This window comes from Pecten maximus, chromosome 2, assembly GCF_902652985.1.
Source record: "Pecten maximus chromosome 2, xPecMax1.1, whole genome shotgun sequence".
In the NCBI taxonomy this organism is placed as follows: domain Eukaryota; kingdom Metazoa; phylum Mollusca; class Bivalvia; order Pectinida; family Pectinidae; genus Pecten; species Pecten maximus.
The window spans coordinates 53,446,175-53,518,263 of record NC_047016.1 but is presented as its reverse complement, the minus strand read 5'-3'; the positions used below and the strand labels follow the sequence as shown (position 1 = coordinate 53,518,263).

The window sequence follows — 72,089 nt, the reverse complement described above, 5'->3', positions numbered from 1 at the left end:
AAATGGAGGCTAAGAAGGTAGCCGTAAATGAGTGTTTACATCGACAAATAATCAATTACAGAAATATAATGTGTATATGACCAAGCTAGTTTAAAATCAAATTTTAATTAATTCTGTTTTCTCTCTTTACCATGTTCGGTTCTCGTGATGACCAAGAATGTACGGTATCCGTTGTTTCGAATACCAATATAGATACCAGACGGCAGCAATCAACAACCGACATTTCAGAAGCTTTTTCAGCAGCTACCTCCACAAAAGGACGGACGAATGGAGTCACACTTGAATCGAGTGAGTTCAATTTTTTTTGACATACCCTATTTTTTTTAACAGTCACGAAAAACAAAAACAAGAGGATGAATCTACTTTTAATACAGAAATGATAATGCAATGTGAAATATATTCATAGCAAATCATTAGTGCAGACAGAACAAAAAATATCGTTGTTGCTGACTTATTTTCGGAGAGCGCCTATCCCCTTCATTATGTCATTACTTGTTGACACAATGCCCTATGCTTTTGTTGTTACCTTTATATTACTATGTTCGTAGTTCATGTATGGCATAATCATCTCACAGGTATATCTATAGCATCATCAAAAAGACGGTCCATCTGTTGTGAATGATCTGTATTGATTGAGTCCAATCGGATTAATTGTGTTGAATTTTAAAATCAAGATAACACTCGCACAGCATTCTGAAGGCTGGACTATTATATTTCATTTTCTCTATTCTCATTACCTCATATGTCCTACGGTCGGACTTTTACTGTTGAAATAATTAGGATGTTGTAATAAATTGGTGTTTTATTTAGTTCTATTTCCCATGTCTATCCTGCTTCTTCACGGGGCACACTTTGGTAAAATACAGGTATAGATTCCGGTACATTACAGCAGAATAGGACAACATATTTTGCTTGTGACTTTCTTGATTCCTTTAATGTTCTGTGGAATGCCAGTAGGATCAATGTCTCTGTACATTCATCAATGGCAGTTAATACCGTTTAGCTACGTTACGAAGCGGATGTATCTTTGCATAATTAATTATCTTCTATATTATTCGCTTTGTTAATTTATGTGATTGGTCTAACAACTCGTATGTAATTGTTCCCTTATTTCTATTCAATTTCATCAACGTTAACTTCTTTATTCTGTTTTTCTTTGCCAACTGAACAAAACATATGTGGTCATCATGTTTTTGTGACTAAAGCGCTTTTCTCATTTTTTTCTGATTTTTTTTTTAGTATTTCTTTCCCATTCGTTCCCTATGTATAAATTCAGACACACATTACGACATGCTTATTACTATACGTAGTATTATTTTATTCGATAAAGAAGATTGTAGTAATAACAGTAACAAAATCAAACAACGATAAGTACTTGGTATATCCCTAATTGTTGCCATTTAGATGAATAATACTTTTCAATATTACTTGTAGCGGTGTCAGACGCATCAAGGCGGACGAAAAAAATGATAATCGAGTAACGCAATTGATTAAGCGGCAAGGGCTTTAGACTTTTATTTTGTCTATTACAACATTGATCATTTATCAACAGTTTTTTTGTATCTGTCTTTTTATTTCAGAATGTGTAATTGTCTATATAAGTATCACTGCCGCTAGAAGCCGTCTGGAACCATCTGCTGCGCATCTTGCAGAAAAGTTTAAGCATTATATATTGAATGGTGGAACAATACAATTATCGGACGATTCACGCACGGTGTTGGACATTGACACAAATAGTTTCATCATAACACCAAAACATACATCCCAAAATGGTATGTAAATATAGATATGGGATGAAATTGTAACTGTTATGTTAACTTACATGTTCACTGAATAATATAATGATTTTCCTTTATTTCATAGCGTTTTTTTCCCATTGAATCGGCTGTCACTATCCATTTTAAAAGCGTACTTCTTTACTTTTTTACCGTTTGTTCAAGAATTTGTAACAACATCAAACCAAATTATAGATTTTAAACTAATTTTACATGGCATTTCTGAATAAAACATCCTAAATATATTGGTTTTTCACCAGGTGTTCCATATGTGAGTATTAGTCACGGTGAGTTTACCGTTCCTGTCGGAGGAATAGCTATTATACAAACCTACGTCATCGCATCACCACCTGCTTCAGACATTCAGTGGTATAGAAAAGAACTCAATCAACTGACAGAAATAGAAATAAACAACAAAAGATATTTCGGAGGCTCAGATCTTTCACCTTCGTTAATTATCACCGAAGCAAATGCTGCTGATGAAGGGCTTTATTTATGTAAAGCTACAAATATATATGGAACTGGTTCGAGCAACATTACTTGTTTTTTAACACTACCTGGTAAGTAAAGGTCATCTACATTTTATAATCAAAGTAGTATAAAGGAGTTATTCTTTTGTCGTTATTACTACTTTGATAATATAATATATCAAAATATTTTTTGTTCGTCAAGGTTCTTTTGAATTCTGAAATGCAAATACAAACGGTAGGCTTTGTGATAAGGCGTGGGAACACTATTGGGAAAACTAAAATCTAAAATAATGACCAAACAACGATGGTTATTGCCTTAGGAACAGTCGTAGTAAACAACTACTGATCCTGCATATGTATCAAATACAGGTCAGCATCGCTGGCTTAGCTATTTCATTGGATATTTTCGTTTAATTTATCTGTCAAATAATTTTACAATTTTTGGAGTAGAATGTCAATGCCATGAAAGACAAAATACATTGTTGCGACTGCGATCTTTACCGTTTTCTGATTTGCCGCCAACAGAGAAAATATTAATCTGAATCTAGCGAATTTGAGCAGATAAAGATAACAATCACAAGTTGGCAACCTAGACCAAGAATATATAAAATGGGACTTCCAAGAGTCTTCAGTATTTTTGACCAGACATACAATAGTATAGTAGAGCTTTGGGCAAAGTGAGCACAATGGCAGACGGAAATAGAGTCGGGCCTCATAAGAAACGTTTTAGATGTACTTCGAATACCGATGAACTAAATGTTACAGCAAACAGAATGAAATACATTAAAAGCTGGAAACCTAGAAACATTGTTAAAAATATTTCAGAATGATTAAGGGTAAGATAACATGATGTTAGCTTTAAAAATCCAACTGGTTAAAACAGTAGTCAATTGAGTGAAGTGAAGGTAAGGAATGCGATAAACTGTTATGCCACTAGTGTACCATAACAGTAACGTACGTGACTTGTCCTTGAACACAGCTAGTACAACAATCAATATGAATGTTATTGTTATATAAAAAAAGCTACACGATACTTATTATTAGATACAACATACTTTCAATATTCCACAGGCAATTCCCTAAGGGATGATATCAGTTCAGTGAACGATTGTGTCAGAACAATGCACGATGAGGTCAGTACAGTAACCGCCGATGTCGTTAATGGTAAGCGCGATGATTGTTTTGAGAGAGACAATAACAGCACCAGAGAGGATGCCGTTCCTACAAAGGACGATGCTGACAGTGGGGATGGCAGCGATCGTCGGAAGGATGCTGATGCTACCCATAATGATAATGTCAATTCCAGGAGGACTGGTATCGCTGTTTTGGTAGAGACAGCATGTGCCATTAGTGGGAATGACACAACTGATGTCAATCTCGTGAGGGATGATATAAGGATATTGATCAATATTAAAGGTAAGTTAAGGAATTTGAAAATCATTCACACACTGACTTATAAGTGTGATCTATTAACTCTTTCAATTGCATTCAAGCAAACTTTTATCATAGTCCATTATCAAAGATAGAGTTGGTCTATAGGTCGAAGGTAAAGGTGAAATGTTGTAGCTTTTCACTGATACATATATTGCTATGACAACATAAAATAATATTGGTTGGATTTTAACTTCGATTTAACTGACCACAGGTCAAGGTCACTGGGTCAAAGATCTTGATGAAATTCGTACCTTTCCCACGATGAATATTTTGTTATGATGTCTTGAAGAAATGCTTTTAAGGATGAAAGAAGCAGTCAAGGGGGCAATTTTCAAAGTCAATTGTTTTATGAATATTTTGTCAAAGCATGATGAAGCAAAGATGTAAAGAATAAGACAAGTGCTCAACTGACAATTAAAATCACTTGGTCAATTGTCGTGGTCACTGGGCCAAAAGACAATTTCCCTTTTTGTAATTTTTCACCGATGAACATTTTGTTACGATACCTTGAAACAATGATGGTCAGGATTACACAAAGTGTCAGCTGACCAACATTGTTTCAAGGTCATTTAGGGAAAAGTCGTTAAGCAAGAAGTTAACTGACTTAAAATCTGGCGTAATAGTCATAACTTTGTGGCAAATGTTATAAAGGCTTCAAGATATGTACGAGAGAAAAATGATTTATTAGATGCAAACGATTAATCAAAGTTGTCTGAAATTTGCCTGTTTTACAGAGCGACAAAACCCTACATTTTGACTAGGATTCCTGTTTAGAACGTCCTCGAATAATCTCATGCTAAGTTTTTTTACTTCTTTATGTATATATATATAATTGTCAGGCAGTAATAACGACAGTACAGACAAGTAAATTTTCAAGGCAATCTGCCCCTTTATCAAGACACAGGTAAATTACAAACGATCACATATAGACATAGAACATGGAAGAGTTACACAAATTAATAGTGAGTATAAACAACAATAGATATCATTATGTTGTGAAGTACATGATAGCGTATAACAGAAGAACATAGAACATTATGTTAACAACTCGGGCCGCTATTTTTGCCATCAGAGTAAGACGATATAGTCGAGAAATGAGTATATATATAGGAGATACAGTGTACAATTTGTTCATTATCTTGTCGAGTTGTTATTTTATCTTTGAATCGACCTCTAGTGCTGTAATTCACACACAGTTACAACATCAATGTGTCTTCAAGTGCATTGACCTAGATGTTCAAATAACATTCACGAAATGGCTATGTGCCCAGTATTTGGCTATCAAAGCCCATCAGTTACCAATTTCTAGATATGCATGCCAAGCTTCTATTGTTTTTTTGGGGGTTTTTTGCATCAAGTTTTTTTTTATCTATTATAAATCTACATCAATTTCGTTGCTTGCCGCTTATATGGTATTTTTTTTCCTAAAACCACCCAGAAAATTCAAGATAGGTAAACAATAGATGAGCGACTGATACTCTATTGAAATACTTATTGTTTGCTTATAATAAGATATTTTAAAGGAGCAAAGATATGATATGAAAACGTGGTCATTAATTGTATATGTCATATCTTAATACTTCTTGACATGCGCTATATTCAGCATGTTCATTCTATATATTTATGCATCGAATTTAGGTACAACGCCTCTGATGAAAGCGGCATACGACAGGAAAACTGACCTGGTGAAAGAGATAGCTAAAACATATCCTGAACAGCTAGCAAAGAAAAACGATTATGGTTGGAACGCGTTAATGTTCTGTTGCGCAGGCGGATCTACAGAGATTTTTCAGTATCTAGTTCATGAAGGTTTGGACCCAGAAACAACATCTGATATCGGGGAAACTTGTCTGATGATTGCTGTGCATGAGGACAAACGAGACCTAGTGGAATATTTAGTACATTACTATCCAGAACAGTTGACATCGAAGGACATTGAAGGTTTTGGTGTTTTGTTAAGCTGTTGTGCTGGTGGGTCTGTTGATATGTTTCAATATCTAGTACAGAAGGGTATGGACACAGCAACGACATCAAATACAGGACAAACATGTTTGATGATTTCGGCATTCAAAAGCAATTTTACCCTCGTGAAACATTTAGTGGAAAACTACCAAGAACAGTTGCAATCGAAGGATACGGATGGAGCCAACGCTTTGCTATGGTGTTGTACGGGTGGATCGATTGAGATATTTGAATATCTAGTAGAGAAAGGAATGGACACAAGGACGACATCAAATATCGGGAAAACTTGCATGATGATTGCTGCAAATTTCAACAGATCGGACCTCGTGAAATATTTAATAGAAAACTATCAGGAACAATTGCCACTGAAGGCTAAGGATGGGCTCAACACTTTGTTATGTTGTTGTGCTGGTGGATCGATTAAGATATTTCAATATCTAGTACAGAAGGGAATGGACACAGCCACGACAACAAATATTGGGAAAACATGCATGATGATTGCTGCACATTGCAACAGAATCGACCTTGTGAAATGTTTAGGAGAAAACTATCCAGAACAATTGCATTTGAAAGATGCAAATGGATTTAACGCTTTACTATGCTGCTGTGCTGGCGGATCTGTTCATTTATTTCAGTATCTAGTACAGAAGGGTTTGGACACAGCCACGATATCAAATACAGGGAAAACGTGTTTGATGATTGCTGTCCTCAACAACAAAATCAACCTCGTGCAATATTTGGTAAAAACACATCCAGAACAGTTGCAATTGAAAGATGCAGATGGATTTAACGCTTTGTCATGGTGTTGTGCTGTTGGATCCGTTGAAATATTTCAGTATCTCGTACAGAAGGGTTTGGACACAGCCACGACATCAAATACCGGGAAAACGTGTTTGATGATTGCTGTCCTGAAAACAAAAACCAACCTCGTGAAATATTTAGTAGAAAACTATCCAGAACAGCTGCCAATGAGAAACAAGAACGGCGTCAATGCTTTGCTTTGCAGTTCTGCGGGTGGATCCGTCGAGATATTTCAATATCTAGTACAGAGAGGTATGGACACAGCAACGACAACAAAAAAAGGACAAAATTGTTTGATGATAGCTGCCATGAACAATCAAACCGAACATGTGAAATATTTAGTAGAGAACTATCCAAAACAGCTGCCATTGAAAGATGAAAATGGATACAATGCCTTATTATGGTGTTGTGCTGGTGGATCCGTTGAAATTTTTCAATATTTGATGAAGAAGGGTATGGAAACAAACACAACATCAGATGGCGGAAAAACTTGTTTAATGATTGCTGCCCTAAACAACAAAATCGACCTGGTGAAATATTTAGTAGAGAACTTTCAAGAACAAGTGTCGGTATGGGATAGAAATGGATGGAACGCTTTATTCCACAGTTGTGCTAGCGGATCTGTTGAGATATTTCAATATCTTGTGCAGATTGGTATGTACAAAACAACGACATCATATATCGGGAAATCTTGTTTGATGATCTGAATGCATGAGCAAAAAATCGACCTCGTAAAATATTTAGGAGAGAACTACCCAAACATGTTTTCAATGAAGGATAGATATGGATTAAATGCTTGTTATGTTGCTGCGCTGTCGGATCTATTGAGATATTCAAATATCTAGTACAGAAGAGAATGGACACAACAACGACATCAGATACACGACAAACATATTTGATGATCGCTGTGCTCAACAAAACTGACCTAGTGAAATATCTAGGAGAGACTTTTCTCTTATCCTTGACAGGGATATCCGCAGTGCTACAGGGGTGAGATTTTCTTACCTCACACTGGGGAAATTTTGTTTTGTTTTTATTTAACGTCCTATTAACAGCCAGGGTCATTTAAGGACGTGCCAGGTTTTGGAGGTGGAGGAAAGTGTTTGGTGTTCTTTTTGACAAGCTAATCAGAACTATATTATGTATGAAATCAACATCGTAAGGTGTTAAGCGTCTGCTGCAGCCTTATCACAACAGTCATCCGCCGTCCACGTGTTGTTGTTTACTTCGATTGGAAAACAGGGAAAGAGAAAAATAATCATTCACCCCTTTTTGGAATGAGACAGTGGGGTCTCAACCCTCGGAGAGGATTGTTAAGTTCCCAAACACTTGGCAAGCCTCCTGTTTAGAATTTAACAATCTTCCCCCCGGGTTGAGATCCCCTAAAGGGAAAGAATCTATTAATCCAGAACAGTTGCCCATGAAGGATATGGATGGGTTGGAAGATACAATGCTGTGTTGTACTGTTGTGCTAATGGATCCGTTGTGATATTTCAATATTTAGTACAGAAGGCAATGGCCACCAGAATCACATCAAAAATTGATGCAACATATTTATGGACAGCTGGCGTGAAGAACAAATCCAGCTCCTTTACATATATGGTTAGCATGTATTTAAAGACTGCTTTGATGAATGAAAAAGATGATTACACTGTGAATCTGTCACAGGTAAGTCAAACTTGTTTGATGATTGCTGTCTCAAAAAGCAATGTAAACCTCGTGAAATACTTAGTAGATACATATCGATATCTGCTTCAGAGAAAGGACATTAATGGCTGGGATGCCCTGTTCTGGTGTTGCGCTGGTGGATCCGTTCAATTATTTCAGTATCTAGTACAGAAGGGTTTAGACCCGACAACAACATCAAATTTCGGCCAAACTTGTTTGATGATTGCTGCTCTCTACCGCAAAATCGACCTCTGGCTACATCTAGTTAAGCACTATCCAGACCTGTTGATATTGAAGGACTACGCTGGTCAGGATGCTGTGTTTTATTTTCAATATCCAGTACAGATGGATATGAACAAAGCTATGATGACGATTAAGGAACAAACACATTGTATGGCTACTTTACATAAAAGTACACTCGTGCCGATGAATAATATGGAAAAAAAATGATCATTTTATCAAATTTTCATTTAAGAGTACGTATATGATAGACACACCTGATTCGGAAATATCAATGAGTAGATACATGGAAGAAAACATGTCAAATCACAGACGTGGATTATTTTAAGTGGAGACCTTGATCATTTGTTCAATTATCATAGACATAAAACCAAGATTGAAAAACACAGGTATTAATATCGTAGAAATGGATTATCTAATCCAGGATTGGAGCATCTTGATCATCAGTATCAGTACCATAGACATGGATTACGTTGAACGGGAAAGGGGCAACTGTATCAATAGCATATATGTTGATGATGTAATTCAGGATTGGAAATCCACGTTTATAATAGTTGACCAGGTTTGGGGCATATGGATTAATACCATAGACGTGGAATATCCCATCTAAAAATAGTTCCCTGATTACCCCAATCAAAATCATAGATATAGACATACATGTATGTTATCTTGACCGCGATTGGACCTCATGGTTCACCATTATTTATATCGATAACATGGAAATTGTGGAACAAGAGATAGGAACAATTGATTTTGGTAAACCAAGGATCAACGGGATCACTTGGATGATCTGACAACATGTTTGTACACTCCACATTACCAAGGTTCATCAACACTTGTTTTATTTTCATAATGTGTAACAAGATTCCTTAGAATGTCTCAGGCCAAGTTGATAGGAGCCACTTGAGGCAAAGAGAAACAGCGATCGCCTCTACTGATATTGCAACATCTGAACAAGGATGATATTGCATTATTATGTATTTGATGAGAAGATTATACGTATTGCAACATAAGTAATTCCAGTCAGATGAGAACGAAAAAGGTACTTTTTCTTTATTTCTGATCAAAATATGATTTCTCGATCGCTGTTTTTCTTCATCTCTATTACTTAAGAATGTTAAAAACGTTTGAACAGCTATTGTCGAGGCCCAATATAAAACATTGTTAAGATATGAAAACTGTCTTTTACAGTTTTTATGTTTTTGAAGATCAACGTTGTAGTAACCTTTTGCGATTTGATACAGATATGATCTTGCTAGTAATGAAACAGTTTCACAATGCCAAACTTCCAGTATAAACAACCCATAAGCACCCTTCCGATACATTTTTTATTATATACGTCGCAAGTTTGTGTTTAATTGTATATCTGGATAAGCGTATTGTAAAACAGTTAGTTCCATTTTGTGTCTGTTTACTGTATGTAGTCAATCGTGTAATCAATCAAATGAAATATAGATACTTATCTGATCAGCTAATGATCTTGGTGGCGTTTATTCACTATTCATTTTTTTTCGCTTTTAAATAACTTCAAGATGTCGTGTTTTTTTCATTGACTTTAACTGTTGGTTTATTAATGTTCATTCTACCATGTTTGCTATGTAACGCCAGTTTTTATTGGTTTGACACCATGTATTATTTTCCAATAACCCACGCTCGTGCCAATAATACACGGTCTTGAGTCACGGCTGTTACAATTTTAAATATCTCATATTCACCCGTTTCATAAAAGTTACTATAGCCGAGTGGGCGAATGGGTTAGTCTTACAATATACTTTTATCACGACGCGAGTTCGAATCCTGCGGAGGCCCCCCGTTTTTTCTTTTTTTTTTATCCCTTTTTTTTTTTAATTTTCAAAATCAATGCCATATGGTAGATGCTCTTGATCGTAGTACTGTATTGCCTGTATGTTCAATTTTTTTCAAATTCATTATTACCACCACTGACATGTTGGTAGAGTATAAAAATACATCAAAGGAAACCGTGTTTTTGAGTGTAGGATGAAGGTCAAGGTTAGGGCACATTTTATACTGATCATCACAAAACAAAGGTGTTAATTTAGTGTGTTACTCCTACAGGATGCAGAAGATATATCAGAATTTCCTGGCAACACGCCAGTGCCTAGTTAAAAATCCATCAGTATTTCTAAGATCGTGGAAATGACAAGCGATAGACTTATTTTGTTAGTTAGTTAGCAGGTTAAGTACGGTTCATGTCATAACTAGCTTGTAACGTTCGCATCGAATATAATGTACATGTGTATTTAAATTGTTTTCATATTTTTTTTGAGAAAAGGTTAGATCGTCTCTGAAATATTCTCCACTTGTTTGCGCTACAAAAATGTTGCCAATGTCTTTGTATACAATTTCATGTAAATTTATTAATTCTATGTTATGATACAGTTAAGTTTGCATGATACTGTGTAAATTTATGAAAACACTTATATACGCATGGTTAGTTTAAACATGCTTTTACGCGCAATTCATTTCTTTTGTTGATTTAACTGTGCATATTTAAACTGTGTAAAGACATGTAATATAGTATTAGTGTATGCTTGTCAAGCAGTGATGCATAAAAAGGCAAAACAAAAAACAAAACAAAAAACCACATGAGATCAAATATCAGTAAATGTATGCACAGTAGTTCTGTATACAAAGGCATGCAATGCGTTGTCAGTTTATTTGTGTACAATAGTGCCATATGCAAGGACACGACATTCAAAGATAATTTGATTAATCAAAATTATTAATACATGAGCAGTTTAATAGTTTGTTTTGGTTTGTTTTTGTTTAACGTCCTATTAACGGCAAGTGTCATTTTAGGACGTGCCAGATTTTGCAGGTAGAGAAAAGCCGGAGTACCCGGAGAAACATGATGACAAGGTCATGTACATGTATATATATTTTTTTCCACCAAAGATGCGTCTTTTTCCGCAAAAAAAAACAAAACAAAACAAAAAACATTGTCATTAAGTATTTTATTGGATGACAATAGGATTGCCGAAAGTCCGGACACAAAATTCCCTGTTAATAATTTCATTAATTATTATTTCATTGACTATGTGATATTTTGCTATTCAGATATGTGGATGTAAAATAATTTTACAAACTTACATTTCAGAACTCTATATTATTGTTTTACTTTGACGTATATAAAATACTTTTTTTGATATACTGTATAGTTGCTTTTATTCGCGTGGGATTTAATTTCGCTATTCTCGAGGTGTAGGTTATGTCCGCGATTTTTTTCATCTTGTGATGACTGACCATCATGATAATAAGTAGATAAATAATCAATAAGTATGTAAATCATTTAGTAAGTAAATATTGAACAAATAATCAAGGAAATAAATACAAATTTTGATGTTTAATTCTCTGAAATTGTATATCAACATTAAACAATGACTTCATCTTTGTTGAGCCACACGTACATGTATATGTCCCGCACACATATACGATCTCACTTGATGAAGTTGCTTTATTCAGATATAATACGATGTATTTAATGCCTCAGTGAATATCAAACACAACCTTCAATTGTTTATCAATACTTAGTTAATTAATGATTATAAAATAAATCACATTATGAATCCAGGACTTATCAAGAAACTGAAAACGTTTAACTTGTTTATTTACGGAAGCTGTAACAGCACGCATGCGCAATTCAGCAAGGATAACACTAACACGGCAGTCACTGACCATTACGAAGCCTACTGTACTCAGTCTACCAGTCAATGTCGTTATAATTGGGCCTATCTAGCTTTGTATATCGTGTAGAGATACAAAACAACATCATAATAGCGTGAACATCACATGGTAATTAGGGTAGGACTAATAAGTATGTATATGCAAACATCGTAGATGGGACCAGCATATTGGGCCTAACGTGGAATAATGTAAACAACCTGACGATCCAATAATGTCACAGATGACCGGAGATATTTGTGAATTGCTTAGCAACTTTCGCGTGTCCATTGCCTACGGTATATTTTGTCATTTGTGCCCTTTGTTCTGGCGAATAAATTCCATAATAACCGCGTTTTTATTCTTGTGTGGTATGTATAGCCTACACTGTAGATGATACTATTATCAAGAAAGATAACTCGTAATGATTTATAATTGTTAGAAATGGAAAATGCGTGAAATTTTCTTACCGCGAATTAGTCGCAAATGGAAAAACGCGAATTTCTCTCCCCGCGAAGATAAACAACTATACAGTATTTAACTGTGTTTGAGACGGATATTTGGCTCAATATTTAACTGTGTTTGAGACGGATATTTGGCTCAGTATTTAACTGTGTTTGAGACGGATATTTGGCTCAGTATTTAACTGTGTTTGAGACGGATATTTGGCTCAGTATTTAACTGTGTTTGAGACGGATATTTGGCTCAGTATTTAACTGTGTTTGAGACGGATATTTGGCTCAGTATTTAACTGTGTTTGAGACGGATATTTGGCTCAATATGTAATCTAGGTTAAGCAGAGACTATTATCATAACTTGTGTTTTGTATTCTGGTGGAAAAGTGATGTTTAAAAAGACATATATCAAAACATTATTTTATGAATTTGTTATAACATTTTTTTTTTGTGAAACAAACATGTTGTAAAGGAAACAATGATTTAATTTCTAATCACATTGAATTGTTTACATCAAATTTTGTATTATTGAAGAGTATATCATGTTCATGCTTTAAAAAACGCAATCAGACAACATATGTTTTAAATCAATAGTGATGCCATGTTTTTCTATATGATATATACATTCAGGTATTTTTTTTAAAATAAAGTTATTGCTTCATTTTGATTTAACATTGTACATGTATGTCATTTTATATCATACTCTAATTGTAAAATTCGATAAATTCAAACAAATATTGGGAATGATCTTGCCCTAGTTTGGGGACGAAAGGGTATAATTGTGTTTGAATAGTTTCGATGGCCAAATACAAAGATCTTGGTATGGCTGGTCAGTCTCACGCTGATAAAAAGTGCTTCATTTGTTTCAGTTTGTAATAACTGACCTACTTTCAAGGTCACAGAGTGGTACTGTGCCAAATGAAATGGAAATGCAAATAATTTATCAATCAATTTTCTAAACACTATATAGTGCTTTTATTATCGGTCAGATAAACCATACTTTTACACTGATGCAAACGTAATGTATATCTTGAACTGAATATTATAGCCACCAGAATAATGTCATTCCGTTGAAGTTGTAATGCTGATAATACATTTTATAAAGCATTGATATTGCAGCATTTGATGTAATACTTATTCTGGTTGGGTAGCCATGTTTAAAAAGACATAGTCATGGTTCGGCACATTATCATGTAAATACTAGAACAGTTTTATGTGATACAATATTACTGCAATAAACTGCAGTTTGTCATCAGCATTAAGGAGGATGTGCTATGTGGATATTTCCATTTTTCATTTGAAGGTTTCCTCTCCTAGTCCTAGTTATACACGTTATCTTGTTGGAATAATCAAAAGTACAAAGGTCAACATATCATATTTTATGTCATTATACACTGTAATTAAAATCAGGGAAGGAAAAGTCCAATTGAAATGGCATATTAGATGATACCTAGCATCTCTAGTGTGAAAAAGATTTTTAATCAATCAATAAACATTTTAATGCAACGTTACATAATTTCATCCATACATTAATCCCATCGAGCAGAATTCGATAATTAATATTTTATTCTGTCGAAATAGTACTTGAAAGAACATGTTAATATAGCCTACATTTTTGTCTAGACACTAGGAAAATACTATTTGATTTAATTGAGGTACTGATGTAAACTTGATTGAAAAAAAAAATGCAAATGGATTACCAGTTAATCATAATTTCCGAATTGCGTTATTAGATAGTTACTTTTCGTTTTAACAGTCATAATTCACAAAACACCATTAATATAGTTTAATGTTCTTTTCTTATATAACTTTTTTTTATTATTCGAATAGTATTACCTTTCATTCAAGGGGAAATTTATGTTTGACGAAAGTATACTAAAATTGTTCATAGAGTATGAAGCATACAATTCCTTCGAATACTTCAACATTATATTGCCAACGATCTCAAAATAATAATCCACGCTATTTTAAAAAAAAATGTAACATTATCTCCCAATATTACTTAAGCCGATTATACGAGGAGATGCTTTTATGAAATGATTATTAACCTTTATACATAAAAGTTTGTTATCGTGCGAGATGAAACATTCCGCCGTAAAATTAGTATTTTTGTATAAGGAGTGAAGCCAAGCAAAGCATTATTTTTGTTATATGATTTGTTTTACATTCAAAGCATGTAATAATATGCAAGCTTGCAGAAAATGTAAAAATATGAATGTTAATAAAAACACACTAAAGCAAAACATATAGTATAGTTTTGCGTTATCTTTCATAAAATGTCATCCATGTAAGCTTTTCAACAATAACATAAGAAGGGCTGCGACCTTACCAAACACGCTCAATTACTCTCTAGGGATAATGGGGAGACAATGTATCGGACGGCTCTGTACAGGACAGTGGAACTACTATTGGGATACAGGAGAGTAACAGTACAAGGGAACAACTATTGGGATACAGGACAGTAACAGTACAGGGGAACCACTATTGGGATACAGGACAGTAACAGTACAGGGGAACCACTATTGGGATACAGGACAGTTACAGTACAGGGGAACCACTATTGGGATACAGGACAGTAACAGTACAGGGGAACCACTATTGGGATACAGGACAGTAACAGTACAGGGGAACCACTATTGGGATACAGGGGAGTTATAGTACAGGGGAACCACTATTGGGATACAGGACAGTAACAGTACAGGGGAACCACTATTGGGATACAGGACAGTAACAGTACAGGGGAACCACTATTGGGATACAGGACAGTAACAGTACAGGGGAACCACTATTGGGATACAGGGGAGTTATAGTACAGGGGAACCACTATTGGGATACAGGACAGTAACAGTACAGGGGAACCACTATTGGGATACAGAACAGTTACAGTACAAGGAACTACTATTGGGATACAGGACAGTAACAGTACAAGGAACTACTATTGGGATACAGGACAGTAACAGTACAGGGGAACCACTATTGGAATACAGGACAGTAACAGTACAGGGCAACCACTATTGGAATACAGGGCAGTAACAGTACAGGGGAACCACTATTGGGATACAGGACAGTAACAGTACAGGGAACCACTATTGGGATACAGGACAGTAACAGTATAGGGGAACTACTATTGGGATACAGGACAGTAACAGTACAGGGAACCACTTTTGGGATACAGGACAGTAACAGGACAGGGAACCACTATTGGGATACCGTATAGTATAAGTACAGGGGAATCACTATTGGGATACAGGACAGTTACAGTACAGGGGAACTACTATTGGGATACAGGACAGTTACAGTACAGGGGAACTACTATTGGGATACAGGACAGTTACAGTACAGGGGTACTACTATTGGGATACAGGACAGTTACAGTACAGGGGAACCACTATTGGGATACAGGACAGTAACAGTACAGGGGAACTAATATTGGGATACAGGACAGTATCAGTACAGGGGAACTAATATTGGGATACAGGACAGTTACAGTACAGAGGAACTAATATTGGGATACAGGACAGTAACAGTACAGGGAACCACTATTGGGATACAGGATAGTAATAGTACAGGGGAACTACTATTGGGATACAGGACAGTAACAGTAGAGGGGAACTACTATTGGGATACAGGACAGTAACAGTACAGGGGAATTAATATTGGGATACAGGACAGTAACAGTAAAGGGGAACTACTATTGGGATACAGGACAGTAACAGTAAAGGGGAACTACTATTGGGATACAGGACAGTAACAGTACAGGGGATCCACTATTGGGATACAGGACAGTTACAGTACATGTGAACCACTATTGAGATACAGGACAGTACAGGGGAACAACTATTGGGATACAGGACAGTAACAGTACAGGGGAACCACTATTGGAATACAGGACAGTAACAGTACAGGGGAACTACTATTGGGATACAGAATAGTAACAGTACAGGGGAACTACTATTGGGATACAGGACAGTAACAGTACAGGGAATCACTATTGGGATATAGGATAGTATCAGTACAGGGAACAACTATTGGGATACAGGACAGTACAGGGGCACAACTATTGGGATACAGGATAGTTACAGTACAGGGGAACCACTATTGGGATAGGGGACAGTTACAGTACAGGGGAACCACTATTGGGATACAGGACAGTAACAGTACAGGGGAACCACAATTGGGATACAGGACAGTACAGGGGAACCACTATTGAGATACAGGAGAGTAACAATACATGGGAACTACTATTGGGATACAGGACAGTAACTATACAGTGGAGCCACTATTGGGATACAGGACAGTTACAGTACAGGGGAACCACAATTGGGATACAGGACAGTACAGGGGAACCACTATTGAGATACAGGAGAGTAACAGTACATGGGAACTACTATTGGGATACAGGACAGTAACTATACAGTGGAGCCACTATTGGGATACAGGACAGTAACAGTACAGGGGAACCACTATTGTGATACAGGACAGTAACAGTACAGGGGAACCACTATTGGGATACAGGACAGTAACAGTACAGGGGAACCACTATTGGGATACAGGACAGTACAGGGGAACCACAATTGGGATACAGGACAGTACAGGGGAACCACAATTGGGATACAGGACAGTACAGGGGAACCACTATTGGGATACAGGACAGTAACAGTACATGGGAACTACTATTGGGATACATGGGAGTAACAGTACAGGGGAACCACTATTGGGATACAGGACAGTAACAGTACAGGGGAACCACTATTGTGATACAGGACAGTAACAGTACAGGGAATCACTATTAGGATATAGTAGTTACAGTACAGGGGAACCACTATTGGGATATAGTAGTTACAGTACAGGGGAACTACTATCGGGATACAGGACAGTAACAGTACAGGGAACAATTATTGGGATACAGGACAGTAACAGTACAGGGAACAATTATTGGGATACAGGACAGTAACAGTACAGGGGACCACTTTTAGGATACAGGACAGTAACAGTACAGGGAACAATTATTGGGATACAGGACAGTAACAGTACAGGGAACAATTATTGGGATACAGGACAGTACCAGTACATGGGAACTACTATTGGGATACAGGACAGTAACAGTACAGGGGAATCACTATTGGGATACAGGACAGTTACAGTACAGGGGAACCACTATCGGGATACAGGACAGTAACAATACAGGGGAACCACTATTGGGATATAGTAGTTACAGTACAGGGGAACTACTATTGGGATACAGGACAGTAACAGTACAGGGAACTACTATTGGGATACAGGACAGTTACAGTACACGGGAACTACTATTGGGATACAGGACGGAACAGGAGAACCACTATTGGGATACAGGACAGTAACAGTACAGGGGAACCACTATTGAGATACAGGACAGTACAGGGGAACCACTATCGGGATACAGTACAGGGGAACCACTATTGGGATACATGACAGTAACAGTACAGGGGAACCACTATCAGGATACAGGACAGTAATAGTACAGGGGAACTACTATTGGGATACAGGACAGTAACAGTACAGGGGACCACTATTGGGATACAGCACAGTACAGGGGAACCACTATCAGGATACAGGACAGTAATAGTACAGGGGAACTACTATTGGGATACAGGACAGTAACAGTACAGGGGAACTACTATTGGGATACAGGACAGTAATAGTACAGGGAACTAATATTGGGATACAGGACAGAACAGGGAACCACTATTGGGATACAGGACAGTTACAGTACAGGGGAACTACTATTGGGATACAGGACAGAACAGGATAACCACTATTGGGATACAGGACAGTAACAGTACAGGGGAACCACTATTGAGATACAGGACAGTACAGGGGAACCACTATCGGGATACTGTACATGGGAACTACTATTGGGATACAGGACAGTAACAGTACAGGGAACTGCTATTGCGATACAGGACAGAACAGTACAGGGGAATCACTATTGGGATACAGGACAGTAACAGTACAGGGGAACCACTATTGAGATACAGGACAGTACAGGGGAACCACTATCGGGATACAGTACATGGGAACTACTATTGGGATACGGGACAGTACCAGTACAGGGGAACTACTATTGGGATACCGGACAGTACCAGTACATGGGAACCACTATTGGGATACCGGATAGTGTCAGTACAGGGGAACTGCTATTGGGATACAGGACAGTAACAATACAGGTGGATTACTATTGGGATACAGGACAGTAACAGTACAGGGGAACTACTATTGGGAAACAGGATAGTAATAGTACAGGGGAACTACTATTGGGATACAGGATAGTAATAGTACAGGGGAACTACTATTGGGATACAGGATAGTTACAGTACAGGGGAACTACTATTGGGATACAGGACAGTAACAGTACAGGGGAACTACTATTGGGAAACAGGATAGTAATAGTACAGGGGAACTACTATTGGGATACAGGATAGTTACAGTACAGGGGAACTACTTTTGGGATACAGGACAGTAACAGTACAGGGGAACTACTATTGGGATACAGGATAGTATCAGTACAGGGGAACCACTATTGTGATACAGGACAGTAACAGTACAGGGGAACTACTATTGGGATACAGTCAGTATATGGAAACCACTATCGGGATACAGGACAGTTACAACACAGGGGTATCTCACCAGGCGGATTACATAATTCTAAATAAGAAGCCTGTTGGCCTTAACGGTGAGCTGAGATTTGATACATTTTTTTTGTAGATTTGATTCATGTGACCTTTAATATGAGATCAATGTGTTCAATCCAGCATACTGCAGGCAAAGTATATCGTTTTAATGTGTGCTGGTCCCCAAGAAGGCGTTTAAAAGATTTTAGCATATTTTAACCTGGTGGCCGTATTTGAACAATCGTTGTAATCCTATACCCCAGCAAACTTTATTCCCAATATAAGGTTTCTAGGCTTCTTGGTTAATGAGTAGAGAAGTCGTTCTAAACTTTCAGCATATTCAATCCCTGTGACCTTGAATGAAGGTCAGGGTCATTAATTTGAACAATATTGATAGCCCTTTATTCCAGCATGCTACAGGCCCGATAGCAGGTCACTGGTCCTCCGAGTTATTCAGAAGTCGTTTTAAGATTTTAACATATTTGACCCATATACCCTTGAATGAAGATCAACGTCATTCATTTGAAAATTCTTGATAGCCCCTTTACCTTAGCCCAATATCGGTTCTCGAGGCATCTTTGTTATTGAGAAGAAGTCGAAAATGTATTTTTTTACGAACAGACAACAGACGACGGACAAAAGGCGATCAGAATAGGTCGCTGGAGACATCATCTCAAGTGACCTAAAACATTACCAGCAAGGCGGTCCTTTTTAGATATTATTACCATTTTATACTTTTGCTGCAATGGAAAGGAGTCCAGTGTGCTTTCACTCTACGTGGTTTAGTTTAAACATATTTTACTGCAAATAACCAATGTAATAGATAAAATATATTGAATGGTTTCCCGTTAAATATAAAATACATTTCACGAGTATGACATAATATCGATGTTTCACGAGGGGAAAATCGATATATTTTGTCATACGAGTGAAATATGTCATATTCAACGGGAAACCATTCAATTAATAGTGTAAAGAAATGGGGGAATCCGTAACATAATTCATGACGTCGTCTTTTTGTGACTCCATGTCAACTTGACGGCATCATTTTCAAAAGGATGATCAGAGCAATTTAATCGGTTCCTGCTGTTATCGGTGAATATGTGTATGAAAACGTCAAGTGATCATTGTGTCAAAAACAGTCTGAATATTTCGGAAATACAGAAAAAATAACCCATATTTCTCTATTTGCTTCGACTGGACAAATGAGCAAGTTTCGATGAGGTGAATGCAAAGATTCGACATGATTGGTAAACAAGAAAAACAGCAAAACTTATACTTATACTTTCAACGCAAAGTCTCTTCGCTGCAATGAAAATATAAGTTGTATCAGTTTGAAACATTTCTGTATTTCACTTGCAAAATATGCAGTAAATGAATTGGTCGCAAGTTTTCACGTACTTATAAAAAGTCTCCTTAGTGGTAAACATATGACAGACACAAAATGGACACAAGTACCTTTCAGAAAATATTTTTATTTTCATCTTTTTACAGCTGACGCATGGATCCAACACTGTATTAGAACTGGTCGGTAGTTTTATTGCTTTGGGCTGTTAAACAACTTGTTTATAAATACATCACATGGAATTTAAATGTATACAAACATTCTGATAATGACACGGAACTTGATGACGTCACACACAACCGTGTATATATTGTTCGGACTAGTATATTGATAAATAACTAACATATTACAAACATTGTCAATACAACCACTCTCGTATACCTTTAATTTGTACAAAGCACAGTAAAGTTGAAGTACATTCTCACCTCCCACCTCAACTTCATTTTCCTGAAAGTGATGGCTCTCTCGGTCGAAGGATGTCATAACCTTCAAAGAACACGACTCAGTGGATCCGTCAATTTGCTTTTGTGGGCATACGTATTCAATCATTTAATGTTTTTTGTTTGTTTGTTGTTGTTGTTGTTGTTGTTGTTGTTGTTGTTTAACGTGCCATTAACAGCCAAGGTCGTTTCATGTTTTGGAGGTGGAGGAAAGCCGGAGTACCCGGAGAAAAACCACCGGACTACAGTCAGTACCTTGCAACTGCCCCCACGTAGGTTTCGATGCCCAATATGGATTGCGAACTCGCAACCCAGAGGTGGAGACCTAGGGCTAGTGATAAAGTGTCGGGGCACCTTAACCACTCGGCCGCTGCGGCCCCTAATTAAATTTGAAGCTGGAATACACACAATATTATACAGAACTTACGTAAGTGATAACAGACCAAATCGTATTTCCTTTTCCTTCACATATTGATACTTCCAGAGAAGGGAACTGTTTATGGCTGTTAATAGGTACTTATTACGGGCTTTATTCATATAAACCATGCTGCTTGAACAAATGCATTGAAGACCTGGACATATTCGGACTAGTATATTGATATCGAGTGTAGTTTATATTGTCAATTTGGTCTATATATCCAATAATGATTCCATTCGTTATTTTGTCATTAATTAAGTCATTGCATTTAGAAACTGCTTGTTTTCAAGAACGATTTGGGTTAATGATAAGTTGTTCTTGCTTTGACGTATGATGTTAATATAATTATATGCTTTATCCCCCCATTTTTCTACCTATAAGACAGATTGTTAACGTATTGTATAGAGGTCGTGTGTATGCCGAAGCGTTTAATGAAGGGAGATAACTCGGTAAATCCCTAGTAGTTCACATACGTGCATATCTTTTTCGGATACAAATAGTATACGATTATTCCAGATATACACTTTAAAGTTTTCTAAAATTGAACATGAATATCACAGACAATTAATATTGTTGAGTATATCCTTCTCTATCTTCAAAAATAATATAAAAAGTGTTCCCTCTGATTTTACGAGATCCTGTTTGATAATGCATCAATGGGTTTAATGAATAGTATAACTTACATTTGACCAAATCACATGCCAGTATAACGATTGAGATGCACATGCTTCTCAGTGCGTTTTCTCTTTGTTATGAAACCATTCTTTTTCATTTCGAATTAACATTTGTTTGTAAATAAAGTGTGCTCTTGAAAAAAACATCTTTTCATTGGTTAAAATACTGGCCACAACTTACATACATTTATGTATTTCAGATTATTTTGATATCAGATGGAGCGAGAACGAAAAACAAAGAAATATCAATAATATGCTGAATTATTCGTTAGGGAAAATAACCCCGTATAATGCACAATTTTGGTTTGTTTGTTTTTGTTTAACGTCCTATTAACAGTCAGGGTCATTTACGGACGTGCCAGGTTTTGGAGGTGGAGGAAAGCCGGAGTACCCGGAGAAAAACCACCGGTCGACGGTCAGTACCTGGCAACTGCCCCACGTAGGTTTCGGACTCGCAACCCAGAGATGGAGGGTTAGTGTTAAATTGTCGGGACACCTTAACCACTCGGCCACCGCGGCCCTATAATGCACAAAAAAGGGAGAAAAGTGAATAAGAGTAAAAATGTAATATTACTTGTTCATACAGATTCAGTTCATACTTGCATCAGTTACTCCAATGTTTAGTTATAACAATACAAATTTCACAACGGAACAAAACAGTAGAAATTCCAATGTAAAAAAGACGTCACCTTGAACAAGAAGACTGAAACACAACATTTATAATAATACCTTAGATATTTGAAAACAGTTAAATTTAACATAATGTAAACAGCATTGTACTTTCTTTCATGTATGTCGGGAGTATTTGGCTAGAATATCAAGACATTTATTTTACAATATTACAAAATACTACAAACAAAACGTACAAAAAGATTATCACAGCGAACTGTCCTAGTAACGTCAAGTACCCTGTACGATTTATAATGCTAACGGCCTTAAAATCATTTCAAAGCGGATACACACATAACGATACGGGAAAAACAACCTGATAACATCGTAGAGGTTTTGATAACAAACATATTCTTTGGTGTTCCGTAACTTTTATGTGTAACGCTATAAACGTTCCGATAACAAAGTTCTATTAAGCTCACATTTTTATTAAATATTTCAGCCATCTTCCCCAATGCTGAACTCCTGTCACGGTAATGTCCCGTTTAATCACATCAGATATACCGTGTATCTACATGTATATTCATTATGAGTGGCCATGAAGAAGATCGCAGAAACAAAACATCATTTTTTAACTTGAACTGTCAGCATCAAAGAACCAATATGGCAATAGACGTTTTTATCTGAAGAATAATCAAACTTAATATAGAAAAAAAAAAAATTTCAAATAAACATGAAAGACCATCAAGCTATCATTGTATAATTCAATTAAAATATAATGATATAATAGTACAAACCAAAAAAGAATGATTTGCTGGTTACACCATTGATAGCCTCTGTATTTAACACTTGTGTATATCAATGATCAATATAAATACCTATAACAGATCAAATTGGATTATTAATATGGTTCCCAGTGTCGGGTTGTGATTTGGTTCCCTTATTTATTAAAATTTCCCCGATCAAAAATATGTGCAAAAACATTTCAGGATTGAAAGTATTCAAATACCGTATAGCTTAACACCCCAAAAATAACTTTAAACAAAATTCAGATGATCTACCTTTAAAACCGCAACATAAAATTGTTGCACATCTTTTCAATTTTGCATTTGTGGAGATTTCGAAATGAATGACCAACTTAGCAAAGCCTGGTTTGAAAGAATTTAACCTCAAGTGTATGAAGTGACGACTTGATGAACGGACGTTTGGACATCCATTGTTCCGTCCGCAGTGACAGTAATATCAATGTCTGTCCGTGTATATTTCTCGGGGAACACGAACAACACTATAAGACCAAGACCTACACTTCCGACCAGGCAGTAGTTCATCCACGCCGTACCTGTAACACAAACCGATTTACAATATCACGAGAAGACATACCTATATAAAATTTCATACCTACATAAACCACAGAAGTACTCTGCTATATTTTTGGCAATAGAACAACAAACACTTTGGCTGTCGAAAATTGAGCACTTATTTAGATGCCAGTTATCTTTTCCACAAACTGAAAAATTGGAAGTTGCTTACTAATAAAACGCCAGACTTGAAACTTTATTTCAATTACCACTACATTAAAAACTATGGTTGATCTTCGCTGTATCTTATAGCTCATGCGGTAATATTGACATTTAAGTCAGAAAAAATGTGTTTTTGACAATACGTGAACAAGGTGTATTATTGAATGTGGTAGAAGGGAAACAATTATATGCTGTAAGTTCCTATTAAGGTTGTATGTTGCGTTTCTTTGTAAAAAGGCAATAAATACCTCTTGTATCGATATAAACGTTAAGATAGTAGACCTGTGCGGTAACTGAATGTCTCCCGAAGGTTAAGACACATATGATATTGTCACTTTTCAAAACTATTGAGAATTAGATACAGTAGAAGCAGAATGAAATAAACTGTATCATACAGCTGTCTCATCCTTCTCAGACAGTGAGTTAAAATAGCGGTTCCGTTTAGTACTCACCTATTCCAGGAATAAGCAACGCCATGTCATACAGCTGTCTCATCCTTCTCAGACAGTGAGTTAAAATAGCGGTTCCGTTTAATACTCACCTATTCCAGGAATAAGCAACGCCATGAGAAACATAATGCCGAACAAGTTATTGAGCCAGGTCATGAATCCTCCGGCCAGTCCTTCGGACACTGGGTAGGACGCTTCACACGCTAACTCGTAGAATAGTGGAATGGTTCCATTGAGAAACATCCCGCCCATGATGCTCGACGCATACAGTTGGACTGAAGAAAGTAAGGAAATTACGTATGAAAAAAAATATGGCTTTTTCACAAAATCGGTTTGTTATCCAGTGAATTCGTCCATGCCATATTGTCGCTAGTGTAATATGCGTTTTTCATTGACTGTGTCAGTCAGAATATGGCGCAACAAAATGGCGACCTCTAATTTTATTCACCCCATTGCAACTTAAAATATGCCACCATGTAGCTTTCTAAGTTTTGTGCCAAATGGTTTCATGAAACTCGTCTCAATGTTTTATTTTTTATAGCCGCGGCTCGATCATAAAATCCCACATGATATCAAAACTCGATATCATTCCGACAATTTCCGTTTGGAGAATGGTACAGGGGTGTTAAAGTGCATTTTCATACGACCCAGAACCTGTATTGTAACAGCAATGCAATTTTACTCTGGAATAAAAAGGTAGTGATAGACGACTTTAAAGAAACCAGAGAATTAAGCGAATTGATGTACTTCACCAAATGTGAAATGTTATGCCAAAGATGCATTGATGACAATAAACCTGTGAGTATTTACTCATAAGTGGTGTCATTTTATCACGAATTTGGATCTTGTGACATATATTTACTATTTGATTGCATTTCGTGGTATAAATGTTAGTAATATCAATAACCTTATATCTGAACTCAAATTCAAAGAAGGCAACCTGACTAATGATAACGCCCATTGAGTGAAAAATCAACCGTGCTTATTTGAACTAATAATGTAAATTTGGTTTAAACAGTATTTTATTAGCAATGGTATATACAATACATCGGTCAATATATACAATAATTGGAAATTAGGGATTTGGCAACAAGAGTATGCTCTTATTTAAAGCCATCTCCCTATAAGATTATTTGCAATTATGATATACAATATTTAATTATAAAATAATGTAAATTTGTTATTTTACCAACAGTAAAGTGTTTTGCTGATACTGTTTCCTGAATTAAAAATATTAGATACCAGAGTCCAGGTAAATATATCCGAAAATAGTATACCTTAAATGTGTGCATACAGATAAATCAGGACCATATTGTATGGAAACTGGATATCTAAAGTATTACATACATATATGGAAGAAAACATTTATTTTTTTCGTGTGCAGTAGCTTCATCATGGTGAATCTAAAGTATGTCTTTGATGTAGGTCAAAGGTCACAATAATGGTTAGAGTGACTTATATTTGGAACGCGACACAACCACCTCATTAACATGAGTGCATGTCCCAAGAAGGAAGTGTTAATGTGGAAAAGTGTAGTAGATAGAGCTCGGACAAGAAAATGTGCGTAAGGACGAAAGAACGGACGGAAGGACGAACGGACACAAAGCAAAACTATAGTCCCCCTCCCCAAGTTTCCGGTGAGGGATTAATAAAGAGTAACCAGAAATGCAAATATAGCTTCAATAAATGAAGACGTGCTTTTTTATGATGTGGTTGCTTCTGAGATATCGATTATTATGAAATCCAGATTCCATTATTGTTTTACACAATTGATAGAGCGAAATATAATTTAGTAAAATATCATTATCGTCACAAAAAACATATAATGAATTATAAACATCTAATTATCAAACAGGTTTACTTACCGGTACTAAATGCGATAGTTTGGTTACATAGTAGTGTAAGCCATACAAATGAGCCACCACCCAGTATAAAGAGGCCGATCAGGAACACTTTCATCTGCTTCATAAAGATGTCTGCAAATCTAAAATAAAACACCAACATTAACATCATCGACATAATAAAAGGAGTTAAATAGTTTTTACGAAATGCAGTTATGACACCAGTAGTGAAAATATATATTTAAACATGAAACGTTGTGTGTTTAAACCAGTAAGTATATGCTAATTATACTAAAAATGGTTTTGATATCAGTTAAACGGTTGTCAAATGCAATATGAAAGACTGTAATTGGATACGTTCAAAAAAGATACAAAGTTCTAAAATAAAGATTTTGTTTCACTGGTGATGATTTCTATTAAAAGGAATAATTAATTTGTTTCTGCCTTTTTTTCGCTGCGAGGGTCAGGATCTATTCATAAAAAAACACTTGCATCCATGTTCATTTCTCAGGAATAACCGAAATTCTTTGTTATATATGTGACAAACAACTTGCTCCCTATTTCATTCAAAATAATAAAAAGAGTTCTGGAATTGAATGAGATATCGCATTAAGATTAAATTAACCACACCCAGGTCATCCTGTCCGGTAGCTTGAGATAATACCTCTAAGGAAAGGTATCTCATATATACTGTTTACACAGAAAGTGCCAAACCATTATGGCCAGACCCCCGATATAGGTACATCACCATCTTTAACATTTTCAGAAATGTTCGTCCAGAGAAACACAGGGGAAGTAAAAGAAGACATCGCGGTAGTTGGTTTTTGCAGTTTTCTCTCATAATGAAATGTTTAACATCGGTCTTAAAAAACAAGGATATTCACCCTTCCCATCAGGAATCAGTATTCAGAGAATTCGGAGTTATTCTAAAGTTCCATAGTAAAAGAATGTTTATGTCATAACCAGTGTTCATTTCAGCCGATCAGGTAGAACTTCTGACAGAATGGTTAACAACCACAAGACATTTTTGAAGATATTATGTTGGAGTTATCTTTATATTTATGTTTTCCCTATTACTGGTCTATTGGGGTTGAATACATCCTTTATGCCAAACCTACCTATGTAACACTATTCATGCACGTGGTAAAAACTCCACCAATGCACCTTTTTAAGTTTTAACATACATACCGTGCTATAACGAGACCGGATACACATCCTGCCATGGAGGAATAAAACCCTATCCATCCAGCTTCAGACTGCAGGAAACAAAAACCTAGTTACTGTTAAAATATATACGTCATGTTCTAGTTGCCTGTTGTTTTTTTGTTGTTTTTTTTTCTTTTTTCCCTAGGAAACTGGTATTGAAATTTGATTAAAAATGAATATACAATGTACTATGAAAGTACAATTCATCGTTATTATGAAAAAAATTATATCACTTTCTTAATTAAAAAAAACAAGGCACACAACGTATATAGAGTATATAAAGAGGTCAACGCACGAGACAAAATATGTCCGTTTCCGAAACACAGGTCCTAGCTTCGTCTGTCAATACATCCAATATATAATCAATGTCAATAACTCGATCGGCATACATAAACCACCTAATTTCAGGAAAATTGTAATTGTAGACAAAGCGACTATCGAACTATAACTAGACTTCACGAAACATCGGGAAATAGTCAGATTTCATTTAGTCGAACACTCATCTGTCCAGCAAATAACACGAAATGTCTCTAGAGAGTAGCTTCAAAAGTACCGCATGTCAACACTCCAGTCTCTAAACGATGAAACTTAGGCAGGAAACAAATTTGCTTGCACATGTGTTCCTATCTAAAACAATTACCCTGTTGCTCGCCCATGGCTTTTGTTGATAACGCATCACTGATTCTATGCATAAAGCCGCCATGTTTTCCGCTGTGTGAGAAGCTGTTATCTCAACGCTGATTGGCTCGTTATTTTCAGATAATCCGACCTTCACATTCGTTATTTCTCTCGAAACTCTCGGGGCGTTTCATATTACAATCGCTAAACGGAAATCGTATCGTGATGTTTTGTGAAGTCTAGTGATAGTTCTATGGCTTTATATATAGTGAATTATATACCAAATTAAAGGGGAAACATTTGTCTGTAGATTGAAACCATTACCGGCGGCACATCTTCGACGGTTTGTCTAAAATTACAATTTTCCTGAAATCAGGTTGTTTATCTATGCCGATCGATTTATTGACCTTGATTATATATAGGATGTATTGGCAGACGAGGCTAGGACCTGTGATTGAAAATAGGTAAAACACGTACATTGTTAAAAAAGGGGATACATTAATACCGTCAGGACAACACACAAACACATAAGTCAATATAGACAATACAATATACCACAACATGAACAAGCAATAATGAAATAGGTCATATTTTTTAAATCAATAAGCTGGCGTGGAACTGTAGTATAGATACATGTTACAATGGATATAAATAGTAAGATTTAAGTTGTTTGCATCAAGCGGATCTAGTAGTAACAGTGTTTGAGAATCACACGTGTCCACAGGTACGTTTTGTGAAACTTGAATACTATTTGATATATCACAATTGTACTGGATTGAAGTGTTATGTTTCAATGACCACTCCGTCAACCTAATGTATGATGAGGGGATAGATGTACCAGATAATAATTAAATCTAACCTTCCACACAATAAACTGAAATGTAAACGATATGTATGTTTGTACACAGACTCATCAAGCCGTCGCGTTTATCCTCATTATTGGTTGTTGTATACCAAATTTTATCATTTTCGTACCAAACCAAATAACGTATTTCATAGTGATTCTATAACATAACAAATATGTACAATTTTCTCACCTGCGCGACTCCAACTGGGTTCAGAATGACATCAAACACAGACCCGTAGACACCGTATACCCCGGCAGGTACAGCGTACGCCATAGCGATCAGCCACAGGTTACCGTTCCTGAAATCATACATCGATCACAAACCTCAATTCTAGAGCAAACAACATACACCTCAGTTATAAAATCAGAGAATATTGGAACTGTTCCTAAAGCTAACATTAAGCAGTATTAGTGTTAGTGAAAAGAAGAGCAGGGATGACAATTAAAGGCATGCTGTTTCGTGTTTTGTATCTAAATCAAGATTGACGATGTTGAAAGTTTTCGTCATGCTGAGACAAGTTTCTACTTAGACTTACTTGCTCATCTTCAATAGAGCTTTCTTATATTCCACCCGTTCCATGGAGGCGGTGGTACTCGGTGGAAGGGGTGGCTTGTCAGGGAAATAGATTAATACCAGAAGTAACAGCAGAGCCGCAAATCCACACTCTATCACAATACAGGAAACAAGGAATATTAATACGCTCAGTATGTACCTCAGTGTCAAAAGCATAAGTTGGTCCGAAAATAATACATTCTTTTACAACACCGGAAACAAGGAATATTAATACGCGCAGTATGTTCCTCGGTGTCGAAACCATAAGTTGGTCCGAAAACAATATATTCTATTACAACACCGGAAACAAGGAATATTAATACGCGTAGGTATGTATTTCAGTGTCAAAAAAATAAGTCGGTCCGAAAAAATACAATCTATTACAACAAGGGAAACAATGACAATAAACACTACGCGCAGGTTATGAACACGTACAAGCATAAGTTGGTTAAACAATCCATTAAGTCACAATATAGTGCTTAATTAAATCAAATTAGTACGCCCGAAAAAGAAGTTCAAAATCAGAAACAGGTACGAAACATAACCACACCCAATCACAACAAAGAAAGTACAGGGAATCGATACACCTGGGGTAGTAGTTCAGAATCAGAAGTACGTCATAACGGTTACAATACTCCACCACAACACAGGAAATAGGGTTTCATCGACAATCATTAGATTAAAGAAGTCCTTAATATAGAATGAGAATGCATTATAGAATTTAAGGAAGTTTTTTCACTATGATACCAACTGTTAATTATGTAATGCTCTTCAATGGGAAATTTTAAGTTAAAAAACAATGATGAAACGAAGGCCAGAAACTCGCATCAAGGAAGTAAAATGGTTTAATCACGCAAGTATTGTTAAATTATTGGGGGAAAAAAATCAGCTTTAAAAGCACGTTCACGGCTAACAGCCACACACAACACACAGTTAATACATGCAGGGACGTAATTCAGTATCAGATATCAAGGTGGGTCCGAAACTTATCGACACATTGTCACAACGAAGGAAGAACAAAAAGTAGATCCGCGCGATAAAATAGTTCCGCTTTCACATTAAACTTCAACACCGAAAACACCTTTAACTAATAGGCTTAATAAATGAAATTCTGGATATTTATGCGCTGTCACATCACATTAAAGTACACGGGAAAAATCAGATTCAGGTTCTACAAGATCACATCAACAATTAAGAGAAAAATAAACAAAGGAAAAAGTCGTTTACAATTTACTTACCAATATACATCAACCGCATAATCTCGTTCTCCAGCGTATCAAAGTTAGTCAGAACTATAAAGGAGACAGGTATTAAACTAAGTGACAAGAATATTATAACATATCTTAAATGCCCCGATTGGTTTAAGATTTAGCTAAAAGGCTTGGTAACGGCTTCAGTACAGGTACAGAATGAGTAGTAAATAAGGACCTATAATTGCAAGAAAATATTTGTTTTTCAAATTTTGTATGAATAATTAAAAATAAAGATAAAAACTGCTTGGTTTTAGGAATAATTGATACAGATTGATGAATAGTTGAGTACACGATAAAAGAATCAAGGTACCAACGCATTGATTGGTGGCAAACGACAATAGTGACAAACGACAATAGTGAAAACCGACAATAGTGACAAAAGACAATAGTGACAAACGACAGTAGTGACAAACGGCAATGGTGACAAACGACAATTGTGACACACGACAATAGTGACAACGGCAATAGTGACAAAGGACAATTGTGACAAACGACAATAGTGACAACGGCAATAGTGACAAAGGACAATAGTGACACACGACAATAGTGACAAAGGACAAAAGTGACAAACGACAATAGGGACACACGACAATAGTGACAAACGACAGTAGTGATAAACGACATTGGTGATAAACGACAGTAGTGATAATCGACAATAGTGACCAACGACAATAGTGACAAACGACAAAAGTGACCAGCGACAAAAGTGATAAACGACAGTAATGATAAACGACAATAGTGACCAACGACAGTAAACGACAAGGGACAAACGACAATAGTGACGAAGGACAATAGTGAAAAATGAGTAAAGTGACAAACGACAATAGAGAAAAACGACAATTATGACAAACGACAATAGTGACAAACGACAATAGTGACAAACGAGTAAAATGACAAACGACAATAGAGAAAAACGACAATTGTGACAAACGACAATAGTGACAAACGAGTAAAATGACAAACGACAATAGAGAAAAACGACAATTGTGACAAACGACAATAGTGACAAACGACAATAGTGACAAACGACAATAGTGACAAACGAGTAAAATGACAAACGACAATAGAGAAAAACGACAATTGTGACAAACGACAATAGTGACAAACGATAATAGTGACAAACGAAAGTAGTGATAAACGACAATAGTGACAAACGAAAATAGTGACAAACGACAGTAGTGACAATCGACAATAGGGACAAACGACAATGTCGTATATCAGACATACTTACTTGTCCGATTGAGAGTGGCGTCTGTTGTTGGTGTCAGGCTGAATTCAGTTCTAGGAAACAAAATAGTAAACGTTTATATATATTTTGTATTTGTGGATAAGTGACAATTTTGTTATGCATAAATTATATGAAATTGAAACAAGGATATGATAAGAAGCTACAGTATTGACTGTAATCGCTAATTTAATGAAATTCCACAACGAAAGTCTTCAGACATACTAAGTTATCTGAGTGTACCAGTGCTGTTAACCAAACATTGTCAACTCAGAACAAAGGACGTTAAATTGTGTGGACGGGCTATTGTTGTTTGTTGTTGTTGTTTTTTTATTGTTACTGGGATATATCTTGGTTGGTTAGCTAAAAGAGGCGATACCTGTTAGTGATTTCGTGTCTGTATTGGGGTGATGAAACCAGCTGTGGCCCTGTTGGATATAATATCAACTTTATAGTATTACCATGTTACTACGACATCAATGAGATTAGCATTTCAACCTGGTTTATATTAGTCGTGTCAAAAGTAAAATTAGAGCTTAGATACATCAAGTCATGTATCATTTCTCAATATACTTATACATGGAAATAGTGGAACGATAACAATAGAAAACTAAATAAAAAAAATTTAAAAAAAAAATCATTTATCGTTGTATTCAATAATAAGCACGCGATTAATAATGCTTTGCCTTGATTTGACATCCACAGTTCCGACAGACCCTGCTTAGCAAAAAGTCAAACATAAACCGATGACATCAGCACAAACATGTATGGCGTCCATTACTAACCTATGATGAAGGCGACTGCCACTCCGGCGTAGTTGAAGACACTCGATGTTGCGGTGGCAGTGGCTCTCTGATCTGGCGGGAACCACAAAGCGGCTAGAAGAGGTGGACCTGCAAACGGCACAGTACCGGCAATGCCGTTCAGGACTGCGCATGCGTTCATTGTCCTGCAAAAAGGAAGAGCATATACAGTTGGCATTTTTCGCCATAGCGGTACAATTTTCTTTTGGCCCCGGATATGACGCGACAGGTGGCGTTACTGGTCAAGATGAAGTATGTGATTGGTCAATGTAGCGGTAGATGCAAAATGCAGACATGCAGTTAAAGACGAAGCAAAAGTGGATGTATCCATTCAAATGACACATTAATAAAATCATATTCTTGATTCAAATCCAGTCTTATTATCACCGAAAATGATTCAAACTGATATAATTTTATTATCCATGCTGAAACGCATTTATTAATTATTTCGTTAATTTATTTCACCAGTAGTTTTACCTTATAACCCACAGCATTTAAACTATGCCGTTTATCTATTTTTAAGATATCTCTAGTTTAGAACTACAATTTTTGACGAATGTACGGGAAATTGCAATGCTTGCAATGATTATATTTGTTTTGATGATGAAACATGGTCAACTTATTATTTCCAATAAAACCTCTACTCAGGACTATCACAAATAAATTGCATTCTCAGGATTTAATCTTCCAGAAGGCTAATTACCAGAGCGTGTAGTCAGAGTTACTGGTTATACAGCGGAGACCGGTACCCAGAAACATCAGTACACCACAGCCTATAAGTGACTTCCGTAAACCTGAAACACAAGACATGCTGTCCATTACAGGGACGATTCAAAGGTAAGATTCATAATCAGTAATAAAGGATACGTCAATATCCCACTCAGACAGATTCATAATGATATCAATCCTTGTTTTCTTGGCGTTTTAATTCAAGAACAGCGCATTTTTACCCAAGGGACCATATAATCTATACAACTGGGTCAACGATTAACATAATACGAGCCTAAACGAAATGATCATGCCCACTTATTGGATAATTTCAATGAATTACGAATGACGAGATGGGCATGACAATAATGTTATCCATCATACAACTCTTTTTATTAGAAAATATGGAGAAAAAAAACATTGACTTTTTTAAGCAAGGTGGGGTTGGACTCGCTGTCGAGAAAGTTTATTGGTGATGACGTCACAGTAGTGGACCTAGTCGCGTGCCTTGCATGGCGGAGTAGGTCATATATGAGTTTATGATCCCACACTTTTACCAAATATATTTCGTTCCACAATTTAAAGTGCATCGTTATGAATTGTCAGATTTTTTAAACACAAACATGCAATTATTCATATCTGATTAGTGAACAAATCTCCCAACGTTAGATTTATTTACTTCAAACCCTTTCTGTCTTACTTGCGATATACACGTTCGTGTGTAATTATAGATATATCTTGTCGGAAAGGGGGCTGGATGTTGTAATATTTCAGGAGCTGGAGGGCACGGATGAACATTTCAACGATAAATTGACACGATTTGTTCAACGATGTTTTTTTTATATTAATATTATCTATATCATTCAACGACACAATGTGTGAAACAAGAGGTCACATTCCAAAAAACGTGATAATACACATAGCAACAATCATCATTACTTCCTGAAGCCGATAAGTCTACAGACAATGACTACCAGATATTACACGTGCAACAGCTAGATTGTACAAATGCGTAAACTCTAAATATACACTTACATTGTATGTGTATGCATTGTCAATGGATTTCAAAAGCGTACTTAAACACATATCCGTGTATCATTATTATAGAGCGGTATGAGAGAGGAAAGTGTCTCTCGTTCAGGCACTTGATAAAAAAAATGTGTGTTTTTCACTTAAATATGTCCTTGTTTTGTATGCCCTAACATGAAATTGTTGTTTTAAACGGAAACGTGACAATGATAACTGCTCCCCATGTGATATTCAGTAGGCTTCCGTCCCGCTCAGCGGATGTGTGACTCAAATACACCTGTCTCATCACCGCTAATCTTCAGTTTCTTCTAATGGATATTGACATATCCGATATCATCACGTATTTGTGTAAATGGTACGACAGGTTGTGTAATGTATATGTACTGACATACACCTAGCTGCTGTGAACAGGTGGCAACCACAAATATTCCCCTGCTCTTCATCATCACACAACTCATGACGTACAAATGTATATTGATCGGTCGAAATCTCGTCAAGCTCACGTGAGAACTTAAAAAACTTTCGGTTGTCACGTGAACTGGTCATTATCGTTACATGAATCATTTACTCGGGGACGGAAGGAAGGAAGGAAGACTTTTTTGTCCACGCTAGTCGTATACAATGGGGAGCAATTGACTGATTTAAATTTCTAGTTAAATATTTTATCAACCCTTTGTGTTCAAATTCATTTCGTTATTCAAAAATCCACTAAAAGGTCTTTTGATATATACGGGCAATATTAATAATAGCTCCAATTATGAATAGAGTTTCAATTAAGATAGAGATCGAACTTCATATAATTGCATTCATTTATTATATATTTCGTTTCCGTCACGCATACTTTTATTTATTTATTTTTTTCATTTAATTTTACAAAATGTATCACGTTTTCCCTGTTTTTTAGCTTTTGTTTTCGTTGTGATTTTCTAAAAGGCTATTTAAAGCTACACTTCTTATCTGTACGACATGAGCTTTCTCTTCAATCCATTTTTCTTGAATGGCAGGCATTTGGTTGTGTCCGGGCGAACATTTAATTGATTACAATTGTCTTTTAACCATAATACAGCTATTTAATGCCATAATGTGACCGTGAAGTTTACGATGCCCCTAGTTTGTTTATCATATCCCTCGGTACCTGTCTCATGTTAACAATAACATGTCCATATGTAACACAGAATATAGATACATCAATATCTATACAATGTAGATAATGACCTTGGCTGTGGATAGGACGTTAAACAATACTATACCAAACCAAATATCTATAAATAGATTACAAAGACCTATCTGTAACATAGGATATTTAGCTGATAAAGTTGGTAGTAAATTCAATAACTGGTCTATTTTTGATATCTGACCAACACATTTAAACTCAATGCAGCAATGATACATTTTAGGAAGGAGCATTTATTATCCCTATAATTGATAATGATGACATTAACTGGTATGCTAGATTGAAACAGTAAATATAATATATCCAGTCAGAAGTCGCTCAGTTTTAACTTATACACTTATCTAAATTATCTGTATACAGTAAAAAAAGAAATAATTATCTTTTTTAAACAATATGTAGGTTCGCGGTAAACATTTTTCTTCAGTAGTATATTCCCCAAGCGTTAACTATGTATCAATAAAGAGACACATGAACATCTCAAATAACCACTGAACTGATAAAGCAGACTAACAATTTAATGGTGACATGAAGACTATGAGTTGTATATCTGATAAACCAGAGGAGGTCTGACCTGTACCACATATTACGTCGTGAGGTTACAGAATGACGTCACGAAGTTATCATTTAAAACAAAAGTCGAAGTCACGTGTACATACAGTCCTGATACTATTGTTAAACATACAGTCAATGTAACAATGTGTCAGATCCAGTCAAGATACAAATAATTAGATACCGGTTAGCATCATCCGAGTAAAATCATGCCATGCGGGAAAAAAAAACATGATCTTTTTAGAGTATATAGTCCGGCGATGTTCCGAATATCACCTTAAAATGATTACTTACCCGCATACTTAAAAGTACCTGCAATACAATACATATATATATAGATATATACGTATACAATTATCTCGTAATTGACCGAGATATACAGGCCTACACCCAGTACTGGTCGAATATCGTGACTTCTGAGTAGACTTAGTTGAGGTTAAAATCATAAAAATCATTGGTTTCAATCAAGGAGTTTGTTTCATCGGAACAGCCATATTGTCACATAAAACAACAAGTCAGTTGTATGCGGGTTTCAGTATCCGGTCGGAAAGATACCTCCATAAAACATGATTTTTAAGTTTCTATACCGTGGCACCCCTAGAGGTCATCACAAAATCCCACAACCATTCAAAGTGCAGGTTGTCGTTAACCAAACATTGAACGAAGAAAGCATGCCCGTTAATCGAACGGTTTGGGAATAAAAATGGTGAGATTTAAAAGATAAAAAACACGCATAATGGTAGATTTATTTCTTTTCATTTTTCCTAGATATGGAGCTTTTTAGTTAGAGTTTCATCCAACTCTCTATCGTCTACTTTCGAAAGTCTTCCAATCGCGACAAAATAGAAAAGAAAATGTTAAACGCAGTCAGATACTAGGGACCAAATCCGACTACAAGTTGTACGTATGGCAAATTAAATCGACAGAATCACAGACACCTGTATCTGGTTAGCATTGATAGAAAATATAGCTCTAACACTGTATCTGGTTAGCATTTATAGACAATATAGCTCTAACTCTGTATCGGGTTAGCATTTATAGAAAACATAGCTCTTACTCTGTATCTGGTTAGCATTGATAGACAATATAGCTCTTACTCTGTATCGGGTTAGCATTTATAGAAAATATAGTTCTTACTCTGTATCGGGTTAGCATTTATAGAAAATAAAGCTCTTACTCTGTATCGGGTTAGCATTTATAGAAAATAAAGCTCTTACTCTGTATCGGGTTAGCATTTATAGAAAATATAGCTCTTACTCTGTATCGGGTTAGCATTTATAGAAAATAAAGCTCTTACTCTGTATCGGGTTAGCATTTATAGAAAACATAGCTCTTACTCTGTATCTGGTTAGCATTTATAGAAAATAAAGCTCTTACTCTGTATCGGGTTAGCATTTATAGAAAATAAAGCTCTTACTCTGTATCGGGTTAGCATTGATAGACAATATAGCTCTTACTCTGTATCGGGTTAGCATTATAGAAAATATAGCTCTTACTCTGTATCGGGTTAGCATTGATAGACAATATAGCTCTTACTCTGTATCGGGTTAGCATTTATAGAAAATAAAGCTCTTACTCTGTATCGGGTTAGCATTTATAGAAAATAAAGCTCTTACTCTGTATCTGGTTAGCATCTATAGAAAATATAGCTCTAACTCTGTATCTGGTTAGTATTTATGGAAAATATAGCTCTTACTCTGTATCTGGTTAGCATTTATAGACAATATAGCTCTTACTCTGTATCTGGTTAGCATTATAGAAAATATAGCTCTTACTCTGTATCGGGTTAGCATTTATAGACAATAAAGCTCTTACTCTGTATCTGGTTAGCATTATAGAAAATATAGCTCTTACTCTGTATCGGGTTAGCATTGATAGACAATATAGCTCTTACTCTGTATCTGGTTAGCATTTAGAGAAAATATAGCTTCTACTCTGTATCGGGTTAGCATTTATAGAAAACATAGCTCTTACTCTGTATCTGGTTAGCATTTATAGAAAGTATAGCTCCTATTCTGCATCGGGTTAGCATTTATAGAAAGTATAGCTCCTATTCTGCATCGGGTTAGCATTTATAGAAAATATAGCTCTTACTCTGTATCTGGTTAGCATTTATAGAAAGTATAGCTCCTACTCTGTATCGGGTTAGCATTGATAGACAATATAGCTCTTACTCTGTATCGGGTTAGCATTTATAGAAAATATAGCTCCTACTCTGTATCTGGTTAGCATTTATAGACAATATAGCCCCTACTCTGCATCGGGTTAGCATTTATAGACAATATAGCTCTTACTCTGTATCGGGTTAGCATTTATAGAAAATAAAGCTCTTACTCTGTATCGGGTTAGCATTTATAGAAAATAAAGTTCTTACTCTGTATCTGGTTAGCATTTATAGAAAATATAGCTCCTACTCTGTATCGGGTTAGCATTTATAGAAAACAGTTACTCGCCCTCACTGGTACTGTTCACATGGTTTACCGTCAACATTTATAGAAAAAAGACCGTCCACTTATCTGCATCTGATTAGTATTTTTAGGAAAATAATTAATATTAGCACTGTAGTAGGGGTAGGGGTTAATATTGTTCTTGTTCCCCTATAAATACTGTACTAACGAGATGCCCGTATTATAACAAATCAAAAGATGGAATCTGTCAGACCATGGGGTTTTCTCCAGGTAGTCACCTTTCCCCGCAATAGGACAGTCTGAGCAAACTGTAATTAGTTAAATTGATAAAGCTTGTTTCATTTATGATGAAAAATAAATGATCTAGTGCACAAACGTATTGGACCGTTTGGCAAGCGATTATCCTTAATCAAAATATCGCTGTATTCAGGTACTTATGTCAATGCGCCGGATATAGTTTGCTTTTACGAAAGATAAAACAGACAAAGTATGAGTAAACACACAACAAGCCTAAGCCGTCACCAAACTAATACAGTACCTTTAGCTGTTGTGAGGTAACATATCGGGAAACAGGCAAACAGGTAAGCGATGTTTGCCCAGTTCGCCAGCATCGCTATGGTACTGTCCTCCCATTGGAAGACTACTTTGGACGACTGGGTAATTGGCCCCCAAGTGTTCCAAATCAGGGCTTGACACAAACATACCCCGCAAAACACACCCAATATATACCATCGTCGGTGGAACACGGCCGTCCCGGGGTTGTCCTCGTTTTCCCCCGTCCCCCCGGGCCTATTTCGTATAAGCGGTGTGCGGTCGTTGTCTTCGTTTCTATCCATCGAGACGGCCACACTTCCATAAAGTGTTTACATGTATAGTATAGAGAGGTCTATTTATAGACGGGAGATTCCCTCCCGGTACACACATGCATACTACGCGTGCACACATGCAAGTTAGCTAGCAAGGGACGCTGCTGATTCATATCCCGTGACCTTGTGTCACAAGCTAAGAAGGTCATCTTCTTGTCAATTACACTGACGTTTGTATTGTCTGAATCATATTGCTTCAATTGACAGCTGGAACAAGACGACACAGTGTCTGTTCTTCGCTGTCAATGCAGACTCGCATGTAAACATAAAATATGTAAACAGTCCAATCGATTGAGTTCGTAATGTATACAACAGCGTGACTAATACATACAGTTCAATGTCGATATCACGGACCTCACTGGAACAGCATTGCATACTGGACACATACTCATTTATCGTATTTATCGATGTCTATCCATGTCCAATGTATACAATGACATTTTTTTACCTCCGGAAATAGAGAGCCACAGTTTCGAGGTAAAAAAGGCGGCAACATTTAAAATTTGATACATCATAATGGTTTTGGCAAGAGTTAAGAAAATCAAATACGTGTCAGAAGTTATATGATGAAGCTCTATTATAGCGAAACTCATGTGTATAATCAAGGTCATATACATATGTACATCACAGGGACCTGGAAATTTGTTTTAGTCTACGGGTAATACTGGGCTATACACACTGGGAAAGGTCCAATTACACATAAACTGTAACCATTTTTCAGATCCCTGTGATATACATCTGTGATATACCTAATATGTTTATATAAATGCTGTATCTAACTCCCGCTTGTAACACTGTGGTATCTTTCACGGATCAATATTATTTTCAGGACTCACACGACTAAATCAGTCAATCAGAAGCTATTTCACCGAGTTCCTATCGAAAATGTGCTATTTTCTTGAGTAATAATCAGTTTTACCCGAAAACTCAATTGTAAAACGATGAACAGTAAAACATACTCAATAATTGAGATCACTCAATCAATCAATCAATTAATGTAAAAAGAAATCGAGCGGTACTGATTTCAATGAATGTAATACTGATTAGAACAGAGACGCATATACAAGTCTCTGATTAGAATTCTACATGTAGCAGGACTGGACTGGGTCGATCATCAGTGACCAGGTAGCTCAATTGGTAGAGCATCCAGCTAGTGTTCGGAGGTCCCGGGTTCGAATCCCGGTCTGGCCGCTACATTTTCACCTCTCCTGTTACAAAATTGGCGCCCAACTTAAATGCACACGGTGGTGGTATAAGGGTCTCGTGTGTCTTCGAGGGCGAAGACTTGGAAAAAAGGAGGGAGGTTTGTAGCGGGACTGGACTGGGTCGATCATCAGTGACCAGGTAGCTCAATATTGGTAGAGCATCCAGGCTAGTGTTCGGAGGTCCCGGGTTCGAATCCCGGCCTGGCCGCTACATTTTCTCCTCTCCTGTTACATACACATCTCTCATATTAATGGATAGATAGCAGTCCAATGATATGGCCGAAAGATGTACTGTGATAATTTGATAAAGAGCATGACGTTAGGTACATATTTAAATATAGAGACATCGTCATAAGTATACGTGAGGTGTCGGTCGGTCGTTATCAGTTACATCGGCGTTACGTTTGCACTCCCTTAGAAATAACTTGATGCGTACTGTTTTGGTAAAAGGAGGTATTTTTTTCTACAGCTTGAAATATTGAATGCGCACTATCCCCCTCCAAATCCCTGTAGTAATTTAAAACAGTTGGCATGCTTTGTAAGAATGATTTCGAAAACATTGTCATGTTCCTTCAATCTGAATAACAATAAAGAATGAATGGTGGTGTTGATGGATGGATGGATGGATGGATGGATGGATGGATTAAACGAATAATGGATGGATGGTGATGTTGATGAATCATGGATGGATGGATGGATGGATGGGTGGATGGATGGATGGATGGATGGGTTGGTGGATGGATGGATGGATGGATGGTACATGGATGGATGGACGATGAATGGATGACGAAATGAAGGGAGGATAGAATAATTGATCTGTTTATCAATTGATATGTCTATCGATCAATCATTTATTCGATAAATCGGTAAATCAATGAACCGATCTATCAATCAATATAAACGCTATTGACTTGATTACCTTTGACATCCATGATATAGCATGCCGGGAAGACAGTGAAGATATAGGCGATATTACCCCAGTTAGCTAACATCCCTATGTTACTATCCTCCCAGTTGAAGACGACTTTGGCGGACTGTGTGATCGGACCCCACGTGTTCCACACTAACGCCTGACAGAAACAGATAAAGCTATACAGCGCCAGTATGTACCATCTCCGGGGATACAAAGCTGTCTTCACGGACCCGGACTGGACATCCGTCTTTACCGCTCCTAACAGCGGGGTGTGATCACAATCCTTGCTTTCATCCATTTTTTTTCGGGAACTGCACAATGTAAGCAAAATGTATTTCACACGAGCGAAGTCACGAGATAACACACGTCGTACATGCTTTGCGCGCAAAGCCACGTCGGGTATCCGGTGAGGACTTTTCTTTAATCCATGTCAGAATTGTTGCAGTGATCTTACTTTCTGAACTACAATTCAGTTCAGTTCCAATTGAACTTTGACCCGTGGCCTTCATTTCCGATTAGTGATATACCTGTAATGCGCTTGTTATCTATATAACATGTGTACATGGTCCTGGTTAGAATTATATACACAAACATGAACTTTCGGCCCAAATCAGCATATAGATACATCATATACATTCAACACAACACACGGAGTTCTAAGATTTATCAGTGATCAAATATCCGTCGGATAGCACAACTATAATTCACTTCATCAAGGTGGGCGGGTTCGATACAGATGGCTGACTTTGTGGATTTTCTCCGGATACTCCGGTTATCTCACACAATAAAACCATTCGAATGCTCCCATCTGAACCACTTTTTTGATAATTGTTGTAGAATAAACAAAGTTTACAGAAATCTGACGCTAATGTCAAACTAACTGTAACCCCGGTGAATAATAGCCGCACTTTACCGCTCTACTAGAGAAGGGGGAGGGGGAGGGGGAGGGGGAGAAGGAGGGATGGTTTCTTAGATATTTGTATATATAATATTAATGATATATTATTATATATATATATATATATATTATATATATTTTATAAATAGTGTTCCAAACTAGGCGAGATAACTGTTATCTATAGTAAATATCAATTCTTGACATAAGACATAATATACATGTACAATGTTTATATGCAAATAGCCCCGTAAAAACAAATGTCGAGAATATGTGTCGTTTTGTGTGAAGCGGTGGACCTCATTCAGCTGAATACTTAACACTAGCCCGACAAAACAGAAGAGAATAAGGCCAACAGTGTAACAAGTACAGAGACAAAAGGACACTACACGTGTTGTCGAATAAATCTTTAAACCGCATTGCCTTTGTTCAGAATATTACGTTGACCTCAAAAAGCAGAGTGCGGTATTTGGTAACTTAACATGTTAAATTTAAAACTAGAATTGAGATATTCTGTTGAGATTCAGATCACGTGTATTGCTTAACACGATTGTCATTTGATACGGTACCAACCACAACAATCCCAAACCAGTACAGGTAAGACAATTTAAGTGTTCATCTATTGTCAAGTTGATAAAGCTTGGGTAGCTACACTGTACGGCCGAGGAAACACGCTACAGCATATGTGGTGGTAGTGATGATAGCCTGGCACAATTCAGTGCATAGTCGATACGGTATCCAACCAAGCACGCCTTTCTGTCCCATGTTAACTTCGTCAGGACAGCATTCATGTCGATTTACGCTTATAAATAATTTCATTTCGAAACAATGTTCATAAGTAAAATAAAGACACCCCCAAAACAACAAAAAAGAATAATGATATATGTTAATATGAACGATCGCTAAAGTTCCTAACAACGTGTAAGTCGGTCACTTGATGTTCCTGTATAATTGTACAGAACCACTATAACGGTGAAAATGGGACAATCTCGGGCTTTGGGATGCTTTATAAAATGTTAGATTCTACTTTCTTTTTTCGACTTGTAAACTACCGTGTGTTTGTGTTTACAAATGAAAATGGAATTGAAAGCTATTGTAAACTAATCTATATAGGGTTGAAGCCATATTTGGTGTTATAGCCATACACACATACAAATTGTATATACTGAACTTATTAATTTTGGGGTTATATAGTCTTACACATTTATATGCACATTAATTACACATGTGTATCATGACTCGAAAGGAATTAAGTTAATTTCCTGTCAGAGTTTTGAAACTTAAAAACCCATCCTTATACAGTATTCGTTTTGCGGAAGGGCGTAAAGTGCCGGATTTCATTTAAAGTGACAGCTTTTAACAAATAAAGTTACTTCCTGGTTAGCGATATTTTCACAGTATGTAACTTTATTCGACAAACACACGCGCCTGACTCAAGATGGCTCCCTGCTACTTTCTGATGGTTGCCGTCTGTATGGCGATCTCTGTGAGAGGTAAATTGTTTATAAATATTACTTACGTATATGATGTTATAAGTTAAATTGTGTCTGTGAAAATGACGCGTTCTACAGATATCTGTCTGTCTGTGAACACATCTCTACAATGGAAGTGTCTCACTTCAGTTAACACTGGGTGTGTTTACTATCTACAAAACAAAATTCTTACAGACAAACACGTGACGTTTCGAGGGATAGAGAGATGTGCATTTGAATATGTTTCAAAATGTCGCTTTCCGCCGATATCTACCGATTTTACTTCAACCTACATTTATATATTTATCTATTTATTTATCTATAATTCATTTCTCATTTTTATTACCATCCGTAATTAATTCTTACGTTACACATTAATTAATAAATATCAGTAGGAAAGCTAGCATGTGACATTGATGCATTAGTAGGCTTCAGATAAAATGCTATTCCACTCATTGTTTGACCTGGTTTGTAGCTATAATGATATTCACATTTAAAATGTGCATTAGACCGTCCATGACATTTTACATCCGTTTTTGATGGATCGGTGACAAAGACCCACCATATAATACACAAATAAATTTGATTTAAAGACACATTTGAGCGAATAAATAAGGGGATGAGCAGTCTAAATAAAGCACGTGTTTATTACAATGACAAGGTTTAGAATACGTGAATGTTAATATTACAATTAAACGTTTGATAGATGGTATTAGTTGGTAATATTTATATATTGAAAAAGAATGCTGCACTTAGATATATATATATCCATTACCCATTAACATTGACAATACACACATTTATCACGCAGTTATCAACACGCGGTGTCTACCTGAGACGTATTTTAATATGTAAACATATTTTCTCGGTGGAATATTGATTTACTTCTATGTAATAGTAACGAAAATATTTCCTTTTTGACGTCAACAAATTGATTGCAGGAAGTCCACATTTCACTTTATCATCCGAAGAGATAAGCTGGTCTGAGGCCAGAGACGCATGCGCGGAAAACGGCAGTATCCTAACCGGAAGTGAAGAGAATGATGCGCAGATTGATGAATTGTTAAGTGACGCTAATATCAGTAACGTATGGACGGGCGAATACACATTCCTGACGGACTGGGTAGCTTATCAAGGTGAGATATCATTGATTGACAAGTGGAATGAATGGAAGTTTGACAGTTCAGGTGCATACATATAGTATAGAAATATGCCTTATTTATTCACCGAAAATAATAATGGAGCAGAATTTTTCATGGCAAAATCAGAAAATACTGATGTATAATCCAGTACAAAGTGCACGCACCAAATATTTCATGTTTCTACAAATGAATAAATAAACTATACACTCTCATTTGACTTTAAGAATGTATAAGCAAATCTGGAATCATAACTCTTTGCAATCCCTTGAAAATCATTCATCTATCGGTGTCCATTGCAAATTTTCATGAAGATAATGCATCTGTATGACGTTATGTATTTGGGTCAATGGAGGGACTTTTCTATAGTATTTTGCAATAAGACAGAAACACTTTTGTTAAGATGTGACATAACATCTAAATCTTTTAATTATCTCGTCTGAAAAAAAATAAAATTATTTTTTTCAAAAGAAATATTCAGAAATGTTACATCCTGAGAATGTGTGATTATCAATAACCTATGTACTATAGAAATACTTTGACATCATAACCATATTTTAACTTGACAGACGAGCAAAACAATATACTTTATAATGACATTGCCTGTATCTCAAAATATTTCATGCAAAGTGTATTGGACCTGAGAGATGGCAGTGCATTTTATCATAAAATGATCTTTTCCATCCCGTGTATTTTCTAAAACTAAAACATAGACTAAATATTGTCATTTAATTATTGTTTATAACTATAGGCTGCCATAGAGGTGATTTGTCAGACATTCAAGGGACGACTGTCACTTCACCCAAAGTAGGGAGATGTCAACTGTACTGCCAATCAAATGGAAGCGAGTACTTCATTTTGCAGGTAATACTCCTTACATACAAAAGCGAGTACTTCACATTACAGGTTCAACCCCATACATACAAAAGCGAGTATTTCACTATACAGGTAATACTCCATACATACAAAAGCGAGTACTTCGCATTACAGGTTCAATGCTCCATACATACAAAAACGAGTACTTCACATTATAGGTTCAGCCCCATACATACAAAAGCGAGTATTTCACATTACAGGTTCAACCCCATACATACAAAAGCAAGTATTTCACTATACAGGTAATACCTCAAACACACAAAAACGATTTCTTCACTTAACAGTTTATGCCCCATACACACGAAAGTATTTCACTTTAGAGGTTTCAATATTTCATGTTTCAATGTTGATTCAGTTTAAGCCTTACCGCTCATTAGCATACTAGATGATTATATTATATAATTTACAATCTTTAACATATAATACAAATTAACAAAAGATGGACAGCATTAATATAATTACTTTACACATACAGTAGATCTACATCTATAAAAATACATCATATTGAAAATAAATATTACAGTAAGGTTACAAATGTTATGACATTTCTGAGCGGCAATATGGAATGGATGAGTGGGTGGAGTATACAATAGTGTAGTCAGGGAATAGACGGCTATAATGTTGGTAAACCTAGAAACTGATATGAGTGAAAACCAGGGGACAATAATTGATGTCTAACTTGACAACGGCAATTAACGATTATGTGATTACAATAACATATTTCGTCATAACACAATTATACTTATTATTAAGAACAGAGGATACCTGAACACCAAAAAACATTCAGTTTAGATTCTACATTGAGGGACAAACTAATAAAAAAACACATAGATGGAGGAAGGAAGGCCTTACGATAATCAAGAAAACAACAGCAAAGAGCACGCTTGTCAGACAGCATTTTATAACGTTGTTGCAAGAGAGATAACAAAAACAACATGCATGCAATATTATATCTAAGTCCCCCAAACAAAGTGGGGTACATATTGATTCTTCTTCCCTTTTTTTGTTATGTAGGTACATCATGGGACACCGTTCACTCTCGTAACCTCACTTTCACTTTTTAAGAAAATGGGCGCCATTTCCTGGCCTCTGATTGGTCGAAATTTACATATTGTCTGATTTTGAAGAAAATTTGGTTTGTAGAGGTATCAGGGGGACTGCAAAATCAACTTAATGGGTTTCGTTGCCATACGTACATGTAGGTTTCTGATTGGTCGAGATGTTGTTTGATTTTAATGAAATTTGGTATATAGGGATATTGAGGGATGCCGAACAGAATGGTACGACTGCGGTGGCGTTTGGGAGACTTCTGGTTTCCCATTACAATAAGTACTTGTTTATTATTGGTTTGGCTATTTGGTCACGGATATCATATTGTTATATAACGGGCACCGCCAACTGGCAGCCCAAAACAGAATCGAAATTAAACCTTTAGAGCTTTAAAGCGACATTCACATGAAATTATAACTTCAAATATGTAAACAAGTATTTATTTCTTCCTACGGTGCTGGAATCATATTCTATAAGCACGTAAAACAGATATATTTGAGAAGAAAATCCTCGCATGCAGAGCGAATTCAGCATAGCTATCAACACTGTCCACGAGTGTTTACACATTCAGCAGGAATTTGTACTGAACACTTTAGATTGTGAAGTCACTGAAACATTTCCCAGTCAACTCGTGCACATCATTTAAGTACGATATACATGTTAATAATAAGATATAGGTAATTTTGCCTGCCTTGTCTCTCACTTTGCCTCTTCAATGTCGACTCCCCGTGTCACACAAAGCCACATACCCATGTGTGAGGGTGTACACGGTGGAAATTAGGGTATAATGGATTATATTTGCTATATCTAAGTCTTTCTTCTTTTCTACGTTTGTAGAGTGTGTGACAATGTTCACTTATCTTGATGTACAATACACTATCAGTTACGGGGTTTCTTTGAAATACCCGTCATTGTTTGCTGTTGTTTTCTCAAATCGCTTGTATTATATGGTCGCAGCGACAAATAAACTAGTTACTTCAAATCGTGTACACGTACGGGCAGATACTCCTTACCACAAGTGGGATAGCTTATAATTACTTTGCATATCCCACGAAAACAAAAACAAACATCAACGGGACAGATCGGCCAGATAAGCCCTACAACTGTTTAGAGGCGGAGCATGACAAACCTCTTCAGGACGCAGTTAAATGTGTTGTATTATAGTATCAAACACAATAAAGACGTGCGATGTAATGATAATACCGGAATACGCAAAAACACTCAAGTTACAAAAAAAAAGTGACATAAAATGCGCCCAGCAAAATCAGTTTTAAATGTCCGTATGTTATATATATTTATCCCATAACCACGCTTGTTTCACAACTGATATGGCACGGGATAAAATTCGTAGCAGTGTGTTATTGTTTTTGTTTACACACCGCAGTGTGTAACCACTTTCTAAGCCTCCGATTGGGCATTTGTGACCTCCAACGAATCTGATTGGCTAACCTCTGGCCTTTGACCACGGACTATTTTTACTACTCTCATACTCTCACTTATCTTCTCTTTGTTTTGCCGTCTGTCTTTGGTGCTCAACATTAGCATATTAAACTGGATAAAAGGGATGTCCTCATGGAAATGTCGATTAATCTGGGGTTTGAGTCGTACAAAATATATAATTTGATGATATTTGAAATAGACGACGGAAGCGAGATATTGCATCGATTGTAGGCCTACAAGTAGCGAATTAAAACTTACCCCCCCCCCCCCCCCCCCCCCCCCCCCTTGAATGAATGAATTTTAAAAAAGAATGAACAAATGTAATACAAAATGTTTGAATCGCTGTCTCTAAATCGTAGTCATTTGAATGAAACGGTCGCACCATCTAACGTAACTGTTAGGCAGCTTCCCTTTTAGTCGGGTGTCATTCGGTACGGAACAGAAAAAAACATCAACGAATAAACACAAGTTTTCTTATCATTCCACTTACCTTTATTACGAATATATTTATCCCAAACACAAAAATTAAAAAAAATCATCCTGGAACATTTGTCTCATGTCAGTAAACTGACGAGATTTCGTGTAAACACACTGACAAACGATCCAGCTCGGTTTCCGAAACATTTGTTGAAATGCACGATGTCTTGAATGAATAAATCTCAGAATGAACATTTAACATCACAATAACCAGTAATTGCATACCTACGGTATCCAAGAAAGGACCGATAATTGAATCTGACAATGATTAGTCTAATGTTCAGCAGTGACATGACGGTGTCGTCTTCGAATTTTTGAGCGGAATTATTTAAACAAGTTACCTATTAATAAATTACACAGATACAAGGACTTTCAAACCTTTATTTCGCTTTGTAAAATAATATAATTTACAAATATAGTACAGAAGAGTCGTGCATCTAAAATAGATGATAAGCTTTCGTTCATAACGACCTATATTTTGCCCCGTAGTGATTTGGTTCACGGAATTTAGTTGCTACGTTGGGAGAATTTGAACTTGACATGCTTTCAGTTGTAAGTAAAGAAGTTATGGGATAAACAAGTTCCCCTACTCGTGACGATTGTTTATCATTTTTATTCTCGCTAAAGCTCGTGTCTTTTCAAAATTAGAAAATTAACTTACTCGAGTTGGATAAAAATGATAAACAATCTCAATTCGTTGGGGAACCTCTCTCTATATATATATAAAGCAGCGGTCAATTTACCCGCTTACTCGCTTCGTCTGTCAATACACCCAATATATACACAGGTACTCGCCTCACCTGTCAATACACCCAATATATAACCACAGGTACTCGCCTCGTCTGTCAATACACCCAATATATACACAAGTACTCGCCTCGCCTGTCAATACACCCAATATATAACGGGTACTCGCCTCACCTGTCAATACACCCAATATATACACAGGTACTCTCCTCGTCTGTCAATACACCCAATATTTCACAGATACTCGTCTCGTCTGTCAGTACACCCAATATATACACAGGTACTCTCCTCGTCTGTCAATGCACCCAATATATACACAGATACTCGTCTCGTCTGTCAATATACCCAACATCTACACATGTACTCGCTTCGTCTGCCAACGTAACAACTAAACTGGATATATTGCGATACTATATATTTAGTTTCTGTGTCTAGACGGAGAGAGACCGTCGTTTGTATCATAACTGATCTTTAAGTTAACAAAATGAGCACAGTGATCAAATATATATCATATTATTTGTTTGGGATGTTGATATAGTATTGGTTCCCAAGTTTGACGTTTAATTTGATGCAAATCAAAGTAATAAATTGTACTTGCCAGTATAAATCATATAATGCGAAATAGAAACCTCATGTGATATGAAGTGAGTTGTATCCCATACTTTTCCAGGACACGGATGTTTGTAAATGTATCGACAACATCACCGGGTCCAAGCTGAATCGGACACACGACTCTCATTGTAACCGTACGTGTGGGGAGGGACCAGAGAAAGGCACGAGGTGTGGCGGGACGAATGATCACGTGGTCTCGCTTTATAGAACATCCGGTAAGTAATAGTGACTAATAACTCTCCGTCTTATATCATGTCCATTGTTTATGTGTCGGGTAAAGGCCGACTTATATGTATCACTATGTCGGGGTCGGCGATGTTGTCGGCGCTTTCGTCGGCGGCGGCGTCGTCTGCACAATGGTTTCCATGCGATAACTTGAGTACCCTTTGGTCAATCAAACTCAACCTTCATATAGTGCTTCCTTACAGAAAGTGATTGCTTGTGGTTGCTTTCCATGTTTCAAAGGTCAAGGTCACTGTTACTATTAACATAAAGTTGGTTTCATTGTGATAACTCGAGTATGGCTAATCAGGCTCAAACTTCATGCAGTGCTTCCTTACCAAAAGTGCTTGCTTAGATTGTTTTCAGGTTCAAAGGTCAAATGTAAAAGTCACTGTTAATATTAATAGACATTGATTTCCATGCAAAAACTCAAGTTCACTTGGGCCAATCAAACTCAAACTTTGTATAGTGTTTCCTTAATTGTTTTCCATGCCTGAAGGTCAAAGGTTAAGATCACTGTTACACATGTACTATAAATAGAAAATACGTTTCCATGCTATAACTCGAGTTTCCCTAAGCCAATCCTTACCAAAAGTGCTTACTAAGATTGCTTTTCAGGCTCAAAGGTCAAATGTCATTGTTACTATAAATCGAAAATAAGATTGTTTGCGATAACTTGAGATCCCTTGGACCAATCAAACGCAAACTTGATGCATTGCTTTCTTACAGGAAGTGATTGCTTGTTTAAGTTAATATCCTAGCTTGCTGCGCAGACGACACATCCACTTCCGTGGAATTAGTGTTTCAACCATTATTCAAATTTAATAGAAGGTCGAAAACAACAGGTATATCGACTAAATTTAACACATGTGACTTAATATCGCACGAGGGAATATAATGTTTATACTTGAGTTACAAATGTAACCATACCACCATTTATTTGGTCTGTATCAACTTGTATCTTACCATATGTAGTCGGCATCCGTCACAGATGTCATAAGAATGGGAACAAGTCCTGTGATATCGAATCAAGTGGTACATGTTGATAAACATCATTGTTGTGGAGAGCAAGGGTAACGCAAATACTATAATACTAATTTCAATATAAGTTCGATCAAAGCGCATAAAAAGAATCTAAATGATCCATTATATTTCGGAAAAGAAAAGAAAAAGAAAAGAAAAAAAAAAGAAGCAAAAAAAAAAAAAAACGGAAACAAAAACAAAACAAACAAAAAATAGAAAAAAAAAAAATTGTTAAATGAAATATATAAATACAAATAATGATATTTTTATTCGGGTTTTTTGTCAATGCATAGTACATAAAATGCAAATACTCCTTTACATACTCACACATACATACACAAAACCCTATTTATAAAACTTGTTTGCTTTCTCCCACATAATAAAGCTATATTTTCGTGGTATCACAAAGGGAAATTACCAGCTGAGCGACGTTTTGATAATTTATCACAGAATGTTATTCGATAAGACGTTCGATCGTATCACTGCGTCAGTTACCTGTGTGTTCATACGTCACCATAACATTATAAATTGTCAAGTAAATGTTGATTTTTTTAATGTTACTGATAAATCTTTCCATTTCAGATTATACAATGCTTATATTTAGAATTGCCTTATTCGCTCTAGATTTGCTGACTTTACAGAAGGACGTACACTGTGTAAGCACGTGCTACAATGTATCACAGGACGGTGTGGATATTATCATATGTGTATTTAGTGCGTTTTGATAGATTTGGTTAAGATCATTTCAGTTGTACGATTCGAATATGTAAAGTTAGTAATGTCATCATACTAATATCAACAACAGGCGTTATACTGCATCTTTTCTCACAGGATTTGAACGACATGATGGACGACTGAAGATAATATGTGAAAATAAACACGGGACCCTTTCTTGTCCACCTCGTACAGTTATCAATATAACATACGCAAACTACGGCTTAACTGAGCTCTTTGATTCCTGTCCAAAAAATCATGTGTTACCGTCAAACACTAATTGCATAAAAACAGAGTCCACTGCAATTATGCAGAAATCGTGTAACGACAAAAGAACTTGTACAGTAACTGCATCAAATGACTATTTCAAAGGTGACCCCTGTCGAGGGACAACCAAACTCCTGAACGTTTCATATACGTGTCTGCCAACAGGTTTGTGTATTCATCCGCATGTTGTCTTATTGCTTTAGATTATACAAGTGTCGGTGAGTATAGACTTTTGTTATTAATTAATCATCACTGAAAAGGTGCTGGGATATATACTGTCTAGTTAGAAGGAAATTTAATTATTTTGCTATATACACACAAATGTATAGAGGTTTTAACTACATGTTGTATTTAAGGCACGTTAGCATGGCATTTAAAATTCACGAACTAGGCATGACAGCAACAACCGTGAACTATTGTCTCCGTGAAACTTAATACCCTTGAACTAAGCATGACAACAACAACCATGAAATAGTATCTCCGTGAAACTTAACACCCTTGAACTAGGCATGACAACAGCAACCGTGAAATATTATCTCCATGAAACTTAATACCCTTGAACTAGGCATGACAACAACCGTGAAATATTATCTCCGTGAAACTTAACACCCTTGAACTAGGCATGACAGCAACCGTGAAATATTATCTCCGTGAAACTTAACACCCTTGAACTAGGCATGACAACAGCAACCGTGAAATATTATCTCCGTGGAACTTAACGCCATTGAACTAGGCATGACAACAACCGTGAAATATTATCTCCGTGAAACTTAACACCCTTGAACTAGGCATGACAGCAACCGTGAAATATTATCTCCGTGGAACTTAACGCCCTTGAACTAGGCATGACAGCAAACGTGAAATATTATCTCCGTGAAACTTAACACCCTTGAACTAGGCATGACAGCAAACGAGAAATATTATCTCCGTGAAACTGAACACCCACGAGCTATAGGTAGGACTGACTGGAAGAACCGTGAAATATAACCACGTGAAAGTTTACATTCTTGAACAAGGTCTGCCTGGGACAATCATGGAATATCAACCTCGTGAAATAATACATTATTAGACTAGTCTGTACTGGTAAAACCATTAAATAATTAACCCTGTGAAATAATACAACTGTAATAAGTATCGTAGACAATAAACAAATGTATATATATATGTCTGTATATTCTGGGGTTTTGTTTTGATATCGTATCGTTTAACGGCCCATCTACTGCTAAAGGACAGATAAAAGCATTGCTGATACATTTTATCCATGGCTTCCAAAGCGCTTTAACTAATTAAGCTTTACTAAAACTTAACAAAGTGTGTTGGGGGTAAATACATATCGTTCATGTACAATTAATCATTGAAATGTCTTGGTGCGCTATTCACGGTCGATATCAATGAGAGGCCAACATGTAGGAATTAATACCAGTGCGAAGATCTGAGGGAGATCAGTCCTAGAACCGCTACAAAGATCAAAGGGGGATCACTCCTAGTACCGGTACTTATATCTCAGGGAGATAACTCCTAGTACCGGTACTTAGATCAAAGGGAGATAACTCCTAGTACCGGTACTTAGATCTCAGGGAGATAACTCCTAGTACCGGTACTAAGATCAAAGGGAAATAACTCCTAGTTATCTCGGGCATGAAATTCGCTAGCCTTGTGGCTGTCTTCTTTGATAATCAATCATTGCTATATTGATTAGTATAAATCGATTCACTTTCCCATATAAAACTATCATATGCTTGTATCCTTTCTAACGGACCATATTTGCTATCTAAGCCTTAAAGCAGTTCTAATCAAGCAATGGCTTTGCTGCTATCAAAATATTAAATGATCTTTGGATATAATCATAATTCTCACCACGACATAATGCTTTGGCCTCACAGAAGTTAACATATTGGGCAGAGAGTAACAGAATTCTGTCTTTGTAAATTCACATAATTTCCTATTTCTTGTCAGGTGATCTTGATTAAAAGTACAATATCGATTTATATCTGTATGTGAGAGTATCATTCTACATAAATAAATTCTAGTCGTTATGTTGTTCATATTGCCAGACTGGAATTATTTCCCGTGTTGTACTGATGCTGTTGTTGTTGTTGTTGTTGTTTTTTTTTTAATTAAAGGTTAATGGAAATGCTTATATCCTGGTAGTTCTATTGCAGACTGAACTGGTCCATGTATTTCCCATTATCGTTCCTATTTACAAACGGATTAACTTTGTCAACTCTAAAACCTGTTGTATTCAAAAAGTTTAACGTTAGCATGTATTGTATGTAAAAAAAAGAAAAAAAAAAACACACACACAAACAAACAACACCAACCCCCTAAAAAAACAAAAAAAAAACTGTCAGTAATCAATAAGAATTGATTTAACCATAAAAGATGTTAAAACATGATGGCAATCCATACATGTACATTCACTATGTTAAATACTCGTTTGGCCGTCTAAAGGGAAATAACTCCACTTAATTGCTGTTATTGACTATTATAGGAATATCGAGTTCCTAGGATCAATTGTCCGATCTATCTGTGTGATTTTTGATCTACTACACCTTAGCTGTACGTGTATTTTAATTCATGTGTCGTTCCCTTTACAGACTGTACAGAAGACTTGTGTCGTGTGTTTAAGCTGGATACAAACAACACAGTGATTCTAATGACGACTCCTTGTGATTCGGGAATCACTTCAACAGCTTGTATCACATGTACGTATCACAACCGAACATACACGCTCCACTTGTTGTCATTTCATTGTGATGGTGAAACATTATAGAGTTTACGGCTGACGATATATATGTGTTGCTGTGTCTTTTGTTATTACAAATAAACTGAATGTTTCATGGGGTGTAATTATGTGGTCACTAGCTTAAACACCAAAATTTATGACAAGAGATCAAACTTTCAAAATTTAAAATTTCGAATATCATTAACCACAGCATGGTGAAAATGAAGACAAAACTACCGCAGTTTCTGATTGTAAGAAATCACATTCTCAACTTGTCTACAGATCAGTTTATGTCTGTTAACACAACAGTGCATGACGCAATATAACTCATCATCACTAAATGACTGTTACAGTGTCTGACCTATTATAGATGTAGTATGAGTGGAATTACAATCACCAGACACAAATAGCTATTTGTGTGATATTCTGTATTTCTCACAAACTTTAGGTTTTGTTGTTCAACAGATAACGAGACATCTGAGGCAGATGAAATGACATTAATCATGCATAATGGTACAAGGGACAAAGCAATTGATCTGTGTAGGCATGGCTATGTCCCTGGGATGGACAACACAACCAGAGCGAAACTGTTGGAGAAGGCTCATACCAACCAAACCATATGGAGTGGTTACGTCAGACAGCGGATCGACGTCAGCGATGGCGGTAACAACTTTCACTGAAAAAGATCGAGAAGAAAAAGAATATATCAAAATATATACAGCTTAAATATTCTTAGGTTCATGTAAATTGAAGACCGTTCGTTCGTATTGATGTAAAGTCAGCTGAAATGGATTTCTTTTTTTTTTATAAAAGATGCCTCCACTTACGATTGCTGCAGAACCGATGTCAGAAAATAATTAAGACATTTCAATGAGAGATTGGAATTGTAAGGTTCATGTTTATAGCTTATCCAGTGGTACTTACAAGCCTTTAAATCACTATTATGGTGTTATTAAATACTTGGGAGCATAACAGCATGGTTGTTTTGTGTAAAATATGTGATCCGCATGAGCCTACTGTGTTCTCCTGAAATTTGTATTTCAAGTATGTTTGGTCGATTTTTCCAGAAAGCTTAACAAACTACATGTCAAAGCCATTCCTATGGATAGCCATGATCAATACTAATAGTTTATCAAACTACTTCTGTATAATTGTAGTACTATAGATATTAATATGCTTGTAAAACATCACTGGATTTGCTTTTCACACGAACCTTTCGTGTGGTCTTACATATAAACAGTCTAACTGATTAACGACTGTTATGCCATAGTATCCTAGTTACGCTACAGTGTGGACAGCCAAAAGATTAAGTTATTTTAAGATGACGAAGTTTTAAAATTGTTTAAAAATTGAAATATCAATAACGTTTCATCATTTTTTTTGCTTTAATCAGGTCTGTTCATAATGATGTGTACGCCTATAACCTTCTCCCCGCTAGGTATTTACTCGAACAACGGAAGCCTGATGCAATGCTATAGTATGGAGAATTACACCCGTGTTAGAAGAAATTGTACGGAAAAGCGACGATATATCTGTCGAAAAGGTAAGAAGATTTATGACACAAAATATGTTTTCCTTAAATATTTGTTTCTCTTTTTTTTTCTGTACTCATTACTATTAGTTTAATTGTAAACTTGAACAATGCGTAAAGAAATCCTTAAATCATATTTGTTTAAAATATGATCAGCTTTGAATCAAACAAATTTGCAGCTTTTGATAAAATATATCAGGAACTATAAGACTATTGTTATCTTGAAGGCCTGCATTAGGCAGTCTGTCATAGAGATAAACGTCGTGTAGTATCAAGAATTATAAAATGGAAATCGCAAAATAAAATCAGAATTTGGACTCTGAAATAATTCATGTTTAACATATTCACACTACGAAATTGTCGTCAATGGGAAATAAAATGAATATAATTATATTTTTTATCAGGAATACTTTTAATAGTAGTGTGTACTAAAATATACAGACTAATAAGTAGCTGAACAATATGTTGATAAATTGATCGTTTTGTCTTACTCCTAATGGGATCAGTTAACAGCGTCAATCTTTGACTTGTTTACACAGAATCTGTCGATGAAATACCAACAATAGAAACAGTCACGGCACCGGAGACAGGTAAGAGGAGATCACATTTTATAAACATATCACATTGGCCATGATTAAAACATCACGTTGATCATAAATTAAACAACGTGTCGAGTATCAGTTAAAATTATTTCTGCTATCAGTAAAACATTACGTCGGCTATCAGTAAAACATTACGTCGGCTATCAGTAAAACATTACGTCGGCTATCAGTAAAACATTACGTCGGCTATCAGTAAAACATTACGTCGGCTATCAGTAAAACGTTACGTCGGCTACCAGTAAAGCATTACGTCGGCTATCAGTAAAGCATTACGTCGGCTACCAGTAAAACATTACGTCGGCTTTTATAAAACATTACGTCGGCTTTTATAACACATTACATCGGCTTTTATAAAACATTACGTTGGCTATCAGTAAAACATTATGTCGGCTATCAGTAAAACGTTACGTCGGCTATCAGTAAAACGTTACGTCGACTATTAATAAAACATTACGTCGGCCATCAGTAAACCATTACGTCGGCTATCAGTGAAATATTATGTCGGCTATCAGTAAAACGTTACGTCGACTATCAGTAAAACATTACGTCGGCTATCAGTAAAACATTACGTCGACCATCAATAAAACATTACGTCGGCTATTTTTAAAATATTACGTCGGCTATCAGTTAAACATCAAGCTAATAATGATGGTGATATATCAGTAGTGTCCAAATGGGTGAGGAAAGGACAGAAGTCCCCGTACCAGTTGACCAGAGCATAACTTTAAAAAAAATTATGGGCACAATTTGTATCAATGTATGCTGATGTGTTATGTCTGAAAAATCCTCATTTAGCAACAAGTCATGACAATCGGAGTTCTGACACTTGCGGATAAAAAAGACTTCCGGCCAAAATTCGACACAGTTTTCATTGACCGGAAATTCAGACATATGTGAAATTATAAAATGGAAATCGCAAAATAAAATCAAAATTTGGACTCTGAAATAAATCATGTTTAACATACACACTACGAAATTGTCGTCAATGGGAAATAAAATGAATATAATTATATTTTTTATCAGGAATACTTTTAATAGTAGTGTGTACTAAAATATACAGATTAATAAGTAGCTGAACAATATGTTGATAAATTGATCGTTTTGTCTTACTCCTAATGGGTTCAGTTAACAGCGTCAATCTTTGACTTGTTTACACAGAATCTGTCGATGAAATACCAACAACAGAAACAGTCACGGCACCGAAGACAGGTGAGAAGAGATCACATTTTATAAACATATCACATTGGCTATGAATAAAACATCACGTTGATCATCAATTAAACAACGTGTCGAGTATCAGTTAAAATTATTTCTGCTATTAGTAAAACATTACGTCGGCTATCAGTAAATCATTACGTCGGCTATCAGTAAAACATTACGTTGACTTTTATAAAACGTTACGTCGGCTACCAGTAAAACATTACGTCGGCTATCAGTAAAGCATTACGTCGGCTATCAGTAAAACATTACGTCGGCTTTTATAACACATTATGTCGGCTTTTATAAAACATTACGTCGGCTATCAGTAAAACATTATGTCGGCTATCAGTAAAACAATACGTCGGCTATCAGTAAAGCATTACGTCGGCTACCAGTAAAACATTACGTCGGCTTTTATAACACATTATGTCGGCTTTTATAAAACATTACGTCGGCTATCAGAAAAACATTATGTCGGCTATCAGTAAAACGTTACGTCGGCTATTAGTAAAACGTTACGTCGACTATTAATAAAACATTACGTCGGCCATCAGTAAAACATTACGTCGGCTATCAGAAAAACGTTATGTGGGCTATCAGTAAAACAATACGTCGGCTATCAGTAAAACATTACGTCGACTATTAATAAAACATTACGTCGGCCATCAGTTAAACATTACGTCGGCTATCAGAAAAACGTTATGTGGGCTATCAGTAAAACAATACGTCGGCTATCAGTAAAACATTACGTCGACTACCAGTAAAACATTACGTCGGCTTTTATAACACATTATGTCGGCTTTTATAAAACATTACGTGGACTATCAGTAAAACATTATGTCGGCTATCAGTAAAACGTTACGTCGGCTATTAGTAAAACGTTACGTCGACTATTAATAAAACATTACGTCGGCCATCAGTAAAACATTACGTCGGCTATCAGTGAAAGATTATGTCGGCTATCAGTAAAACATCACGTCGGCTATCAGTAAAACGTTACGTCGGCTATCAGTAAAACATTACCGTGACTTTTATAAAACGTTACGTCGGCTACCAGTAAAACATTACGTCGGCTATCAGTAAAACATTACCGTGACTTTTATAAAACGTTACGTCGGCTACCAGTAAAACATTACGTCGGCTATCAGTAAAGCATTACGTCGGCTATCAGTAAAACATTACGTCGGCTTTTATAACACATTATGTCGGCTTTTATAAAACATTACGTCGGCTATCAGTAAAACATTATGTCGGCTATCAGTAAAACGTTACGTCGGCTATTAGTAAAACGTTACGTCGACTATTAATAAAACATTACGTCGGCCATCAGTAAAACATTACGTCGGCTATCAGAAAAACGTTATGTGGGCTATCAGTAAAACAATACGTCGGCTATCAGTAAAACATTACGTCGACTATTAATAAAACATTACGTCGGCCATCAGTTAAACATTACGTCGGCTATCAGAAAAACGTTATGTGGGCTATCAGTAAAACAATACGTCGGCTATCAGTAAAACATTACGTCGACTACCAGTAAAACATTACGTCGGCTTTTATAACACATTATGTCGGCTTTTATAAAACATTACGTGGGCTATCAGTAAAACATTATGTCGGCTATCAGTAAAACGTTACGTCGGCTATTAGTAAAACGTTACGTCGACTATTAATAAAACATTACGTCGGCCATCAGTAAAACATTACGTCGGCTATCAGTGAAAGATTATGTCGGCTATCAGTAAAACGTTACGTCGACTATCAGTAAAACATCACGTCGGCTATCAGTAAAACGTTACGTCGGCTATTAGTAAAACGTTACGTCGACTATTAATAAAACATTACGTCGGCCATCAGTAAAACATTACGTCGGCTATCAGTGAAAGATTATGTCGGCTATCAGTAAAACGTTTTGTCGACTATCAGTAAAACATCACGTTGGCTATCAGTAAAACGTTACGTCGGCTATCAGTAAAACATTACGTCGGCTATCAGTAAAACATTACGTTGACTTTCATAAAACGTTACGTCGGCTACCAGTAAAACATTACGTCGGCTATCAGTAAAACGTTACGTCGGTTATCATCGAAACATATTATTATACCTCAGACTTGTATCACAGCTTCTGATTAGTGAAAACCATGTCACGTGATTAAAAACATTCGTTATGTCAATCACAAATTTCCAAATAATTCATTATTTACTTGCTGTCGCTTTCGAAACATCATGTCACCCTCTGAATATCATAATGTCACCCTCTCGTGAGCCCTCCAAAATCGTTATATCACCCTCTCGTGAGCCCCAACTCGGAACTCTCTTCCGTAACGTCTTCAAAAGTAGTCGAATCAGAGGAGTTCCGAGTATTCTGCTCGATAATAACAATGGCTGCCGGCGGACGCTATCGTCTGCCAACAGTGGAGGAAATGGCGAAATTATTGCAAGAAAAGGATTCTAAAAACACCAAAAGGGTCATCAATGGGGCCGTGGATTCCTTTATATATTTCCTATCTGCAACAGGTAGACCAAAAGATTTTGAAAACTTCGACGTCCATACATTGAACGTTCGACTGGGAGAATTTTATGCCGGGGCCCAGAAAGACGATGGGGTACCTCTTAAACGATCTTCGTTGAACAGTCTAAAATATGGTTTGAAGAAATACATATTGAACAAAATGAGTATAGACATCAGTGGTCAGGTTAGAATCCTATGGCTATAGGTTGATTACAATTGAGCATTTGTTGAATAGTTGATGAATTAATGAAATAAATTTTCTTAAAAACTGTTGATAGTCTAGTAATAAATAAACTTATTGATACCAAAATTGATTCACTTATGTTTTTTTCGGTATAATAAAACAATTACTGCCCTTGTTTCGGGTTGACATGAATATTTGCCCACCCTTGAGGTGTCATGTCACCCTCGGGCTACGCCCTCGGGTGACATGACACCTCTCGGGAGGTCAAATATTCATGTCAACCCGGAACGAGGGCAATAATTGTATAACGTCGGCTATCAATAAAACATTACGTCGGCCATCAGTTAAACATTACGTCGGCTATCAGAAAAACGTTACGTCGGCTATCAGTAAAACAGTACGTCGGCTATCAGTAAAACATTACGTCGACTTTGATAAAATGTTACGTCGGCCACCGGTAAAACATTACGTCGGCTATCAGTAAAGCATCACGTCGGCTACCAGTAAAACATTACGTCGGCTTTGATAAAACATTACGTCGGCTTTTATAAAACATTACGTCGGCTTTTATAAAACATTACGTTGGCTACCAGTAAAACATTACGTCGTCTTTTATAAAACATTACGTCGGCTATCAGTTAAACATTACGTCGGCTATTAATAAAACATTACGTCGGCTATCAGTAGAACATTACGTCGACCATCAGTAAAACATTACGTCGGCTATCAGTGAAACATTATGTCGGCTATCAGTAAAACGTTACGTCGACTATCAGTAAAACATTACGTCGGCTATCAGTAAAACATTACGTCGACCATCAATAAAACATTACGTCGGCTATTTTTAAAATATTACGTCGGCTATCAGTTAAACATCAAGCTAATAATGATGGTGATATATCAGTAGTGTCCAAATGGGTGGGGAAAGGACAGAAGTCCCCGTACCAGTTGACCAGAGCATAACTTTAAAAAAATTATGGGCACAATTTGTATCAATGTATGCTGATGTGTTGTGTCTGAAAAATCCTCATTTAGCAACAAGTCATGACAATCGGAGTTCTGGACACTTGGGGATAAAAAAGACTTCCGGCCAAAATTCGACACAGTTTTCATTGACCGGAAATTCAGACATATGTGAAATTATAAAATGGAAATCGCAAAATAAAATCAAAATTTGGACTCTGAAATAAATCATGTTTAACATACACACTACGAAATTGTCGTCAATGGGAAATAAAATGAATATAATTATATTTTTTATCAGGAATACTTTTAATAGTAGTGTGTACTAAAATATACAGATTAATAAGTAGCTGAACAATATGTTGATAAATTGATCGTTTTGTCTTACTCCTAATGGGATCAGTTAACAGCGTCAATCTTTGACTTGTTTACACAGAATCTGTCGATGAAATACCAACAACAGAAACAGTCACGGCACCGAAGACAGGTGAGACGAGATCACATTTTATAAACATATCACATTGGCTATGAATAAAACATCACGTTGGTCATCAATTAAACAACGTGTCGAGTATCAGTTAAAATTATTTCTGCTATTAGTAAAACATTACGTCGGCTATCAGTAAAACATTACGTCGGCTATCAGTAAAACATTACGTCGGCTATCAGTAAAACATTACGTTGACTTTTATAAAACGTTACGTCGGCTACCAGTAAAACATTACGTCCGCTATCAGTAAAACGTTACGTCGGCTATCAGCGAAACATAACGTCGGCTATCAGTAAAACGTTACGTCGGCCATCAGTTAAACATTACGTCGGCTATCAGTAAAACATTACGTCGACTTTTATAAAACGTTACGTCGGCCACCGGTAAAACATTACGTCGGCTATCAGTAAAGCATTACGTCGGCTACCAGTAAAACATTACGTCGGCTTTTATAAAACATTACGTCGGCTTTTATAACACATTACGTCGGCTTTTATAAAACATTACGTCGGCTATCAGTAAAACATTACGTCGGCTATCATTAAAACATTACGTCGGCTATCAGTAAAACGTTACGTCGACTATTAATAAAACATTACGTCGGCAATCAGTAAAACATTACGTCGGCTATCAGTAAAACATCACGTCGGCTATCAGTAAAACGTTACGTCGGCTATCAGTAAAACATTACGTCGGCTATCAGTAAAACATTACGTTGACTTTTATAAAACGTTACGTCGGCTACCAGTAAAACATTACGTCGGCTATCAGTAAAACGTTACGTCGGCTATCATTAAAACATTACGTCGGCTATCAGTAAAACGTTACGTCGACTATTAATAAAACATTACGTTGACTTTGATAAAACGTTACGTCGGCTACCAGTAAAACATTACGTCGGCTATCAGTAAAACGTTACGTCGGTTATCATCGAAACATAACGTCGGCTATCAATAAAACGTTACGTCGGCCATCAGTTAAACATTACGTCGGCTATCAGAAAAACGTTACGTCGGCTATCAGTAAAACAGTACGTCGGCTATCAGTAAAACATTACGTCGACTTTGATAAAATGTTACGTCGGCCACCGGTAAAACATTACGTCGGCTATCAGTAAAGCATCACGTCGGCTACCAGTAAAACATTACGTCGGCTTTTATAAAACATTACGTCGGCTTTTATAAAACATTACGTCGGCTATCAGTAAAACATTACGTCGTCTTTGATAAAACATTACGTCGGCTATCAGTTAAACATTACGTCGGCTATCAGTAGAAAATTACGTCGGTTATCAGTAAAACGTTACGTCGACTATTAATAAAACATTACGTCGGCTATTTTTAAAACATTTCGTCGACTATCAGTTTAATATTACTATTACTATTTTAAACATCAAGCTAATAATGATGGTGATATATCAGTATTGTTCAAATGGGTTCGGAAAACCAGGAAATTGGTTACCGGAGCATAACTCTGAAAAAATTATGGGCACAATTTGTATCACTGTATGCTGATGTGTTGTGTCGGAAAAATCCTCATTTAGCTACAAGTCATGACAATCGGAGTTCTGGACACTTGGGGATAAAAAGACTTTCGGCCAAAAAAAGTTTTTATAGACCGGAAATTCAGACAGATGTGAAACAATACGTGATATGATGTCCTCAGTACAGTAAACGACAGAGTCCAAGTAAAACAAAGCGAGTCTCACAGAGGGTTGAGTCCGGTTTCTTTATGGATCGGGTAGCAATAGATATTCCCTGTGAGCTCTCAAGTAACCAGCAGGGTAACCGACACATATCCCAAGTGGTCAGAGAGACATGCCAAACATGGAAGCACAGACGGTGGCCAAGATTCTCGTAGAGGAGGTATTACTGTAAAAGTGAATATTTTCGCGCGTTGAAATTTTCGCTTAGTCAGCCTCCAAACTGTTTGCGGTGTGGATATTTTCGCGCTGTCAGTCATGAAGAAACTATATAATTTCGCGCTGCGATGTCATTGGCCATGTACATAAAGTAAGATTTTTTCGGCAAACTCCATTGAAAGCTCGCAACGATCGGTCCAGTAAATATATCACACTTCGATCAACAGACAACTTTAGGTTAATTTGTTGTAAGTGTGATCATTGCATTACATTTATGACAGGAAAAAACATTAATATATATGGGATATCTTAGCGTTGATTCAGTTTTTTACATTGAAATACACCACGCTGAATGCAACTTTAGGCCCCTAAAATGTATATAACATGCGTTATCAGTACTTGTACTGTACGGTAAATTAAGAAATCATCCGTGTATTGTCAAATGCAGTATTTACTATGTTTTTTATTATTCAATTGCGACCGAATACCCCTAGCTAGGTTTGGTGTACCTTACGCCATCTAAACCGATCAAGGATCCCAATTGTAAGGTGTTTTGTTCAATGAGATGTGCTTATTACTATCAATTAACACAACACATACCACTCCCTATCATCCCAAATTAGAGGGCATGGTAGAACGGGACGCTTGTGACCATGCTGAGCGCGCGCCTTTGTGATTAACCATCAGACTGACTGGGACGTAATAATGGCGTACCGCTCTACAGAGCACGTGGCCTAACGCTTTGATGCTTGGAAGGGAAACAAGCACTCCACTGGACATTCTTTATGAAATTATGAATTGAAAACAAATGTCAAATCCATTCTTCGAAATCAATAGGCTTGGCAGTTGTGGGAGAAAATGGAAACTAAACACGAACTGGTGAGGAAACATTCAAAAGGTGCGATGCTCTGACAAAAGCGTTATAATAACCGGAAATTGTCATGGACCCTGTATTCGTCAAAATACTTTTAATCACCTTTCTCGTTAATATTACTGCATTTCTCTATTTAATTATCCCATTTCGTCTTTTTCAGACTCGACTACCAAGCTCTCTACGGTTGTAACTACAACCAGACAACAAGAAAAAGTTACCTTACGGAAACCTCGTAAAAGCTCGCGAGAGGATACAAAAGTCATAGGGGGTAATTTCGCTGGTTATGATGTTTGTGGTATGCAAAATATTTCTAAAAACAGGATTTTTTTTTTTTCATTTTCTTCAATATTTTCATTTCACTAATATGCAGGTGTTACTGCTGCATTATTAATATATCCCGTGGTAATGTTGACTCATTGTATATTAAGGAGGACCTCCTAATGTACTTCATTTTGTCGCCTTCCAGAACAGATTTATTTGCAAAATCCGTCAGTATATAAACGTTTTATCGCGTAATTCTAGGGCCCGTTTACTGATGACCATTACTGGGATCTTTTTCAAATTGATGACGAGTAGCTTTTGAAACCAATACAACTATTGATGCTTCAGCTTAGATGAGTTTATCTTAATTTTTGTGGTCAAATGGAAGAATTCTATTTCTGGTCGGACAAACCAGAAATTTACACTAGCGTTTTCAAATGCTTTGAGGGCAAGCTCTTCAGGTGTAATGAAAGCATGTGAAAGCGCTAGTGTGAATTTCTGGTTTGTGTTTTTTAGTATTATTACTATGTATATCCATCACAAGGGCATTATGTATTTTTAATTATATATATATAAGGGTATGGGTATTTTAATGTGTAAAGTGAGTATTTCAAACAAGTGAAGAAATTAGATTTGTTCACGTGTATGTCTTGGTATGGTTTTGAAAGTGTTTACGAGGATATGATGTTACATTTTAATTGATATGCCGTGTGTCAATATATATTTCCTATCTAATAAGGTATTTCTGTAACAGTTGCCGCAGGAATCGCCGTGGGATGCATCGTACTGGTTGTGGTCACAGCTTTCGTGGTAAACAGACTATGTAAAAGGTACAATGTACATTTATGATGTTACAGTCATTTTTGTGTTATATTGCCACCAGAGGGAAAGAGAGAGGAACTAAATTGCTTAAATAGTTCAATATATCAGAAGATAACCATACTGTTTAAGTTTATTACAAACAATATCTAATATCATGGGAATATTCTTTGCCGACGAATATTTATAATGTCGACCTTTTTCTCAATACGCTGCATTAATAATGATTATTAGTTATTCAGTTTTTTTGTAATAAAATTATCCATTATTATAAGGCCATCTGGTCGTCAGTATGACTTTAGCCATCGTGCTCCGTCCGTCGTCGTGCGCTGTTTGACTTTTTTTTTCAAAATTCTACTTCTCTTAACCCCAAAGTGGATTATTACCAAATTTGGTGTGAAACATCACTGGGGAAGGACAATCATATCTAATGTAAATGAAGCTGGTCCGATCCCTAGGACCAGAGAAACAGGGCCCCAAAAGGAGATTTTTGGTGAAATTTTGCTTTTAAACCCTACTCCTCATAAACCGATCTGTGGATTACAACCAAATTTAAGGTAAAATACATGTAGCATTTGATGGGGGAAAACATATTCTATATAAATAAGGCTACTCTGACCAATAGGGCCCGATTGGTGGGGCCCCAAATTTGGAACGTTGCTGGGATTTTGCTTTAAAACCCTACTCCTCCTAAACTGATCAGATGATTACAACCAAATTGTGTGAAACATCATAAGGGGGTGTCTTCATAAAATATATAAATGAGGCTGATACGATCTCTGGGAATAGAGGAGTGAGGCTCCAAAGGGGGAGCTTAGCTGAAATTGTGCGTTAAAACGCTATCCCTGCTTAATGCCTTAATGAATAACAACCAAATGTGGATTGAAATAGCATAAGGGACGGCAAGAATAATTTACATAAACGAGTCGGGTATGGCCCCTGGTGAAGGGCGGGCCCCAAAAAGGAGAATTTATGTTAGATATTGCTTTAAACCATACGCTTACAAGGATAGTCACAATGCGTGTACCTGATAATCGGTACTACTAACGTTTAACTGAACACTATGTTTTTTTCTCAGATCGGCAAAAAAGAAAAAACATAAAAAGAAACAACGACCAGTGATGTTAAATGAAATTATTAGAAGATCTGATCCTCCTGAAGAAAACAATCAATCAGACTCGTCAACAGACGAATCAGAACACGAAACCAACTTTACTACAGCTGCAGATAACTTACCACAAGGACGCGGAGAAACATCAGGACTAAAGACAGTGAAGTATAGCTGCGATATTGCTAACGAAAAGGTGACTGACGATGGACACGTGAATGACGCATATGCATACGCAGAAACCGCTTCAAGTGGTTCGGCTGAAGGGGTGTATGATGCTATGGAGTTATGTATTGATGCTAGCGATGATGAGGATCACATTTATTCTCAGACAATGCTACCGCTGCCTGATGATCAGGTTACAGAGGACGTTTCTAGGCAACAAGACATTGGTGACGCGTATGACGTTATGCAACCAAAGGTTAAAGGTCAAGGAAATGGTACTACATATGGCCATACGGACATGCGATCTGCAGGCAATGGAGGTTATGATGTGTTTAATAAAAACATCAAAGTAGATGTAGAAGGTACATATGATCATGCACAAATCATTCAAAATAAAAATGCAGGTTCGAAGATTTCAGAATATGATGTTTTTAACGGAAAAGTCAAAGGCGATGAATATTGCGACTCTGACATGTATGATCATACAAAAGGCATCAGTGCAGGACTGGGGAAACCCACAGACGATGCAAACAATGTGTATGATACATGTAATGCTAAGGGCAAATGTATCGAAAGTATCGACGATGTGTACGACCACGCAAAGTTTACACGAGAAAATCAAGATGAAAATTTATATGATCTTAACTCAAAAGGGAAAACTACTCCGTCAGTGGACGAGGATCCTTATGATCACGTGTAACGATACTCCGTCAGTAGACGAGGATCCCAACGATCATGTATAACGATACTTCGTCAGTGGATGAGGATCCTTATGATCATGTATAACGATACTCAGTCAGTGGACGAGGATCCGAATGATCATGTGTAACGATACTCAGTCAGTGGACGAGGATCCGAATGATCATGTATAACGATACTCCGTCATTGGACGAGGATCCTTATCATCATGTATAACAATACTCCGTCAGTGGACGAGGATCGTTATTATCATGTGTAACGATACTCAGTCAGTGGACGAGGATCCGAATGATCATGTATAACGATACTCAGTCAGTGGACGAGGATCCTTATGATCATGTGTAACGATACTCCGTTAGTGGACGAGGATCCGAATGATCATGTATAACGATACTCAGTCAGTGGACGAGGATCCCAACGATCATGTATAACGATACTCCGTCAGTGGACGAGGATACGTATGATCATGTATAACAATACTCCGTCAGTGGACGAGGATCCTTATGATCATGTATAACAATACTCCGTCAGTGGACGAGGATACGTATGATCATGTATAACAATACTCCGTCAGTGGACGAGGATCCTTATGATCATGTATAACAATACTCCGTCAGTGGACGAGGATCCGAATGATCATGTATAACGATACTCAGTCAGTGGACGAGGATCCTTATGATCATGTGTAACGATACTCAGTCAGTGGACGAGGATCCGAATGATCATGTATAACAATACTCCGTCAGTGGACGAGGATCCTTATGATCATGTATAACGATACTCAGTCAGTGGACGAGGATCCTTATGATCATGTGTAACGATACTCAGTCAGTGGACGAGGATCCTTATGATCATGTATAACAATACTCCGTCAGTGGACGAGGATACGTATGATCATGTATAACAATACTCCGTCAGTGGACGAGGATCCTTATGATCATGTATAACGATACTCAGTCAGTGGACGAGGATCCGAATGATCATGTATAACGATACTCAGTCAGTGGACGAGGATCCTTATGATCACGTGTAACGATACTCCGTCAGTGGACGAGGATCTCAACGATCATGTATAACGATACTCAGTCAGTGGACGAGGATCCTTATGATCACGTGTAACGATACTCCGTCAGTGGACGAGGATCCTTATGATCACGTGTAACGATACTCAGTCAGTGGACGAGGATCCTTATGATCACGTGTAACGATACTCAGTCAGTGGACGAGGATCCTTATGATCACGTGTAACGATACTCAATCAGTGGACGAGGATCCTTATGATCACGTGTAACGATACTCAGTCAGTGGACGAGGATCCTTATGATCATGTGTAACGATACTCAGTCAGTGGACGAGGATCCTTATGATGACGTATAACGATACTCCGTCAGTGGACGAGGATCAGAATCATCATGTGTAACATTTCTACATGTATGATTGTTGAGGGAATCATATTTTTTTTATTTCAGACAATGTAGCAAATGACTTTGTTAGTTTTTTAATCATAAGCAGTTAAATTGGAATCGAAATTATTATCGTATCCATTAACTTTTCAATAATCTTATCTATGTATATGTATCTTCATTACCTATATCGTTTGCCCAGGTACATGTTTTTACATTACCTACATTATTTGTCTATGTATCTACATTACATCAATTGTTTGTCTATGTATCTACATTACCTACATTTTTGTTTGTGTATCTTCATTACCTACAATGTTTGTCTGTGTATCTTCATTACCTACATTGTTTGTCTGTGTATCTACATTAACTACATTGTTTGTCTGTGTATCTACATTACCTACATTGTTTGTCTATCTATCTACATTACCTACAATGTTTGTCTGTGTATCTACATCACCTACAATGTTTGTCTGTGTCTACATTACCTACATTGTTTGTCTGTGTATCTACATTACCTACAATGTTTGTCTGTGTATCTACATTACATACAATGTTTGTCTATGTATCTACATTACCTACATTGTTTGTCTGTGTCTACATTACCTACATTGTTTGTCTATGTATCTATATTACCTACATTGTTTGTCTGTGTATCTACATTACCTACAATGTTTGTCTCTGTCTACATTACCTACAATGTTTGTCTATGTATCTACATTACCTACAATGTTTGTCTCTGTCTACATTACCTACATTGTTTGTCTATGTATCTACATTACCTACATTGTTTGTCTTTGTATCTACATTACCTACATTGTTTGTCTATGTATCTACATTACCTACATTGTTTGTCTATGTATCTACATTACCTACAATGTTTGTCTTTGTATCTACATTACATACAATGTTTGTCTATGTATCTACATTATATACAATGTTTGTCTATGTATCTACATTACGTACATTGTTTGTCTGTGTATCTACATTACCTACATTGTTTGTCTGTGTCTACATTACCTACATTGTTTGTCTGTGTATCTATATTACCTACATTGTTTGTCTATGTATCTATATTACCTACAATGTTTGTCTATGTATCTACATTACCTACAATGTTTGTCTATGTATCTATATTACCTACATTGTTTGTCTACGTATTCTACATTACCTACATTGTTTGTTGACGTATTCTACATTACATACATTGTTTGTTTGTGTATCTACATTACCTCCAATGTTTGTCTATGTATCTACATTACCTACATTGTTTGTCTATGCATCTACATTACATGCATTGTTTGTCTTTGTATCTACATTACCTTCAAGGTTTGTCTATATATCTACATTACCTACATTATTTGTCTATATATCTACATTACCTACAGTGTTTGTCTATATATCTAGATTACCTACATTGTTTGTCTACGTATTCTACATTACCTACATTGTTTGTTTGTGTATCTACATTGCCTACATTGTTTGTCTATGTATCTAGATTACCTACATTGTTTGTCTGTGTATCTACATTACCTACATTGTTTGTTTGTGTATCTACATTACCTACATTGTTTGTCTATGTATTTACATTACATAAAGTGTTTGTCTGTGTATCTACATTATCTACATTGTTTGTCTATGTATCTACATTACCTACAATGTTTGTCTTTGTCTACATTACCTACATTGTTTGTCTGTGTATCTACATTACCTACAATGTTTGTCTATGTATCTACATTACCTACAGTGTTTGTCGTTGTATCTACATTACCTACATTGTTTGTCTGTGTATCTACATTACATACATTGTCTATATATCTACATTACCTACAATGTTTTTCTATATATCTACATTACCTACAATGTTTGTCTATGTATCTACATTATCTACATTGTTTGTCTTTGTATCTACATTACATACAATGTTTGTCTATGTATCTACATTATATACAATGTTTGTCTATGTATC

The 72,089-nt window shown here is 36.5% G+C and overlaps 3 protein-coding genes across 11 annotated transcripts; 2 read left to right on the top strand and 1 right to left on the bottom strand.

The window, feature by feature from the left end:
- The first annotated feature begins 2,931 nt into the window (after positions 1 to 2,931).
- LOC117343871 (putative ankyrin repeat protein RF_0381) lies at positions 2,932 to 10,477 on the top strand. The gene is made up of 5 exons (XM_033906420.1): positions 2,932 to 2,977; positions 3,317 to 3,661; positions 5,318 to 7,096; positions 8,007 to 8,110; positions 10,427 to 10,477. The coding sequence occupies exons 1-5, from the start codon at positions 2,932 to 2,934 to the stop codon at positions 10,475 to 10,477; spliced, it is 2,325 nt and encodes a 774-aa protein (XP_033762311.1).
- An 11,963-nt stretch (positions 10,478 to 22,440) lies between these two features.
- Positions 22,441 to 42,332, bottom strand: LOC117322497 (solute carrier family 49 member 4 homolog). Of its 3 annotated transcripts, none has more exons than XM_033877449.1 (12): positions 41,796 to 42,332; positions 33,641 to 33,731; positions 32,920 to 33,083; positions 32,514 to 32,562; positions 32,141 to 32,190; positions 30,895 to 30,948; positions 29,640 to 29,769; positions 29,294 to 29,402; positions 27,621 to 27,688; positions 26,457 to 26,575; positions 24,684 to 24,866; positions 22,441 to 23,961 (listed from the first exon to the last, which is right to left on the bottom strand). In XM_033877449.1, exons 1-12 carry the CDS (start codon positions 42,085 to 42,087, stop codon positions 23,792 to 23,794), a joined length of 1,479 nt encoding a protein of 492 aa, XP_033733340.1. In that variant the 5' UTR covers positions 42,088 to 42,332; the 3' UTR covers positions 22,441 to 23,791. The 3 variants fall into 3 exon arrangements, with proteins under 3 accessions (XP_033733340.1, XP_033733339.1, XP_033733341.1); XM_033877448.1 differs by lacking the exon at positions 41,796 to 42,332 and adding an exon at positions 39,344 to 40,225; XM_033877450.1 differs by lacking the exon at positions 41,796 to 42,332 and adding an exon at positions 39,535 to 40,121.
- Positions 42,333 to 44,048: 1,716 nt separating this feature from the next.
- Positions 44,049 to 71,087, top strand: LOC117322495. Of its 7 annotated transcripts, none has more exons than XM_033877437.1 (14): positions 44,049 to 44,177; positions 45,098 to 45,292; positions 46,047 to 46,159; positions 50,556 to 50,712; positions 52,574 to 52,888; positions 55,321 to 55,428; positions 55,914 to 56,111; positions 56,887 to 56,991; positions 57,519 to 57,569; positions 58,740 to 58,790; positions 62,877 to 62,927; positions 65,826 to 65,933; positions 66,681 to 66,756; positions 67,824 to 71,087. In XM_033877437.1, the coding sequence occupies exons 1-14, from the start codon at positions 44,123 to 44,125 to the stop codon at positions 68,716 to 68,718; spliced, it is 2,478 nt and encodes an 825-aa protein (XP_033733328.1). In that variant the 5' UTR covers positions 44,049 to 44,122; the 3' UTR covers positions 68,719 to 71,087. The 7 variants fall into 7 exon arrangements, with proteins under 7 accessions (XP_033733328.1, XP_033733335.1, XP_033733329.1 ...); XM_033877444.1 differs by lacking the exon at positions 52,574 to 52,888 and adding an exon at positions 52,927 to 52,941 and having other exon boundaries at positions 67,824 to 71,086; XM_033877438.1 differs by lacking the exon at positions 57,519 to 57,569.
- Positions 71,088 to 72,089: the final 1,002 nt, after the last annotated feature.

Coding starts and splice junctions, on each gene's coding strand:
- LOC117343871 (XM_033906420.1), top strand. CDS start 2,932: ATGGCAGACGGAAATAGAGTCGGGCCTCATAAGAAACGTTTTAGAT. Junction 7,097..8,006: donor TCAATATCTTGTGCAGATTG/GTATGTACAAAA, acceptor ATTTATGGACAG/CTGGCGTGAAGAACAAATCC. Junction 8,111..10,426: donor ACACTGTGAATCTGTCACAG/GTAAGTCAAACT, acceptor TTACTCCTACAG/GATGCAGAAGATATATCAGA.
- LOC117322497 (XM_033877448.1), bottom strand. CDS start 39,641: ATGGATAGAAACGAAGACAACGACCGCACACCGCTTATACGAAATAGG. Junction 30,949..32,140: donor CGCCACTCTCAATCGGACAA/GTAAGTATGTCT, acceptor TCTCCTTTATAG/TTCTGACTAACTTTGATACG. Junction 29,770..30,894: donor TATGCGGTTGATGTATATTG/GTAAGTAAATTG, acceptor GTATTGTGATAG/AGTGTGGATTTGCGGCTCTG.
- LOC117322495 (XM_033877437.1), top strand. CDS start 44,123: ATGGCTCCCTGCTACTTTCTGATGGTTGCCGTCTGTATGGCGATCTCT. Junction 46,160..50,555: donor GCGAGTACTTCATTTTGCAG/GTAATACTCCTT, acceptor ATACTTTTCCAG/GACACGGATGTTTGTAAATG. Junction 66,757..67,823: donor GTAAACAGACTATGTAAAAG/GTACAATGTACA, acceptor TTTTTTTCTCAG/ATCGGCAAAAAAGAAAAAAC.